The 67,447-nt window shown below is 49.5% G+C and overlaps 7 protein-coding genes and 1 pseudogene across 10 annotated transcripts; 4 read left to right on the top strand and 4 right to left on the bottom strand.

The window, feature by feature from the left end:
- The first annotated feature begins 14,466 nt into the window (after positions 1–14,466).
- RIPK3 (receptor interacting serine/threonine kinase 3) lies at positions 14,467–19,230 on the top strand. Of its 2 annotated transcripts, none has more exons than XM_080651200.1 (10): positions 14,467–14,652; positions 14,877–15,017; positions 15,158–15,467; positions 15,947–16,092; positions 16,219–16,265; positions 16,477–16,644; positions 16,755–16,834; positions 17,061–17,408; positions 17,536–17,596; positions 18,639–19,230. In XM_080651200.1, the coding sequence occupies exons 1-10, from the start codon at positions 14,633–14,635 to the stop codon at positions 18,824–18,826; spliced, it is 1,509 nt and encodes a 502-aa protein (XP_080507326.1). In that variant the 5' UTR covers positions 14,467–14,632; the 3' UTR covers positions 18,827–19,230. The 2 variants fall into 2 exon arrangements, with proteins under 2 accessions (XP_080507326.1, XP_080507325.1); XM_080651199.1 differs by having other exon boundaries at positions 14,467–14,713.
- A 1,776-nt stretch (positions 19,231–21,006) lies between these two features.
- On the top strand, positions 21,007–38,285 carry ADCY4 (adenylate cyclase 4). The gene is made up of 26 exons (XM_080678098.1): positions 21,007–21,125; positions 21,419–21,623; positions 22,838–23,035; positions 23,155–23,316; positions 23,964–24,121; positions 24,542–24,703; positions 24,782–24,893; positions 25,565–25,692; positions 25,846–26,004; positions 26,261–26,393; positions 26,605–26,778; positions 29,892–29,935; positions 30,292–30,378; positions 30,573–30,642; positions 30,967–31,064; positions 31,741–31,825; positions 31,919–32,056; positions 32,682–32,792; positions 33,046–33,230; positions 33,436–33,520; positions 34,202–34,360; positions 36,079–36,225; positions 36,517–36,624; positions 36,741–36,855; positions 37,160–37,284; positions 37,368–38,285. Exons 2-26 carry the CDS (start codon positions 21,465–21,467, stop codon positions 37,518–37,520), a joined length of 3,255 nt encoding a protein of 1,084 aa, XP_080534224.1. The 5' UTR covers positions 21,007–21,125; positions 21,419–21,464; the 3' UTR covers positions 37,521–38,285.
- A 658-nt stretch (positions 38,286–38,943) lies between these two features.
- Positions 38,944–42,224, bottom strand: LTB4R (leukotriene B4 receptor). 2 transcript variants are annotated; one of them, XM_080674063.1, is made up of 2 exons: positions 40,814–41,077; positions 38,944–40,196 (listed from the first exon to the last, which is right to left on the bottom strand). In XM_080674063.1, exon 2 carries the CDS (start codon positions 40,185–40,187, stop codon positions 39,147–39,149), a length of 1,041 nt encoding a protein of 346 aa, XP_080530189.1. In that variant the 5' UTR covers positions 40,188–40,196; positions 40,814–41,077; the 3' UTR covers positions 38,944–39,146. The 2 variants fall into 2 exon arrangements, with proteins under 2 accessions (XP_080530189.1, XP_080530188.1); XM_080674062.1 differs by lacking the exon at positions 40,814–41,077 and adding an exon at positions 42,207–42,224 and having other exon boundaries at positions 38,950–40,196.
- Positions 42,225–43,356: 1,132 nt separating this feature from the next.
- On the bottom strand, positions 43,357–45,364 carry LTB4R2 (leukotriene B4 receptor 2). Its single transcript, XM_080646098.1, has 2 exons — positions 45,237–45,364; positions 43,357–44,899 (listed from the first exon to the last, which is right to left on the bottom strand). Exon 2 carries the CDS (start codon positions 44,877–44,879, stop codon positions 43,803–43,805), a length of 1,077 nt encoding a protein of 358 aa, XP_080502224.1. The 5' UTR covers positions 44,880–44,899; positions 45,237–45,364; the 3' UTR covers positions 43,357–43,802.
- A 1,699-nt stretch (positions 45,365–47,063) lies between these two features.
- CIDEB (cell death inducing DFFA like effector b) lies at positions 47,064–50,496 on the top strand. Its single transcript, XM_080646088.1, has 5 exons — positions 47,064–47,218; positions 47,516–47,660; positions 49,203–49,352; positions 49,585–49,775; positions 49,948–50,496. The coding sequence occupies exons 1-5, from the start codon at positions 47,178–47,180 to the stop codon at positions 50,078–50,080; spliced, it is 660 nt and encodes a 219-aa protein (XP_080502214.1). The 5' UTR covers positions 47,064–47,177; the 3' UTR covers positions 50,081–50,496.
- Positions 50,465–56,839, bottom strand: NOP9 (NOP9 nucleolar protein). Its single transcript, XM_080646077.1, has 10 exons — positions 56,448–56,839; positions 55,806–56,258; positions 54,750–54,860; positions 53,386–53,527; positions 53,085–53,277; positions 52,306–52,446; positions 51,781–51,906; positions 51,381–51,617; positions 51,090–51,195; positions 50,465–50,756 (listed from the first exon to the last, which is right to left on the bottom strand). Exons 1-10 carry the CDS (start codon positions 56,689–56,691, stop codon positions 50,599–50,601), a joined length of 1,911 nt encoding a protein of 636 aa, XP_080502203.1. The 5' UTR covers positions 56,692–56,839; the 3' UTR covers positions 50,465–50,598.
- A 64-nt stretch (positions 56,840–56,903) lies between these two features.
- DHRS1 (dehydrogenase/reductase 1) lies at positions 56,904–66,153 on the top strand. Its single transcript, XM_080642411.1, has 9 exons — positions 56,904–57,036; positions 57,428–57,605; positions 59,151–59,294; positions 59,448–59,527; positions 63,981–64,113; positions 64,423–64,569; positions 65,116–65,185; positions 65,531–65,611; positions 65,781–66,153. The coding sequence occupies exons 2-9, from the start codon at positions 57,456–57,458 to the stop codon at positions 65,915–65,917; spliced, it is 942 nt and encodes a 313-aa protein (XP_080498537.1). The 5' UTR covers positions 56,904–57,036; positions 57,428–57,455; the 3' UTR covers positions 65,918–66,153.
- On the bottom strand, positions 62,306–63,079 carry LOC308234526 (DNA damage-regulated autophagy modulator protein 2-like; annotated as a pseudogene). Its single transcript has one exon. The product of its transcript is annotated as a DNA damage-regulated autophagy modulator protein 2-like (transcript).
- Positions 66,154–67,447: the final 1,294 nt, after the last annotated feature.

Here is a 67,447-nt window from a genome sequence, read left to right as displayed (position 1 = left end):
GACAACACAATGAAGGAGAATTACAGGCCAATATCCCTCATGAAGATAGATGCCAAAATTCTCAACAAAATTCTAGCAAATTGGATCCAGCAGTACATCAGAAAGATCATACACCATGACCTAGTAGGGTTTATCCCAGGAATGCAAGGATGGTACAATATCCGCAAATCAATAAATGTGATACATCACATAAACAAATTGAGAGATAAAAATCACATAGTCATATCAATGGATGCAGAAAAAGCATTTGACAAAATCCAACACCCTTTCTTGATAAAAACTCTCAACAAGGTGGGAATAGAAGGATCATACCTCAACATAATAAAAGCTATATATGATAAATCCACAGCTAACATCATACTCAATGGGCAAAAACTAAAACCATTTCCCCTAAGAACAGGAACAAGACAGGTATGCCCACTCTCACCACTCCTGTTTGACCTAGTACTGGAAGTATTAGCCATTGTAATTAGACAAGAAGAAGAAATAAAAGGTATCCAAATTGGAAAAGAAGAAGTAAAGCTGTCCTTATTTGCAGATGACATGATATTGTACATAAAAAACCCGAAAGACTCCATCAAAAAACTAACAGACTTAATAAATGAATTCGGCAATGTAGCAGGATACAAAATTAACACCAAGAAATCTATGGCATTTCTATACACCAATAGTGAACTTACAGAAAGACAGACTAAAAAAGCAATCCCATTTACCATCGCACCAAAAAAATTAAGGTACTTAGGAATAAACCTAACCAAGGAGGTAAAAGACCTATATGTGGAAAACTACAGGACACTGAAAAAAGAGATAGAGGAAGATGTAAACAGATGGAAGAACATACCATGTTCATGGATTGGTAGAATCAACATCATTAAAATGTCCATACTACCCAAAGCAATCTATAGATTCAATGCACTCCCCATTAAAATACCAACGGCATATTTCACAGACCTAGAAAGAACTCTCCAAAAATTCATCTGGAATAAAAAAAGACCCCGAATAGCCACAGTAATCCTGAGAAAGAAGAATAAAGTAGGAGGGATCTCAATACCAGATTTCAAGCTGTATTACAAAGCCACTGTCCTCAAAACAGCCTGGTACTGGCACAAGAACAGACATATAGACCAATGGAATAGAATAGAGAATCCAGATACAGACCTAAACCACTATGCACAATTAATATTTGACAAAGGAGGCATGAACATACAATGGAGTCAAGACAGTCTCTTCAATAAATGGTGTTGGGAAAATTGGACAGATACATGCAAAAAAATGAAACCAGATCACCAACTTATACCATACACAAAAATAAACTCAAAATGGATACAGGACTTAAATATAAGACGGGAAACCATAAAAACACTAGAGGAATCCACAGGCAGCAAAATCTCAGACATATGCCAAAAGAATTTCTTCACTGATACTGCCCCTAGGGCAACGGAAGCCAAAGAGAAAATAAACAAATGGGACTACATCAAAATAAAAAGCTTTTTCACAGCAAAAGAAACCATCAACAAAACAACAAGAAACCACACTGTATGGGAGAACATATTTGCAAATGTTATCACTGATAAAGGTTTAATCTCCAACATCTACAGGCAGCTTATACAACTTAATAAAAGGAAGATAAATGATCCAATAAAAAAATGGGCAACGGACCTAAATAGAATCTTTTCGAAAGAAGACAGAAGGAAGGCCAAGAGACACATGAAAACATGCTCAAAGTCACTAATTATCCGAGAGATGCAAATCAAAACGACAATGTGATACCATCTCACACCTGTCAGAATGGCTATCATCAACAAATCAACAAACAACAAGTGTTGGCGAGGATGTGGAGAAAAAGGAACCCTCGTGCACTGCTGGTGGGAATGCAGACTGGTGCAGCCACTGTGGAGAACAGTATGGAGTTTCCTCAAAAAACTGAAAATGGAACTCCCATTTGACCCAGTAATCCCACTCCTAGGAATATATCCTAAGAAACTAGAAACACCAATCAGAAAGGATATATGCACCCCTATGTTCATAGCAGCACAATTTGCAATAGCTAAGATTTGGAAACAGCCTAGGTGCCCGTCAGCAGATGACTGGATCAGAAAACTATGGTACATCTACACAATGGAATACTATGCTGCCATAAAAAAGAAGGAATTATTACCATTTGTAGGCACCTGGATGGAATTAGAGAACATTATGCTAAGTGAAATAAGCCAGTCAATGAAAGAAAAATACCACATGATCTCACTCATTTGGGGATAATGAAAAACATTATAAACTGATTAACAAAAAGATAGATACAGAGGCAATAAAGCATCAAACAGACTGTCAAATTACAGCGGTAAGGTTAGGGAGAGGTGGGGGAAATAAGAGATCAACCGAAGGACTTATATCCGTGCATATAAGAATAACCAAGGGATGCAAAACATTGGGGGGTGAGGGCATGTATGGGAGTGCGGTGGGGGGGGGGGGCCAATGGTAAGATATGTACACATATAATACCTTAATAAAAAATTTTAAAAAAAATAAAAATCAAGTGAATAAAAAATCTGAGGAACAGAATAAACTGGTGAATATAATAGAATCAGGGGCATAGAAAGGGAGTGGACTGACAACTCTTGGGGGGAAAGGGGTGTGGGGGGTGCGGGAAGAGACTGGACAAAAATCATACACCTATGGATGAGGACAGTGAGGGGCGGGGTAAGGGCAGAGGGTGGGGTGGGAACCGGGTGGAGGGGAGCTATGGGGCGAAAAAAGAGGAACAATTGTAATAATCTGAACAATAAAGATTTATTTTAAAAATAATAATAATAAAATAGTCCAACTCAAAAAAATAAAACTTTCAGAAGAAAAAAAAATTGTGACCTTAGATTTGCAAAGATCTCTTATAGATGACACCAAAAGCACAGTCCACCAAAGAAAAAAACAGATATATAAGAAATTTTAAAACTCAATAATAAGAAAACAAACGACTCAATAAAATATGGACAAATTTTGAACAGACACTTATCTAAGAAGATATGTGGATGGCAAGTAAGCACATGAAAAGAGGCTCAATATCGTTAGTCATCATGGAAATGGAAATTAAAACCACAGTGTAATGCTTGTCAGAACAGCTAGTATTGGACATACCAGGCACTGGAAAGGATACGGAAGAGCTGGAACTCTCACATTGCTGGTGGGAATATAAGATGGTGCAATCACTCTGGAAAATCATTTTAACAGTTTCTTCAAAAGTTAGATTTACACTGACTGGCCAGATTATTATGATCTCTGAACGCATCTCTGTGTGTGTGTGTGTGTGTGTGTGTGTGTGTGTGTGTGTGTGTGTGTGTGTGTATTAGAGGCCCGGTGCATGATTTCGTGCATGGGTGGGGTCCAGCCAGCATGGCCAGGGGGAGGGAACATGGGCGGTTGGCCGGCCTGCCTGCTGGTCAAACTCCTGGTCGAGGGGACAATTTGCATATTAGCCTTTTTTTTTAATTTTATTACGTTTTTTACAGAGTGGAAGAGAGGGATAGAGAGTTAGAAACATCAATGAGAGAGAAACATTGATCAGCTGCCTCCTGCACACCTCCTACTGGGGATGTGCCCGCAACCAAGGTACATGCCCTTGACCGAAATCGAACCTGGGACCCTTCAGTCCACAGGCCGATGCTCTATCCACTAAGCCAAACCAATTAGGGCGCATATTAGCCTTTTATTATATAGGATATACACTGAGTGGCCAGATTATTATGTGTTCAGAGAACATAATAATCTGGCCACTCAGTGTATATCTACCATATGATTGAGCCATTCTACTCTTAGATATTTTTCCAAGAGAATTGAAAGCATATGCTCATACAAAGACTTGTACATTAATATTCATCGGGGCTTTATTTGTAATGGCCAAAAATTATTGTCCATGAACAGGTGAATGGATGAAGAAATACTACCCCACAATCCCACAATAAAAAGGAATGAACTATTGATACACACAACAATGCAAGTGAACCTCAAAAAAATTACATTGAGTGAAAGAGATCAGACAATAAAAATACATACTATGTGATTTCATTTATATAAAATAGAAAAGACAACCAATCTAAAGTGATACTAAGCAAATTAGTAGTTGCCAAAACAGGGGGGGGAGGGGGATGGCATAGAAAGGCAGAAGGGATGAATTGGAAAGGGGCCCAAGGAAACTTTTGGGTGTAATAAATATGTTCACTATCTTAATTGTGGTGATGGTTTCATGGGCATATACATATGTCAAAACTCATCACATTGTTCACCTTAAATATGTGCAGTTTATTGAAAATAAACTTCAGTTATTTTTTTAGAGAGAGCGAAAGGGAGGGGGAGAAAGAAACACTGATGTGAGAGAGACACATCAATTGGATGGCTCCTGCACGTGCTCCAACCTGGGCCAGAGATCATATTTGCAACCAAGATACCTGCCTTTGACTGGAATCGAACCTGTGACCCTTCAGTTCATGGGCTGACGCTGTAACCAATGAGTAAAACCAGCTAGATCTCAACTCTACTTCAATAACGTTATTAAAACATCTAATTAAAAATACTAATAATCTTACATGATTCAAAATCCTGCTTCCTGGGTCACCACTGAGCTGACTTTGATGCATCCTCATGATTAGGTCCAACATCATGGTGGCTATTGACAACAAGCTGGACTCAGCTACATCCCATACTCCCAGATCTGTGCAAAAGCAGTGAAAGACGCACGGAAAACAGAATTCAAAGCAAATGCCAAGAAGACTTCTGGCAGCAGCATAAAAGTTGTGAAAGTGAAAAAGGAATACTCTACCCTGACCAAAGTTTGAAATGCTACATTTTCAAGGTTAAGATGTGTGAACACATATTACGGCAGATTGAAAACGACCCAAGTGTCCATCAGTGGGTGAATGGATAAAAAAGCTGTGGTACATTTACATAATGAAATACTACTCGGCTGTGAAAAAGAAGGAAATCTTACCCTTTGTGACAGCATGGATGGACCTGGAGAGCATTATGCTAAGTGAAATAAGCCAGTCAAAGCAAGACAAGTACTATATGATTTCATTCATATGTGGGATCTAATGAGCAAAATGAACTACCAAGAAAATAGCAAAATAGTGACAGACTCAGAGAGGAGGCTGATAGCTGGGTGGAGGTGGGGAGTGGGCTGAATGGGGGTGGTAGAGAGGTTGAGCAAAAAGAAGAGAAAAAAAAACTCAAGGAAATGGACAACAGCATGGTGATTGTGGGGGTGGGGATGTAGAGGGAGGTGGAGGAGGATTTAGGGGGCATAAATGGTGATGGATGGAGACTTGACTTGAGACTTGAGGTGGTGAATACACAATACAGTGTACAGATGAAGTGTTGTGGAATTGTGCACCTGTAACCTATACTATTTTGTTAACCAGTGTCACCCCAATACATTCAAAAAAGGGGAGAAAATTGCAAACTCTCCAAAAGCCCCAACAGAGTTCTGCTTATTTAAAAAGAAAGGAAGGAGGGAAGGAAGGAAGGAAGGAAGGAAGGAAGGAAGGAAGGAAGGAAGGAAGGAAGGGAGGGTGGGAGGGATAATGATCTCACTTCATGAGGGGGAAACATACCTGTCCTGTTCATAGATTGACAATGCCAATAAACTGAAGTATGGTTAAAAAAAAAAAGTCTTGCTTTCAGATTCTTTTAAAGAACCCCACCCATAAAGGGAAGTGGCTGAAAGAGCATAAATCTGGGTTTAAAACCCTGTTCTGCCACAAAGTTGTTTATGAGCTTGGCCAGGGCTGGTTACTTAACCTCTCACAGCCTCTTCAGTTCCTTCAGCCCTAAAATGGGGCTAATAATAACCTGCTTCATCGGTTTGTGTTAAAATTTGAGTGAGATACCAGATGAGAGAGTGCCTGCCCATCCTAGATGGCAGAAGACCTTATGCCCCATCTCTGAGGTAGTCAGATTCCTTTCTATTCCCTTCCTTTCCCCTCCTTTCCTCTTTCCATCCAGACAGGGAGGGTCCTAGTCACAAAGATATTCAGAAGAGAAACAATGAGGAGGAAACGGGGCAGAGGGCTTGGATTGTGTTCCCCTGAACACAGTGCCTGAGACCAGAACTTGAGACTTCCTGGAAGGTGGCCCCAGGGATCGGGAGGGAGGGGACAGAAAATGTAACTCAGGGGCCCAGCTAGTGTGGCTCAGGGATTGAGCTTCCATCCATGAACCAAGAGGTTACCGGTTCAATTCCAGTTAGCGTTTCTATCTCTTTGTTCCTCTCCCTTCCTCTCTCTCTAAAATCAATTAAAAAATATATTTTTAAAAAAGAAAAGAAACTGTAAATCAGGGAAGGAGAAAATGCCTATAAAAAGGTACCAGAGCTAGCCACTGATGTGGAGCTCAGCCCAGCCAGAGCCTCTCTGAAGATCTGTAGACCCCACCTTAGAATTGACCCTCTGAAGATCTGGAGGCTGGGGCACTGACCTGTGTCCGTGTCCAACCTGGTGAGGATTACACTCAGAGCATTAACTCTCCTCTCTTTTTGCCACACCCCTGTCAACTGAGGGAGAAAAACAGAGACAAGGCCTCCGCCTGGGGCACAGGCAGGGTTGTGGGGACCATCCACCACACCTGCAGTTCAAGTCAAAGGTGGCCTGAGGACATGTGGCATGGGGCACCAAAGCAGCTGCCTCAGGCCCAAAACCCATGCTTGGGTTAACAATGTAATCTTCTCAATCCTGGTGAGCAACTCAGTGCCAAACAGACAACCTGGAGTGCCTTTCAGTGGGAGAAGCTGGAGACCCAGGATTAAAGCCCTCTCTCCTCAAGACTACAGCAGGGACGTGATTGACTTCCTCAACTGTTCCCTCACGCGTCTGGGAGAGAGTAGAGAGAATACCTGAGGGGGTTAGTCATTAAAGGGGAGGAAGGGTGGGGCTGGGAATTTGCCTGCAGAAGGAAATGCTAGCTATTTCACTGAGCAGCAGCTAAATCATTTGTCTCTGCTCTACAAATAGGGAGTTAGAAATGTTCCTCAGATTGGAAACACCATTATGGTTATTGTATTAATGCCTATCGCTTATCAAGCACGTAATATGTGCCTGGAAATGTGCTATTTTCTTTCATGCCTTATTTCATTTCATCCTCACAGCAACCCAATCCAGTAGGTATTATAATAAACTGAAGCTCAGAGAGATTGAGTAAATCGCTGAATGTCAAAGAGCTAGTAACTTGTAGAGCCAGAATTCAACCCCAGGTAGCCTGACCTAAAAGCATGTTTTTTGACCATTAGGCCTGTGTTTTGACCATTAGGCTGTCCAGCTAGGGAAGCAATCTGAAGCAGTGGCCTGGAGGACAGGGGCTGGGAGAGCACATTAACAACTCCGGAGCAGCCAGGTGGAGAGATGCATAGGGCAAGGTATGCAGGAGAGGGCGGGGAGCTCCCATGCTCTCTTCAGGCACCAGCCTCCCAGGACCTCCACTTGTTCATCAACCTGGAAGCTCTCCGAGTCCGTCCTTCTGGGGTTTAATTGAGGCTTCATACAGGGGCGTGACTGAATCAGTGGCCATTGGCAATTGATTCAAACTGCTGCTTCTCTGCCCTCCTTGGAACAGGTGAGACTGAAAGTTCCAACTTTCCAAACACCTGGTTGTTTCCCTTGGCAACCAGCCCTGTTCTTAGTTTACCTAAGGGTTTTTCAAAAGTCACTTCATTGACTTAAAAAAGGCACCTTTTCCCACTTTCTTCAGAGGAAATTCCAAGGGTTTTAGGAGGTCTGTTGCCAGGAACAGGGTCAAAGAACAAATATATATTTTTATTATAAATCAAAATATCACAGACCCCTTTCAAAGTGGAACAGTCTCTTCATAACTCCTCTGCTCAAACCCTGGGGTTTATTTTTTGACGTTTCCAAGTTCAGTGCAGCCCAGTCTCAGTTCATTTGCTCATCGTTGCACTGGTCCTTCTCTGGTCAAGGTTTGTTTTTCTGCAGCTGGGAGCAGAGATAAGGGTTTCCCTGATGAGTAGAACAGACTTGTGCCGGGGAAGTGTTCTGCACGGTCACAGTAAAAAAAGGTCTAATCACTTTAAGTTTGTCTTTCACATCCAGACAAAAAGTGAGGTATTTTTATTTCTTCATCTGCAAAACTTGACAATTGGTCCCACCTCACAGGCTTGTGATGACATACTGTGAAAGTGCTTTGTGGACTATGAACTGTAAACAGACTAGCTTTTATCATTGTTGATGATATGATGGTAAGAATGACCCATGCAAGTGGGGGGCGGGGAAAAAGCCCATTCATCCAGTCCCAAAGTTCACACTGTGAACTTGGCACCTTTTCTCTCTTCAGTTGTATCTTCTGTTTAATCAAGGATTGCGATTTTAATTTCAATGGTTACATACATTTTTTATTTTTTGATATTCTATTTTTTCCTAAATCTGTCTGGGCATTTTTTATAATCTCGTATTCCTTATTCAGTTTTTCTGCTCTATCTTTTATTCTTTAAACATTTCAGAATAACTTCTTTAGATTATCTGATTATTCCAAATGCTGAAGTCCTTAAAAATCTAGACCTGTTCATTATTGTTCCTGCTGATTCTCCCTCATGATGATTTGAATCCTTATGTATTTAGTAATATTTTCTAAATTTAAATTTGGCTGAATTTAAACCAGAAGCCTTTTTGAGGATGCTTTCCTCTAAGGAAAATTCAGTTTGCACCTGCTGGACTCTCGGGGGCATTAATAATCTGGGCCACTTAAATTTTTCAGTGTATGGTTTATTTAATCGAAGGGAAGAGAGCAGGTCTCACATGGAAACTAACATCTTTATTAACTTTAACATCTAGTGCTGCAGCCTAGACAGTTTTCCTTATAGGGTCCCTCTGTAAGCAGGTGGACTTTATTCTTTCCACTAACAATCTAACCCTTTTAAAGGTCCCAGCTTTGGGCAGAAGACGGTGTCTCACATTTAGCTCTTCCATCCTCCTCAACCCTATGGCTTAGTGTCTGGTTCTCCCCAACCTTCCATACTTCTACCCAGTCCCTAAAGCTCTAGGTTTCTAGTTAGTTGACCTCTCTGTTTATTTACTACTTACCTTTTGTTTTGTATTGTTCATTTCAGGGGGATGCCCTTGCTAGATTACCTTTATTTGGGGGAGCTCACTAAGGAATTTAAAAAATATGTATTTGTTGTGTTTTATATAGCATTTAAGTTTTCTGCTATGGGAAGCTTTTGAGAACTCATAGTAATGGAAGAGCATTTTCTTAAGTGATTATATAATACATGTTGTGTTCTAACCTGCTTTTTTCCCACTTGAAATATGAAAAATACTTACAATATAAATAAATATAGGTCTAGAGCATCATCTTAATGGTTACATAGTCTTCTCTATTACATTTTTATATTGATTGATTTTAGAGAGAGACACAGGGAGAGAGAGAAAAAAACATCCATTTGTTGTTCCACTTATTTATGGATTCATTGGTTGATTCTTGATATATGTCCTGTCCCAGGATTGAACCCGCAACCTTGGTGTATGAGAACTAAGCTCTAACCAATTGAGCTACCCAGCCAGGGTCTACATAGTATTCTATTGCATAATTTATTTAATCTTTTTCTTATTATTGGATATTTAGGGTTCTGGGGGTGTTTTTTTTTCACTATTTTATTTATTTATTTTTTCAAATTTTTATTAAGGTATTATATGTGTACATATCTTACCATTGCCCCCCCCACCCCACTCCCATACCTGCCCTCACCCCCCAATGTTTTGCATCCGTTGGTTACTCTTATATGCATGCATACAAGTCCTTCAGTTGATCTCTTATTTCCCCCACCTCTCCCTAACCTTACCGCTGTAATTAGACACTCTGTTTGATGCTTTACTGCCTCTGTAACTATCTTTTGGTTCATCAGTTTATAATGTTTTTCATTATCCCTAAATGAGTGAGATCATGTGATATTTTTCCTTCATTGACTGGCTTATTTCACTTAGCATAATGTTCTCCAATTCCATCCAGGTGTCTACAAATGGTAGTAATTCCTTCTTTTTTATGGCAGCATAGTATTCCATTGTGAAGATGTACCATAGTTTTCTGATCCAGTCATCTGCTGACGGGCACTTAGGCTGTTTCCAAATCTTAGCTATTGTAAATTGTGCTGCTATGAACATAGGGGTGCATATATCCTTTCTGATTGGTGTTTCTGGTTTCTTAGGATATATTCCTAGGAGTGGGATTACTGGGTCAAATGGGAGTTCCATTTTCAGTTTTTTGAGGAAACTCCATACTGTTCTCCACAGTGGCTGCACCAGTCTGCATTCCCACCAGCAGTGCACGAGGGTTCCTTTTTCTCCGCATCCTCGCCAACACTTGTCGTTTGTTGATTTGTTGATGATAGCCATTCTGACAGGTGTGAGATGGTATCGCATTGTCGTTTTGATTTGCATCTCTCGGATAATTAGTGACTTTGAGCATGTTTTCATGTGTCTCTTGGCCTTCCTTCTGTCTTCTTTCGAAAAGATTCTATTTAGGTCCGTTGCCCATTTTTTTATTGGATCATTTATCTTCCTTTTATTAAGTTGTATAAGCTGCCTGTAGATGTTGGAAATTAAACCTTTATCAGTGATACCATTTGCAAATATGTTCTCCCATACAGTGGGGTTTCTTATTGTTTTGTTGATGGTTTCTTTTGCTGTGCAAAAGCTTTTTATTTTGATGTAGTCCCATTTGTTTATTTTCTCTTTGGCTTCCATTGCCCTAGGGGCAGTATCACTGAAAAAGTTCTTTTGGCATATGTCTGAGATTTTGCTGCCTGTGGATTCCTCTAGTATTTTTATGGTTTTCCGTCTTATATTTAAGTCCTGTATCCATTTTGAGTTTATTTTTGTGTATGGTATAAGTTGGTGATCTAGTTTCATTTTTTTGCATGTATCTGTCCAATTTTCCCAACACCATTTATTGAAGAGACTGTCTTGACTCCATTGTATGTTCATGCCTCCTTTGTCAAATATTAATTGTGCATATTGGTTTGGGTCGATATCTGAATTCTCTATTCTATTCCATTGATCTATATGTCTGTTCTTGTGCCAGTACCAGGCTGTTTTGAGGACAGTGGCTTTGTAATACAGCTTGAAATCTGGTATTGAGATCCCTCCTACTTTATTCTTCTTTCTCAGGATTGCTGTGGCTATTCGGGGTCTTTTTTTATTCCAGATGAATTTTTGGAGAGTTCTTTCTAGGTCTGTGAAATATGCTGTTGGTATTTTAATGGGGAGTGCATTGAATCTATAGATTGCTTTGGGTAGTATGGACATTTTGATGATGTTGATTCTACCAATCCATGAACATGGTATGTTCTTCCATCTGTTTACATCTTCCTCTATCTCTTTTTTCAGTGTCCTGTAGTTTTCCGCATATAGGTCTTTTACCTCCTTGGTTAGGTTTATTCCTAAGTATCTTAATTTTTTTGGTGCGATGAAAAATGGGATTGCTTTTTTAGTCTCTCTTTCTGTAAGTTCACTGTTGGTGTATAGAAATGCCATAGATTTCTTGGCGTTAATTTTGTATCCTGCTACCTTGCCGAATTCATTTATTAAGTCTGTTAGTTTTTTGATAGAGTCTTTCGGGTTTTTTATGTACAATATCATGTCATCTGCAAATAAGGACAGCTTTACTTCTTCTTTTCCAATTTGGATGCCTTTTATTTCTTCTTCTTGTCTAATTGCAATGGCTAATACTTCCAGTACTATGTCAAACAGGAGTGGTGAGAGTGGGCATCCTTGTCTTGTTCCTGTTCTTAGGGGAAATGGTTTTAGTTTTTGCCCATTGAGTATGATGTTAGCTGTGGGTTTATCATATATAGCTTTTATTATGTTGAGGTATGATCCTTCTATTCCCACCTTGTTGAGAGTTTTTATCAAGAAAGGGTGTTGGATTTTGTCAAATGCTTTTTCTGCATCAATTGATATGTTTTTTCACTATTTTAAACAACACTTCAGTAAATATCCTTATAGCTAAATCACGATCTTCTTCCTTCTTTAAGTGTTTATAAAAATAATATATGCAAACACTAAGGAAAATAAAAATTATCCACAATCTTTTTTGCTGTCACCTTATTAATTAATACCATTTGTTCTATAATTGGAATCTCTTAATCAAACAACAGATGAGAAGTAGTTAGGACTAGAATATGAAGAGAGACCACACCCTCTGCTCTCCGCCCCTCACCCAAACAACTAGGGATAGGGAGCCAGAGCAGGTACTAGGGCTGGACTGAAAGTAACCAAGGACTATCAGGAGCAGAGAGCTGAAGGGATGGCAGACACCAAGTGGAATCCAAAAGCCTGGGACAACTGTGGTCAGAGGCACCAGGCCTCAGGAAAGGCTGAAGCTTCAAAATCTCGCCTCACCTGTTCCCTTCTGCCTGAAGCAAAGGGTCTTCTCGGACACTCCTCCAGGCTCCCATCCCTGCCTTCCTTCTTTTAAAGGGGTTTGGTTTATTTTGAGTCAAAAAGCAGTACAGCCCTAACCGGTTTGGCTCAGTGGATAGAGCGTCAGCCTGCTGACTCAAGGGTCTCAGGTTCGATTCCAGTCAAAGGCATGTACCTTGGTTGTGGGCACATACCCAGTGGGGAGTGTGCAGGAGGCAGCTGATCGATGTTTCTCTCTCATCAATGTTTCTAACTCTCTATCCCTCTCCCATCCTCTCTGTAAAAAATCAATAAAATATATATTTTTTAGAAAAGCTGTACAGGGCCTAGCCCGTTTGACTTAGTAGATTGAGCATCAGCCTGTGGACTGAAGGGTCCCTGGTTCGATTCTGGTCAAGGACACATGCCCTGGTTGCGAGTTCCATCCCTGGTAGGGGGCGTGCATGAGGCAGCCGATCAATTATTCTCTCTCATCATTGATTGCTTCTGTTTCTATCTCTCTCTCCCTCTTCCTTCCTCTCTGAAATCAATAAAAAATATATATTATTTTAAAAAGCTATACAGGCTCTGAAACTATCCCCAGCCCTATACTTTATAGTGGCTTACCCATGATTCTCAGGGTCTTGTCCCAATCTAAGAAATTCTACCATAGAAAGGCCTTTTTGGGGGAGGCGGGGGAGGATTTTAAACACCCCTCTACCTCCTTTCTGCCTGCTCCTCTTGAGTGGAGCCCAGATGTTGAGCCCAGTGTTAAGAGAATCATGAGGGGAATGGCTGCCCTCTCTGACAGCTCTTTGCTCTTGACTACACTTTTTTGAGGACCTGATGCACTTGCCTTTACAGTCTGTGAGACACCGTCATATCTCTATAATAAAGTCTATTTCAGATTGATTCTGTCGGCTGTGCAGGTGACAGCCCCTAAACCATAAAGAAGCCCCACCTCCTCTTTTCTCCCAGTGAGTATGGAGCCCCAGCTGGGGTGATGGGTTTCTTAAGAAAGCCCTAGAAGTTACGGTCTCCCTGTGAAGGACTGGGTGCCCAGAGCTGGCTGTATTTCGTTCCCACAAGCTCCAGCCCTGGTCAGGCATTGCATGGGTAAAATAACTTTTTGTCAATCCTAAATCCTTAAGGCTCCCCAAGCTCCTGAGTTCTGAAAAGCCCTTGTCCAGAGCATATGCTTGTGGGGAAGGTGTGTAAACCAGGTAATAAGCATGAAGGAGTTGGCATGAGGGGGAGAGGGTAGGGACACTCTGAGGTGTTTCCACTGCAGTGTACACCTCCATGTCAACAAGCTGCTGGCTGGGCCATTCATCTAGCCTACCATAAGGCCCTGGGAATGGGTCTTGATCTTGACAGCAGACAAGTCACTGCCAATGCCAGAGGCTTGCCTCAGTGAGAGCCGCTGTCAGGACTGGGCAGGAATACACACGGTTGGATGCTTCACACCTTCCTCAGCCACCTTCACCACCACCTGAGTGTACAGCCCTGAAGCCTATGTGAAAATAGGAAAGCTTGATGGTTGGGAGCCAGGCTCTGAAGTTCCACACTGGCTTGGGCGAGGTAAACTATCAGTGCCTGTGTTTTCTTATCCATAAAGAAGTAATGAAAGTGGTACCTATGCCCTTAGGGTTGATGTGAGAATAAATAAGCTCATCTTTGTACCTGGCACGTGGTGAGCATTACAGAAGTGTTAGCTATGATCTTAGGGTAGCTGTGCGAGAGATGAGCCCTAGGACCACGAAACCCTCCTCAGCTCCATCCCATCCCCATCCCAGGCCTGGCAGGTGGTGGAGCTGGGAGGCCTGTGGGAGAAGGGAGAGACACTGACTGTAGGAATGGGTTGATTGTGGGTTCCTGGAATGTGAGAACTCCTTCGTGGTACCCTAAATGCAAGTGACACCTAACCAGGCTGTGGCATGTACCAGGCTGCTCAAGGAAATACCAGTTAGAAAAGACAAGCACTAAGCTTCCGTTTTCTGCCCAGCCCCTTTGGGGCGGGACTGCAGAGGCTGGAGGAAACTTAGAGGCTGTCAGCTGCTCTTGTAACAGGAAGTTCTTCAGTCACTCTGGGTAGGGAAGTGGAATTAGTGCAGTGGCTTAGGTGGCCTGGAGATTGACCCTTCTCCCCACCCCCAGACCCCTCTCTACCACAAACCCTATTCCCAGAAGTCACTCCATCCGTGTGAACTCGAAACTTCCAGAAACCCCTGGCAACTTCCAGTTTGATGTCTTGCAGCAAGTTATGGTGAGTGGAGAATGGGACACAGGATGCCCCTTGGACTCACTCTGGGACTGCTGTTGTGCCGGTACCAAGGCCAGGGGACAGTGGGGCTCACGGGGGAGGCTGTGGATTATACTGATCCTACTGAGTCATGGGGGGCGGGGGGCGGGAGCATAGGGCAGAGGGGTTGTGGGAAGCAGCAGGGACTTCGGACCAATACCAGCTGGTGAAGAGGCCCCTTCTCCCAGGCACAAAGGTGCCCCAGCCCCCATGGTGTCCATCGAGGACTTGAAGAACCCAAAGTTCATCGGCCAAGGCGGGTTCGGCACAGTGTTCCAGGTGCAACATCAGACATGGGGTTACGATGTGGCAGTCAAGATTGTTGACTCGTGAGTGTCCCAGCTGCTGGTTGACTAGCCAGGGTCTTGCTGAGGAGGCAGGCTGCTGTCCTGGGGGGTTGGGGGGCCTGAGTGGGGCAGGGAGGGATCTGCCCAGCAGAGCAAGACTCCAACTCTCTCCTGGAGCATAGGAAGATGATATCCAGGGAAGTGAAGGCCATGGCAAGTCTGCGTCACCCCAACGTGCTGCCCCTGCTGGGGATCACCGAGAAGCTGGAGTGGGACCACGTGTCGAGGCCGGCTCTGGTGACTCAATTCATGGAGAATGGTTCCCTGGCAGGGTTGCTGCAACCCCAATGCCCTCGGCCCTGGCCACTTATCTGCCGCCTGCTGCAGGAGTTGGTGCTCGGGATGTGTTACCTGCACAGTCAGAACCCCGTGCTTCTGCACCGGGACCTGAAGCCCTCCAACGTCCTGCTGGACCCAGACCTGCATGCCAAGGTCAGCCTGTCCACATCCCAGCCCAGCCTCTAGATAGATCGTGCCCCAGAGCTGCTCCAGCCCCACCAACTGAAAAAGCATCTGCTGCAGCTCTGTCTACTGAATACCCTCAGCATCTCCCTCTGGACACAGGGCTGCCCAAGTGTCAAGGCCTATCCAGAAGCTTTAGCCCCTGCCACACCAAGTGATAGAGGCCCTGACCAACACAGCCACTTCCACATGCCCACCCCACTAGGCTCTCCAAAGACCCATGGCTGACAGCCCAGGAGACTCAGATCTTGACCCACCCTCAGAGAGAATGCAGACCTTCAAACCAAGGCCCAATTGATCCTACTGTTTCCCTAACCCTCCTCACCTCCTTTACAAGGCTGGACCTGTATCTTCTGGGTTGGGGTCGGGGTGGGGGGGGGAGAAGAAGATTCTGGAAGCTGCCTGGCATTGTCCATCCCCTACTTCCTCTTCCTTTCCTTCCTTTGCAGTTGGCAGATTTTGGCCTGTCTACATTTCTGGGAGGCTCACAGTCAGGGGCAGGGTCTGGGGAGTCAGGGGGCACCCCAGCCTACTTGGCCCCAGAACTATTGGTTGATGTAAACCAGAGAGCCTCTATGGCCAGTGATGTCTACAGGTAAGACACCCATGCCAAACATACATCCTCAATTTTTACGCCTCTCTGGGCCCTCCTAGGGGAAGGTGTATGGAAGAGAAGTTTTGCCAGAGGTTGGGAGAGGCCTCAGCTTTTTGTCTCTTGCAGCTTCGGGATCCTAATGTGGGCAGTGCTTGCAGGAAGAGAAGCTGAGAGTAAGACTTTAAGCAGACTATTGGGTCCTTAATGCCAGGCGCCCTCCTCCTGAAAGCCCCCAAGCCCTCCAACTTCCTGCTTCCCTGCTCAGACTGTCCTACCCCCTACTCTCTTCCCCTTGGACTACACTCCCTGCCCTGTTCTATGATGGAGCAGGTCGCCCCTCCTACCCTGAATGCTTTCTCTTCATGTCCCCCACCCCCACCTCAGTAGTGAACCAGACATCACTGGTGCAGCAAGCTGTGTATGAGAGGCAGGTCCGGCCCCCACTGACAGAGCTACCCCAGCCCGGCCCTGAGACTCCTGGCCTGGAGGAACTGTTGGAATTAATGCAGCTCTGCTGGAGGCATGAGCCCAAGGACAGGCTTTCCTTCCAAGGTGAGCTGGCCACTTAACTGGCAGCTGGGTTGGGCCTTGATCTGTCAGCAGAGGGCTTTCCCAGAGAAAGAAGTTTTGCTCACCTGCCACCCACTCTGCCTTCTCTCCAGAATGCCGACCATACACTGAGAAAGCCCTCCACCTGGTACGAGATGAAGCTGGTACAAAAATGGATGCTGCAGTCTCCACAGTGAGTACCCAACACCAGCCCCAATCTGAGAGCTGGGAAGGAATGCACCACATGGCTCCCTTGGCCACCCAGTGACTCCCCACTGACCACTGCTATGCCTTAACCCGCATCCCACTCTCCCACCCCACTCCCGATTCCCTGACAGCAGTTTATGGACCAAGAGACGTCTTCCTAGGGTTTACACTGGCTCTTGCACCTCCACAACCATCAAGTTCTTTTCTTGCAGGTGAAGAAGTTCCTGTCGGAGCACAGGAACAGCAACAGGTTGTCTGCCCTGGAGCCAGGCTCAAGGGGGACAGAAATGGATGGCCGTGAGGCACACCCAGGAAGCCCTGATCCCGTGATCTCTGACATGCTGAGAAACCTGAATCTGAAAGGGCCCCCCAGCTCTGTTTCTGAAAAATGTACAAACCTTCCTGAGAAGACTGAGGCACAGAAAAAGCATGTTCCGCATGCCTGGACAGCAGGGACGCCTTCTGATTCAACTGCCCAACTTCCCCCAACTTCAGAGACCTCACCATTCAGAAACCCCACCTCAGCTTGGACCCCAGGTCCTGGACCCCAAGGAAATCAGGTGAGACTTTGGCAGGATTAGGGGATGCAAATCTTGTCCCCTTTTCAGGAAAAACTTGGGAGTAAGGAAGTATGCTCTGGGAACAGGCCTCGAGACAGGGGGCCTGAGAGCTCTGTGTTTTTCACAGGGGGCTGAGAGATGTGGCACAAACTGGCCTCCCAAGGAGCCAGGACCAAGTCCAATACCAGGTAACCATAGCCACTCCTTCTCCCCCACCCCCACCCGCCCTGCCCTGCTCAATTCCTCCACCAGCTTCATCCTCTAGAGCAGGGGTCCTCAAACTTTTTAAACAGGGGGCCAGTTCACTGTCCCTCAGACCGTTGGAGGGCCGGACTATAGTTTTAAAAAAACAAACTATGAACAAATTCCTATGCGCACTGCGGGCCCGGGACGAGTCGGCTGCTAACCAGGACAGGCAGCGGCACCCGGCGGGCCGGATAAATGTCCTCGGCGGGCCGCATGTGGCCCACGGGCCGTAGTTTGGGGACCCCTGCTCTAGAGTCTAGACCAGGGGTGGGCAAACTTTTTGACCCGAGGGCCACAATGGGTTCTTAAACTGGACTGGAGGGCCGGAACAAAAGCATGGATGGAGTGTTTGTGTGAACTAATATAAATTCAAAGTAAAGAAGCGGAGGGGAGAGCAAGAGAACCGGATAGAACAGCCGGATCTGGCCCGTGGGCCGTAGTTTGCCCAAGGCTGGCTAGACCATATATAGATGCCCTCTTTTGAAGCTCCTTGTGTGTGGGGGGGTGCTGCCAGCTCCTACCCAAGGCGGGGTAGAAAAGGGGAAAGAAAGGGCTAGAGGCCACTTACTCTAATCTTCTCATTTCATAAATGAAGAAACTGATACCCTTTGGGATTGGATCCTGCTGAGATTGTAGCAAAGCCTGGATTTGTCCTAGGCCTTCTAGCTCCCCAGCACCAACTCTGTGAACCCCCAAATTCCATTGTGGCTATGTCAGTACCAAGGGCTTCCAAGCAGAAAAGATCCAAATACCCAGGTCAGAAACGTCAGCTGCCACCACTCTTGAGCTTCTGCACACCCAGTCTGAAGGAGCAGCCTGCAGGGGAAAGGCAAAGGCATCCCTGACACCTTCCCAGGGAGGCCCTGAGACCCGTCTCTACATTTCCCCAGGGTGAGCACAAGGTGCTGCTGCCCCTCCACTCTCTGCTCCTCCTAAGTTGCTGAAGACTTAACCCTCACACTAACACCTCTGTTTCTTTTAAAGGGCCATGGTACCCTTCCATCCATAACAGCCAAGCAGTGCAGATCGGAAACAACAACCACATGGTGATACCTATGTCTTGGATGGATCTGGCAGCACGCCCCCACACACAAGTAGCTTCAAAAGAAGTGCCACAAGAACCTGATGCCTGGACTGGACCACAGGGCCAGTATAATAATGACAGATATTGAGGAAGCATCTAAACTGCCTCCTGGATTTGAGGCAACTAGCTGAGATTTCCTTTGAAGGCCACCAGGCCTGCACCCAAACTGACTTTGTGCCCCCAGGAATCAATAAAGTGGTGGTATTTTTTAAATTCTTTGTTGTTTAAAGTATTACATATAGTATTACATATGTCTCCTTTTTCTCCCATTGACCTCTCCCCGCCACCCTCCTCCCTCCCCCCAGCATAAGCCCTCAACCCCCTAGTGTCTATGTCCATTGGTTATGTTTTTATGCATGCATACAAGTCCTTTGGTTGGTCTCTTACTGCCCCCAACCTGCCTTCCCTCTAAAGTTTGATGGTCTGTTCGATGCTTCTATGTCTCTGGATCTATTTTTGTTCATTATATTCCAAAAACGAGTGAAAGCATGTGATATTTATCTTTCTCTGACTGGCTTATTTTGCTTAGCATAATGCTCTCCATGTCCATCCATGCTGTTGCGAATGATAAGAATTCTTTCTTTTTTTTTTTTACCACAGCGTAGTATTCCATTGTGTAGATGTACCACAGTTTTATAATCCAGTCATCTGCTTATGGGCACTTAGGCTGTTTCCAAATCTTAGCTATTGTAAATTGTGCTGCTATAAACATAGGGGTGCATATGTCCTTTCTGATTGGTGTTTCTGATTTCTTCGGATATATTCCTAAGAGTGGGATGGCTGGGTCAAATGGGAGTTCCATTTTTAACTTTTTGAGGAAATGCCATACTGTTCTCCACAGTGGCTGCACCAGTCTGCATTCCCACCAGCAGTGCACAAGGGTTCCTTTTTTTTCCACATCCTCGCCACTTGTCTGTTTGTTGATTTGTTCTGACAGGTGTGAGGTGGTATCTCATTGCTGTTTTGATTTGCATCTCTGGGATGGTTAGTGACTTTGAGCATGTTTTCATATGTCTCTTGGCCTTCTGTATGTCCACTTTCGAAAAGTGTCTATTTAAGTCCTTTGCCCATTTTTTTATTGGGTTGTTTATCTTCCTTTTGTTAAGTTGTATGAGTTCCCTGTAAATTTTGGAGATTAAGCCCTTACCTGAAATAGCATTGGCAAATATGTTCTCCCATGCAGTGGGCTTTCTTGTTGTTTTGTTGATGGTTTCTTTTGCTGTGCAGAAGCTTTTTATTTTGATGTAGTCCCATTTATTTATTTTCTCCTTAGTTTCCATTGCCCTAGGAGCTATAGCGGTAAAGATATTGCCACGACATGTGTCTGCTATTTTGCTGCCTATGAAAGTGGTGGTTTTAACCAAAGTATCACACAAGAAGCTAAGGTGTCAGCCATAGGAGGGAAGGGACATGGATGGGAAGTTGGGGAGCTGGCATTGAGGGTGGGGGAGGCAATGCAGTCTCCCTGAGACGGAAGCGGAATGCTGAGAGCTGGGGGTGGGCAATGTCATGGCACACAAGGTCAGGGCCCAGCCGTGGCAGGAAGGAATCCTAGAGGCCTGGCTCCTGGGGCCCACTCTAATCTCAGGGCAGGGCACTTCCTCTAGAGCAGGCAAGACCTGACCCTAAACCAAACTCTGGGATTAGATGCTGTCCCTCCTTTTCTGCTATGCTACAAAGACTGGGCTGTGGGGTCCTGGGGAGGGGCTCTCCATGGGAATTTGCAGACCTTGTGCCCAGCAGGAGAGACCCCTCCAGTTTCTCCGAGGTCAGCCCCCACACTACCACCTTCCTCCACCACACACACTCACATGCTGGTTGCTTCTGAGGTGGGAGCCTTTTGGGTCTCCGCTTGTGTCTGGGAGTGGAAAGCTATGGCTTCTCAAAGCTATGCACAGACCTGCCCCCTACCACGGAGCTGGCGATGGCGGAAGAATAGACAATTATTTAGCCAGGGCCACAGCGGTGGCTGTCCAGGCCCCAGAGTTTAAGGGGGAAATGAGCCCCCATCTTCGTCTCTCCGGCCCTCTCTCAGCCTCCCCACATCCAAGCATTCCACCTCTGTTTTAACACTTCCACTCCGCGGGCCCACCCCACCCCCTCGAATTTCCCGTATAGTCACCTTCTCTCCTGATGGGGGAGGAGGGAAGGCAGTGCTGTTAGGAGAGACGATCGGAGTGGGGGAGGAGGCCTGGGGAGTCCCGCTCCGGCACGGGAAGGGCCGGGCTGTTTCATCGGGGAAGTGGGAGGGGGCCCCGGCGCCGGGAGGGAAGCGCCTGTCGCCCGGGGCTCAGAGCCACTAATTTAGCGGCGAGGAGTGACTCCGCAGCTAGCTCCCGGAGCTCCCTCCCCGGGCCTGGCACACTGCTGCAGCAGCCTCGCAGGCGGTGAGTTGGGGAAGAGAGGGAACCCGTTGCTTCAACCCCAAATCCTGTCCCCCTGGACGTGAGGTTTTGCTCGGGCACCTCCGGAGTCCGGGTTCGAGGGAGCAGGAGAGAAGGATTGGGCAGTGTCCTTGCCTCCAACTGGGAGAACCCTGGGAGCCACAGGGCATGCCTGGAAGGAGATGGGATTGCCTGAGGCTGGGGGTGGGGGTGGCAGCAGCTTGTACCAGGTGAGAGGGACGCAGTTGGGGCTGGCTGGAGCCGGGGGCGGTAACCCGGACAACGACCCTCCCCAGCCCTGTGCCTGCGTCCAGGCGGTGCAGCGCGGGACAAGGGGAGACCATGGCCCGACTCTTCAGTCCCCGGCCGCCACCCAGCGAAGACCTCTTCTATGAGACCTACTACAGCCTGAGCCAACAGTACCCGCTCCTGCTCCTGCTGCTGGTGATCGTGCTCTGCGCGCTCCTGGCGCTGCTGACTGTCGCCTGGGCCAGCGGCAGGGTGAGCAGGGCCTCTGGTGCCCAAGCCTCGCGGGCGCGGGAGGGTCACTGCCCAGGGGGCATTTTCGGTGGTGAGACTTGTGGGGTCTTCTTTACCTGTGATTTCTTTGCTGGGACCCAGGAAAGAAGCGCTGAACCTTACTAGGAACTATAGTGACCCTGGTCAAGTCACTTCACCTCTCTGAGTCTACACGGGGAGGTAACTGAGCCCAGGAGGCTTCCAACTTCCCTCAGGGTACTGACAGACCTTTCCAGCTTCTGTGCTCTAGTAGTTCTAGAATAAATCCAACACCAGATTTTGATATTTTCTGGGGCGGGGGGGGGGGGGGAAGAGGCTGAGGGAGGGGGGAAGGATGGAGAATTACACTGGGCCCTGTGGTAATCTGTTTCCTGGTTTTCTTTCCCATTTAGGGGCTGTGGGGCAGTTGTACCCACAGACTCCCAGAAGGCACCTCCATCCCACTCTCGTTTAGTCCCAAAATAAGCCCATCTCCAGTTTCTTTTGGGGGGAGAAAAGGGGTTTTTCATTCCATTTCTGGAAACATCCCGCTCCAAGTTTTCTTCTCACTCTTGGGAGGCAAGGTGTGGAGACCACCTCACAGTCTAGGGGAGAGAGGGGACAAAGGGTGAAGACACTAGCGGGACTTCTACGCCCTGAGGGGGGTGGCGAGACACAGCCACTGGAAGCGAGGGAGATTCTTGGCGCCCCCTGCTGCCAAAGCACTGCTTGCAGGGCCGGAAACCCTGAGGTTTGTTGGGGGCGGGGACTCTCCCGAGCAAATTGGTCAAACTTGGATGCATTCATTTCTAAGTGCCTTCTGTGCGCTAGGGTTTTTTTTTACTTGCTTCCCGATCCCATGCTGGTGCCATGATTCCTATTTGACAGATGAGAAAACTGAGGCTCGGAATGATCAGGGATACACAAATGGCCCACATGGGACAGAAGCCAGAATTTCTGGGTAGATGGCCTGTGACTGAGCGGCCTCTGCAGCCTGCAAGTGATATGTTAGGTTGAACCATATAAAATTGCTGGCTGTGTAGATTACAGATTATCGGCAATCCATAAGGTTCGACCTAATATAAATGGCAAGCGGAGGTGCCCTGCCTTATTTTGTACTTGGGTTTGAGACACTTTTCAGAACTGGCCTGGGGGGCTGTCCATTCTTTCTCTTCCTGGACCAGCTCCCCAAACCCCACACGCGCCCCTCCCCACAGGAGCTGGCCTCAGACCCGGGCTTCCTGACCACAGTGCTGTGCGCGCTGGGCGGCTTCTCGCTGCTGCTGGGCCTGGCTTCCTGCGAGCAGCGACTGCAGCGCTGGACGCGTCCGCTGTCGGGCCTCGTGTGGGCAGCGCTGCTTGCGTTAGGCCATGGCTTCCTGTTCACTGGGGGCGTGGTGAGCGCCTGGGACCAGGTGAGAGGGGCGGCAGGTGGAGCAGTGGGGAGAGGGACGCTGGGCCTCGAACTTGCACCCAGGACACCTGTAGAGCAGAGCAGCAGTGTCAGCCTGCAGCTCCCACCTCCCTCCCCCAGGTGTCCTTTTTCCTCTTTGTCATCTTCACTGCGTATGCCATGTTGCCCTTGGGCATGCGGGACGCCACAGCTGCGGGCCTCACCTCCTCCCTCTCACACCTGCTGGTCCTCGGGCTGTATCTTGGGCCTCAACTTGACTCAAGACCTGCGCTGCTGCCGCAGGTGAGCATGCATGTAGAACAGGCTGCGCCCAGGGCCGGCTCCGCTGGGCACTGCTGGGTTCATCAGGGCATTTACCAACCCTACGACGAGCTGTGACTCCATGGCAGCATGCAATGCTGGGCACAGGACACAAACTCAGATAGGTCCCCACTGTGCCCTGGTGGAGCTGGTACCCAGTGCAGTGCCATGCCTGCAGACACCAGAAGAGGGTTCTGCACCCCCGGGGAAGGGAGTTGGACAGGCGACCAGGGTGCTGGGGACAGATGTAGATGATAGAACCCTCACAGAGAATGCAAAAATTGGAGCTTGAGTAGTTTTGTGCTATGGTGTGTGTGGGATGGGGGGTGGGCAGAGGGTGATGGAGGGTATTTCAGGCAGAGGAGAAGTATGTGCAAAGGTTTCTAGATCTAAGAAGCCATGTTGGTACAGCAGCCAAGAGTCTGGAGCAGAGGGAACGGGGAGCCGGGACGGGGGTGGGGGGGAGCGCCACCTGTGGATCCCACTGTGTGGCACGCATTGCCTAGAAATACTTGGGTCTCTAATGGTAGTGTCCTCCCCAGCCCCTTTGGAGATCAACTCCAGCTACACACATAGGCACCCCCACCCTTACCTGGTCTAGCGCCCTCTGAGGTGACCCTCACCCACAGTTGGCAGCAAACGCGGTGTTGTTCCTGTGCGGGAATGTGGCGGGAGCGTACCACAAGGCGCTCATGGAGCGCGCACTGCGCGCCACCTTCCGAGAGGCGCTCAGTTCCTTGCACTCGCGCCGGCGGCTGGACACAGAGAAGAAGCACCAGGTCCGCTGGTAATGGGGGCCGGGTGGGGCCTGGGCTCTGAGAGAGAGGTTACTTATATCACACAACTGGGCTCCTTCACAAGCTGAGTGACTTTGGGCGGGGCACCTGACCTATTTCTTCCTTTGTCAAAAGTGGCTGTTGCCTGCTTGGAAGGTTGCTGGGAGGCTCAAACAAACTGAAGTTGGTTAAAACCCTTTAGAACCCTATGGCACTAAACGAATTCCAATTCCGACATTGGTGATGGGAGTTCAGTCCCTAAAGTCATCAGTGCAGGATGGGGTACTGGAGCACAGCTAGTGTATGTGGTGGGGAGGACCTGGGACAGTGCCCTGGGGAACCCCCAGTGGGGCTGGGAAAGGGTGTGGGCTCCTAAGGCTTTGGGAAGCCCGGCTCCTGGTTCTAGGGTGCAAGAGCGTTGGTTCTCATAGTGATGTCTCCCAGGAACACCTTCTCTTGTCCATCCTTCCTGCCTACTTGGCCCGAGAGATGAAGGCAGAGATCATGGCACGGCTGCAGACTGGACAGGGGTCAAGGCCAGAGAGCACCAACAACTTCCACAGCCTCTATGTCAAGAGGCACCAGGGAGTCAGGTATGGGCAAGGATGGCTGGAGAGGAGGGGGCATGGGCTGAGACCATGACCCCACTAACTGTAGTCTGCTCTGCCCAGCGTGCTGTATGCTGACATAGTGGGCTTCACACGGCTGGCCAGTGAGTGCTCCCCAAAGGAGTTGGTGCTCATGCTCAATGAGCTCTTTGGCAAGTTTGACCAGATCGCCAAGGTAAAAGGGAGCCTGCCTCCCCAGCTTCAAACACCCCACTCTGGAGAATCCGTTCCAAGGGAATTCCTAACTTACAAAATCCCAGTCCCACATCAGAACCCATGTGGGCTCCCAGATACACCACTGGAAGTAGAAAACCCTTGCAAGCATCCCATCTACCACATACCTCAAATCTGGAAAGGTTTCTCAATAGCTCCACAGATGCCCCAACCACAGCACCCCAAATATGCTCAGAATCCCAACACAGTGGTCTCTGGATACTATAACCAAATCTAGGCATTCAGATGCTCTAACCTTTGGAGGCCCTTCCCAGCCGCCTGCTTGGACCTTAGGGCTGCGCCCAAGCAACTTAATCTTGGATCTCCCACCCAAAAAATCTCAATGCTGAGGCTACATTTATGGGCTCAAATCTGAATGCCCCCACACATGCCAAAGGTGGAGAGCCACAGACATCCCAACCCTTGAAAAAGCTTTCTGAGAAAGACACCTGCATGGGAGACCTCAGGCAGCCCCATATCAAGTTAAGGGAGTCCCTAGATCTTATCTAGACACTTCCAAAATCAGAAGTTCTTCAGGAACACCATATTTACTCTAACTTTTTCCAACTTCCTCTTGCCTCCTCTGGCTTCTAACCGGGTGCCCCTCTCCCCCCTGCACACACACACTCCCAGGAGCATGAATGCATGCGGATCAAGATCCTGGGAGACTGTTACTACTGTGTCTCCGGGCTGCCCCTCTCCCTACCAGACCACGCCATCAACTGTGTGCGCATGGGGCTGGACATGTGCCGGGCCATCAGGTCAGCTCAGGTGGGCGGGCAGGAGGAGTCCTGAGGGATGGATGTGGGATAGGAGCAGGCAGGGCAATGGAAGTCTTCCTGGAGAAAAGGAGGGGTGGGGCATGGGTTGGGCTGAAGACAGCACTCAGATTGTCCCTCACACACCCTGCTCAGGAAACTACGAGCAGCCACCGGTGTGGACATCAACATGCGCGTGGGTGTGCACTCGGGCAGCGTGCTCTGTGGAGTCATCGGGCTGCAGAAGTGGCAGTATGATGTCTGGTCCCATGACGTCACACTGGCCAACCACATGGAGGCAGGTGGCGTGCCAGGGTGAGACCTGGGGCTCCAGGAGGCTACAGCAGGAGGCCAACCAGGTCTCCCCTTTGCTGCCTCCCTTTTCATAGTTCCTTAAAATGAGTACAGTCCCATGTGGGGCTCAGGGAGATCCTGGGGTGCAGGAAGGGGAGCTGGAAGATACCTCCTGTAGCACAGGGCCTTCTTGAAGTTAGAATCTCAGGAATGATCCTGGAAAGAAATGAGAGGTTGGAGGTGCTCCCTCCTAACTTCCATTGTCCCCTCCTTCCAGACGAGTACATATCACAGGGGCTACCCTGGCCCTGCTGGCAGGAGCTTACGCTGTGGAGGACGCACCCATAGAACACCGGGACCCATACCTTCGGGAGCTAGGGGAGCCTACGTACCTGGTCATCGATCCCCGGGTAAAAGCCTAACCCGGAACCCAGGGGCTGGCCCACCCTAACCACCCATAGCCATAGGCTTGGTCTCTTCTTTGCCAGACCTGAGTTCCTGGGTCTTAGTGTGTATATGTCTCAGGGGAAGGGACACAAGCCTCTAAGGGGTATGGGGAGAACAGGGTGGGGGGTGGTGGAGGGAGTTGTAATCTTGACTGTCAGCGCTCATATACCCCAGGCTGAGGAAGAGGATGAGACGGGCACTGCAGGAGAGTTGCTGTCCTCTCTTGAGGGCCCCAAGATGCGTCCATCACTGCTGATGACCCGCTACCTGGAATCCTGGGGTGCAGCCAAGCCTTTTGCCCACCTGAGCCACGTAGAGAGCCCTGTGTCCACCTCCACTCCTCTCCCGGTATGTTCACCTCCACATGAGCCCCAGCACTTACATAAACCCACCCCCACTGCCCATTCCTAGCCTCCTGCCCCCACCACCAGTCACCTGATGATATCTCAAGGTCCTGAACTCTCTGGTCACCCTAGTCGCTGACTCTGGACCTTCCTTGCCAGTCTTTCCAGAGAAAGGGCAAAGAAGACTGCCCTCTGAGTTCACCACAGAGAAGATGTGAGATTCCCATAGACACCATGTCCATTGCTCTCCAACCCCCACTCAGCAAACCCTTTCCCCTGGTACCCCACATCCTCCTGACTCTGAAGCTACTGGTCATACCCATTCCCACCAGGATATGTCTCTTTTTAACTCAATTCCTGCAACTACTTGCTTTTTTTTTTCAATCCCCACTAGGACTGGGAAAGTGGGGCAATTGGTTGTTACCCCCACTCTTTAGCACTTGTACACAGATAAAATGAGGTGACAGTGAAAATCTCACATGGCTTTGAAGAAGGAAGTCACCATGAGCAGGCAGGAGTGATGGAGGGAGAGCAGGGAGCAGACCTGCGCCTTGTCTAGGGGAAGCTAGGGCAGGGCCAATTACTGGCTGATCCTATGCATAGCACCTTCAGGTAATCACTGATTCCCAGCTAGTGGAGGAGCCTGGATCTTCCTTACCTCTAGCTTTGAGGATGGTGCTTGATGATGAGTGACCAGAACCCTCATTCATGGAGTCAGGCTATGTTCCTCAAGGCTTACCCCAGGATTAGGTTCCTCTGCCGGCTCTCTTCCACCTTCCCTGATCTTCCCCAAACCTGATATGCATTTTCAGCCACCTTTCTGCAGATCTTCCCAGAATCTTGTCTGCTAGTACAGCTGGTTGGATTTATGGGATGACTCCAGAGTGCCCTTTCCATGTTTCCTTCCCCTCCTTTCCCATTCATCAGGAAAGCAGGCAAGAGCTCAGCAACCACTGGGGAGTGAGGGGACATTGGCAGCTGAGTACTTAATTTCAAGCCTCAACTTAGGATAGGGGAGGGGTCAGAAGGGCTAAGCTGGCAGGAGGGAGAGGAAGGAAGAATCCAAGACCCAGTTGATTGAGCTGATTGTTGCAGGATGAGGCCTCCAGGGTGGGGATGGAGTAACAGGGGTGGGATGTTGCTGGGAGCCCAGGGAAGTGAGACAACATTGGGTGCAATCCCCATTGTGGGGATGCCCCCCAGGACCCATGTCAGACCTTCACAACCCCAACTAAGGTGCAGGCTAAGAAATACCATGGTGGAGGAGTAGGAGTCCCTTGATTTATAGGCAGGACCTCACTAGCCCAGAAATTCACTTCTCAGCCACAAAAGTTCCAGGATCCCAGTCACATGTTAGAAATCCTGAGAATCACAACCGGCTTACTCTTAAACAATGTGGAACTTTGGGGTGGTGGGGCTATGTTTGTGCTGGTAGATCCCATTTATCCAGTCACTCCTTCCACAATTTTGAGCACCTACTATGTGGCAGGCTCTAGGCTAGTTCTTGAGAAGACAGGCGTGAATAAGATGTTTTCCCTGCCTTCAAATAATTTACAGGCATTGCGGGGGAGGGGGAATGGGCAGGTAGGAAGTTTGGAAAAAACTTAGGCCCATGCTTAGATGCATAGATGGGCTCATACCTAAAACATGCCTCTCAATCTTTCTGTCTTGGTCTCAGTCTCTCCCTCGCCTCTCACACACTTAAGCATTTGATTGAGGGGGATGATGTGGCCCTTGTGACCCTCTTCCTTTACATGAGGCAAGGGAACAGGGAAGAAGATTACCACATTTCTTACCCTGGGCCATGGCTGCAGCATTTTACCCTCTTCCTTGGTGCTTGTCCTCACCTTTTCATTTGCTGTTCATTTTCTTATCTCTGCACACACTACACAATCCATAGGGTACAGAAGGAAATGACTGTAACCTTGTGTTTTTTTTCTCTTTCTCTTTCCTTCTCCATTTTTTTTGTTTTCCACCCCCACTACCTTCCAGCACATCCTGACCGTCACAAAAGGTCAGAGGGGAGTCAGAATGTTCTGCATTGTCACTTCAATTAGCACCAGTAAGGATTTTTTGGCATCCCAAGGTGATAGAAAAGTCCCTGACTTTGACATTGTGTAGTCCTTAGGGGAAATGCAGCACAAGGGAACCAACACTCAAGCCTGTAGAAGATACAGGGTTGCCTTGTAAGTGATAGAAATTAACTATGAGGAAATCAGAGTATAAAGACCCTGGGAGTCAAAAGGCTCAGGAGGGGGATTGAAAACTGCGGCAAAAAAAATTTTTTTAAATATATTTTATTGATTTTTTACAGAGAGGAAGGGAGAGGGATAGAAAGTCAGAAACATCGATGAAAGAGAAACATCGATCAGCTGCCTCCTGCACACTCCCTACTGGGGATGTGTCTGCAACCAAGGTACATGCCCTTGACTGGAATCGAACCTGGGACCCTTCAGTCTGCAGGCCGACGCTCTATCCACTGAGCCAAACCGGTTAGGGCTGCGGCAAATTTTAACATTGCCCCAAATAAGCACTTTTCTGGAGCTGATGTACCTGAAAAAAGGCAAAGCAGGGTCATTATGGTGAAGAGTTGACCCTAGAGAAAGCAGCTGCCACCCAAATTACAAAGGCTGAAAGAGGGAAACTGAGGCCTTTGGCTCAAATAAACTCTTTTTTTTTTTTAATATATTTTATTGATATTTCACAGAGAGGAAGGGAGAGGGACAGAGAGCCAGAAACATCGATGAGAGAGAAACATCGATCAGCTGCCTCCTGCACACCTCCCACTGAGGATGTGCCCGCAACCAAGGCACATGCCCCTGACCGGAATCGAACCCGGGACCCCTCAGTCCGCAGGCCGACGCTCTATCCACTGAGCCAAACCGGTTTCGGCTCAAATAAACTCTTATAAAAAAGTTTTAAAATAATAATAAAATAAAGAGTCAGGAAGAATCATTGAGTAAATGTGGTTTGAACTTCTAATGACTATTAGAAGCAGGGGAAACAGCCAGATCAAATGCTCAAAAATATGTGTAGATATGAATGCCTCGCTCCAGAGAGCTTCCAAGGATGCTCACCATCTTCCCATCTTCTCCCCTCCCTGTCTTCTCTCAACAGGAGAAGGCCCTGGCTTCCTTCAGCCCCCAGTGGAGCCTGGACCGGTAAGGAGGCCTGAGCAATTTTTTTAAAAATTATTTTTTATTGATTTCAGATTGGGAGAGGAAGAGAGAGATAGAAACATCAATGATGAGAGAGAATTATCCACTGGCTGCCTCCTACCAGGGTTCGAGCCCGAAACCCGGGCATGTGCCCTGACTGGGCATCGAACTGTGACCTCCTGATTCATAGGTCAATGTTCAACCACTGAGTCACACCGGCTGGACATGCCCAAGCAGTTTTGACAGTGGGACTGTCTGGGTGATCTACCTCCATCCTCGGGTGGAGTGGGGGTGGCTCCTGCTTTGCCCAGATGCTTTTGAAGGTTTCCATGGTGACAAGCCAGGCTTTCACTGTACAGGAGCCGTACACCCCGGGGACTAGATGATGAAATGGACACTGGGGATGCCAAGTTCTTCCAGGTCATCGAACAGCTCAACTCTCAGAAGTATGGAAAAGAAAAGAGGGCTGGGAGTGCTGCAGGTCTTGGGCTCCTGTGGTAGGGTAGGGATGGTGTTCCCCTGATGACCTGGAGGGAAGGGAGCATCTATCCTGCTCCAGCCTTAGGAAAAACCCGCCTGACCATTCCCTCCTGCCCTACTCTTTTCTCTCTGGGTCTTACTGCCCCCCACCTCCCACCAGACAGTGGAAGCAGTCAAAGGACTTCAACCCACTGACACTTTACTTCCGAGAGAAGGAAATGGAGAAAGAGGTGGGCTACGCAGGTTGGGGGAGGGCGTTAGAGAATGGCCTGTGGTCCCATCTCCCCTCCCCAGGTCTGCTCAGTTTGTGCTTCTGGGGGTGATGGAGGGCATGTGCCTCTCTCTGAAAGGAAAGTCACCCTGTAGATTGAATTATTGAGTGGTGATGGGAGAGGGGAGGGCAACTCCTTGGAGAACACATAGCAAATACCTGGGGCTGAACTGAAAGGTGGGGCCATGAGGCTGGGGGACCCACTCCTTGCCTGGGATTGACACCTTCAAGGTCATGAGCAGCACTGGTGACCCTGTCTCCACCCTGACCCCCTCTCTTGCAGTATCGACTCTCTGCACTCCCTGCCTTTAAATACTATGCAGCCTGCACATTCCTGGTTTTTCTCTCCAACTTCATCATCCAGATGCTGGTGACAAACAGGTAAAAGAGCCCAGGAAAGGAAGCCCTAATTCTCAAAAAATGGACCCTCTTGGTCTTTCTGATCCCCGACACCCACTTTCTTCTTTTGCCTACTTCCCGTTGGCACTAACCCACAGAGGAAATGGAAATATGTGTTCTGGGAACCATGATAATCACAGCCCAACTTACTACCATACATCCTGTGGATTTTCTATATCCTGTGGACCCAAGCATTTTCACATGCCTGTCTCTTGCTTCTAACAACGTTCCCAGGAAGGAGGTTTTCTTCCCATTACGAAGCCCAAATCTCACAGTGAACAAACATAGAAAGTAGGTCTTCACTCCCAGTCCACAGCTAGGAGGAGCTAGGACTTGTTCAAAACTCAGCCAGGTGAAAGAGCTTTGGCCTGAAGGCCGGAGACCAGTCTGATGCAGCCTTAGCCACTTTTGTGAGCACCCTGCCCCCTTCCAATATTGTTCCTATCTTATTAGTTCCTGTCCCACCCAAACACTGCCCTAGACCCCTCAACTTTCTCATATCATCATGCAATGCCTGTTATCAGCCCAGACCCCCTTGGCAGCCAGTTCAGATCCCCAGAACCACCTCTCCCCACTTCCAACCAGATGATACAGTGACCTTTCCACACACAAGGAACTTATTGTGGTTCTTCAAGGCCTCACTCTTGTCTTCCTTTAGGCCCCCAGCTCTGGCCATCACCTATAGCATCACCTTCCTCCTCTTCTTCCTCCTCCTCTTCGTCTGCTTCTCAGAGCACCTGACGGTGAGGTGGGCTGTGGGGTGGAAGTGGAGAACTGGGGCTCTGACCACAGCCTGCTCCCAACCCACGGCTAAGATCCCCATGCTCCTTCCACAGAGGTGCGTCTTGAAAGGCCCCAAGATACTACACTGGCTGCCTGCATTGTCTGGCCTGGTGGCCACACGGCCTGGACTACGAGTCGTCCTGGGCACTGCCACCATCCTCCTCATCTTTACCATGGCCATTACCAGCCTGGTGAGGGCAGAGGGGGCCTTACGCACCCCCCATCAGGGCATGTTGGGCATGCCAAATCTGAAAGGGAACCCCTGAATTTGGGAGGACAGCTAGACTAAGGCCAGGGGATATTGAAAGTGTTGGACAAGTAATGAAAAAAAATGACAATCACTCATGGTTTACTATCTGGGCATAATCATTATTAACTCTTAGATGGACATCCTTCATATATATTACTTAGTTCACCCACTATGATTTTGTAGTGGAGTTTGGCTGATTTTTCAGAACTTAGAATCATTCCTAGAATTCTATCCCTGAAAGGCACCTTAAGAATCATCCCCCGCCCCCCCCCCCCCAAAAAAAAAAAGAATCATCCCCCAGTCGAGAAGAGGAAGCTTATGCCCAGAGAGGTTGAATGGCTGGCAAGAGATCACACAGTGGATCCCTAGAAGTCTAGTGCTCATGACACCCACTCCCCTAAACCCTGCTCCCCGCACCAGTGAGGGCCCTCACCAACCAGAAATAGTGGAATCTGCTCCTTTGGAGTCTGTCCCTGACTTATCCCTGGACCAGCTGAAACCCAGCACAAGCACCATTGTGCCCAAGGAGCTGCCTGATCACCTCAGCTCCTCATCTCTTTCTGCAGTTCTTCTTACCGGCAGCATCAAACTGCCCTTTTTGGGCTCCCAATGTGTCCTCCATGGCTTTCAACCTCTCCTGGGAGCTCCCTGGGTCCCTGCCTCTCATCAGTATTCCAGTGAGTGTCCTGAACAGCCCTGAATCTCCTTCCCCCAGAACTTTCCTTGGCTCCTCACCTGCCTCCTTAATTGAAAAACACTCCATCCTATTATTGGGACAGACATAAGTCACACATGGTATGTGTTTGTATGTTTGAAACCCCCTGCCTCCAGATAGGACCTGGGAGGGGCGGGACAGAAGTTCTAAGGTGTCCCCCTACCCCTGCCTGTGGAACATGTCCCACCTCCTGACCAGCCTGCCTGGCCCCACAGTACTCCATGCACTGCTGCGTGCTGGGTTTCCTCTCCTGCTCCCTCTTTCTGCACATGAGCTTCGAACTGAAGCTGCTGCTGCTCCTGCTATGGCTGGTGGCCTCCTGCTGTCTCTTCCTGCACTCCCACGCCTGGCTGTCCGACTGCCTCATCGCCCGCCTCTATCTGGGCTCCTTGGACTCCAGGTGAGTGTGGCATCTGGAGAGAGGTGCCCAGGAGCTCTGGGACTAGGTGAGATTTAATAGGGCAGAACTGTCCTTACTTCATTGACCTGAACCACCCACCGGGCAAAGCAGGAGGGAGGCTGGGGACTCCTTGGGCACTAGGGGCAGGGGGAAGCTATTGTGAAGGGGCAGGACAAGAGACAACCCTGATTCATGGCCTCCTCAGGCCAGGGGTACTGAAGGAGCCCAAACTGATGGGAGCTATCTCCTTCTTCATCTTCTTCTTCACACTCCTTGTCTTGGCTCGGCAGGTAAGTTACCCAGTTCTTCCCTATGAAGGGTGTGGTGTGGGTCCCCATATTTATGACTTGGTCTCTCCTACCCTTTTCTTAATCTGGTGTCTTCAGGGTTGAGTCCCAGAGGTGTACCCATTGAAAGCTTCTAAGTAAAATTTCTTGTTCCCTTTTTCAACTTCTTCACTACCCAAGGAGAGTGCCCTCAAATTCTCTTCTCCCTGTTCCCTTCTCCCTTCCACCACCAATCTAGGAATGTCCATGCTTAAGAAAAAATTTGCTGTCAATTCTCCACACCATAGTTTGAATCTAGTTTCAAGGCAGTCTCCCCAGGGCTAATTTCACATTAAGCCTTATCTCTAAACTGTGGGGTGGGCCTGGCTGGTGTGGTTCAGTGGTTGAGCATTGACCTATGAACCCGGAGACCATGGTTGGATTCCAGTCAGGACACACGCTCAAGGTTGCAGGCTCAGTCCCCAGCAGGGGGGTGTGCAGGAGGCAGCCAGTCAATGGGATTCTCATCATTGATGTTTCTGTCTCTCTCTCCCTCTTCCCTTCCCCTCTGAAATCAATAAAAATATATTTAAACTGTGGGTGGGGTGGTTTTAGGCATCATGGAGTCAGGGGTGTGGTGAACACTCAGAATCTGGAGTTTTTCCTGTGCTGTCTCTCCCCATGGCCCCCGGTGACCCTCCCCAGAATGAATATTATTGCCGCCTGGATTTCCTGTGGAAGAAGAAGCTGAGGCAGGAGCGGGAGGAAACAGAGATGATGGAGAATTTGACTCGGCTGCTCTTGGAGAATGTGCTGCCTGCACACGTGGCCCCCCAGTTTATTGGCCAGAACCGGCGCAATGAGGTGACTCCCTACCCCTGACTCCTGAGCCTTAGACACCATAGGGACTAATTTCGGATGAAAGTCTTGGCCCTTAGTCCAGCCTCTCTGGACTCCCCCAGAGTGGGTCAGGTAGCCGCCCAAGCCCCTCCATATCCCTGTCAGATACCTCCCATTTTCACAAAATCTTGGGCTCTGTTCTTGGTGAGCAAAGAGTCTCTGCATTCCAAGTTCTTAGAAGGACTGTCTTCTCCAACTCATGACCACACCATACCTTCAGAAGCTTTGTCAAGTGTTGATGAGAGTTGTGTGGAGGACACAGTCCACCCATCTCTCTACACCTGCACTATCCAGTATGGTAGCCATTAGCCATGTGTGATCATTTAAATTTAAATTAATTAAATGGAAAATTAATGTGACAACATCAGATGGACCTAGAGGATATTATGCTAAGTGAAATAAGTTAGACAGAGAAAGACAAATACCATATGATTTCACTTATATGTAGAATCTAAAGAACAAAATAAATGGCAAAACAGAAGCAGACTCATAGATATAGAGAACAAACTGATGTTTGGCAGTTGGGAGGTATCGAATCCATGCACCGGGCCTCTAGTATGAAATAATATTGAATGTCAACTGTAATTGACAAATTTTTTAAAAAGTGGGCCTGAGAAACCCCAGGCTCTCACTCTTAACCCCAATGAAAGCAGAATCCCAGGCCCAGGTCCATGGGCACTGTCTCTCTCTCTCTCTCTCTCTCTCTACCCTTGACCTCACTGTGGCCTCAGGCGTGCTATATAATTTTCAGGTCTTGTAAGTAAACCTGTATCTTAAAAGAGAGAGAAAGAGAAAGAGAGGGAGAAAATTCAGTTCCTCAGTCACACTGGCCTCATTTCATGTGCTCAACAGCTGCATGTGGCTAGTGGCCACCATATTGGACAACACATACACAGAACATTTCCATCACCACAGAAATTTCTATTGGATGACGCTGCTCTAGAATATCTTTCTACAGTCAGACCATCAGAAGGTCACCCACATATTTGTACCACCTTCTTTGTAGCACCACCACCCCAACCTCTGCTATGGAAATGCTCTTGGCCTATATCGAGGGGTGTTGGAAAAAACAGTTCAGGGACTATTTCACAGCCTTATATCCCCACCACCTGCTCTCTACTCTCAAGGTCAGAAGTACCTCTACTTCTGGTTTCTGCTGTTATAGACTCTGGGTATCTTGTAACTGATCCTGTTTCTGAGTTCATATTGGCTCTAGAAAGCTCAAAGCCAAAATCTAGGACTAAGATGGCACCCATATAGTGAACCAACCTCAGATCTGATTCCATCTTTACAATCTTACCCTTATTTTCTCTTGGCCTTATTTTCCCTATTATTTATTTATTTGATCTTGCAAATTGTAGGTCTTATAAGCTGATTTAACTCACTTAATAACTTTCAGCAATAGAAAGGATATAAAGATAATTCCCATTGGCATGATCCAAGTTCTAGAAGTGACTCCCTTCATATTGCTGTGAGGTGATCTTGACCCCAAATCTCTGTCTCTCCTGGAATCAAAATGAGACCCAATCTTTGACTCCTGAGTCACATCCTTAGGGTAACCTGGCTTTCCTCCTTCCCCTCCTCCCCAATCCTTCTTACACAGAGGGAAAGGCATGGGGACACCAGGACAGGAAGGGAAAGAACATGTCCTACAGTCTCACCCCAGCCTCTCACCCTCCCAGGACCTCTACCACCAGTCCTATGAGTGTGTCTGTGTCCTCTTCGCCTCAGTCCCAGACTTCAAGGAGTTTTACTCTGAATCCAACATCAACCACGAGGGGCTAGAGTGTCTGCGGCTGCTCAATGAGATCATTGCTGATTTTGATGAGGTGACAACTCTGAGGGTTCCCCAGATCCTATGTCCAGAGTTCTAGAATTTCCTACCAGTCCATCCTTCTACTTTGCTCTTCTGGCCATAAGCCCCTTTTGCCCTCTCTAGCCTTTCCACTGCTCCTCTGATGCCTCAGCTCCACCTTCTCCAGCAACTGTGTTCACTACCAACTCTCCCTCCTGCCACCATTCCTAATCCCATAACGGGTCCTTTAGCCTGGGGCTGGGCTTTGGGGAGAGAGGAGTGGGAAAGCAAGAGAGAATGGGGACACAGCCTCCTCTCTATACAGCTGCTCTCTAAGCCCAAGTTCAGTGGGGTGGAGAAGATCAAAACCATCGGCAGCACCTACATGGCAGCTACAGGCTTAAATGCCACCTCTGGACAGGACGCACAGCAGGTACAGCATTCCTTCCTTACCTACCATCCCTCACCTGTGCTCTTATTGGTGGGTTCGTGAATGGGCCTTAATCCTGGGCCCTCATTGGCCCATTCTGGTGGCCATCCCATTGCCAGGATGCTGAGCGAAGCTGCAGCCACCTAGGCACTATGGTGGAATTTGCAGTGGCCCTTGGGTCTAAGCTGGACGTTATCAACAAGCACTCATTCAACAACTTCCGATTGCGTGTGGGTAAGGGCCTTCCCTTGCTGGGTCAGTCTGAGACCTCCTCCACATCTTCCTGAGCTCTCCCTCCCCCAAGTCCTTGGTAAGCTGCTTTCCAGGTCAGCCCTGGACCTCTCTCCAGACTCACCTTTTGAGATGGAGCATGAAGCTGCTGGGCCAGGAGCTATGAGGCACACCCATTCCCTTCCCTAAGCACTCCTCCAGCCCCACACTCCTTTCTTCCAAGGCCCCAAGGCCCTTCTCCCTAGTTCCTTAAGCTCTTTCTTCCCCTATCCCTCCTCATATCTCACCCATTTTTATCTCTTGTCAGGGCTAAACCATGGACCGGTAGTAGCCGGAGTGATAGGAGCCCAGAAACCACAATATGACATTTGGGGCAACACGGTGAATGTGGCCAGTCGCATGGAGAGTACAGGAGTCCTGGGCAAGATCCAAGTGAGGGAGCCACATTGGAGTCATGGGGGCAGTGGTTAAGGTTGGGGCCATCCCCATACTCCCTCACCTTCCTCCAATTGCAGGTGACTGAGGAGACAGCCCGGGCCCTGCAGTCCTTAGGCTACACCTGCTACAGCAGGGGTGTTATCAAAGTCAAAGGCAAAGGGCAGCTGTGTACCTACTTCCTCAACACAGATTTGACACGAGCTGGACCTCCCTCAGCCACCCTAGGCTGAGACCCCACTCCCTACTCTTCACCTCAAAAATCCTCGATAAAGAGACTGGTATGTCTGGAGCCAATTTATGCCAGAAGCTGTTGATATGGCTTCTGGGATCACCTCCTTGCTTCTCAGCAGGACTGCTTTTCCCAGGTCGATATGAGTGTTTGTGTGTGTGTGTGCAAGCATGAGCATGAATGTACGGAGGGCGTGTTTCTTTTCACAAGTTCAGGAAGAGAACTGCCTCGGTCTCCCTGCCTGCCTGCCAACCTGATTCCAGTATTTTGTAAACCTTGGAAGTATGAAGAATTTTAGCCACATAACTCAACACAAGGATTTGTCCTTTCCTGCTCTCCACTCACAAATATTGGAAGGAATCTCCAGGGAAAATGTCATTTGACCTTTATTCATTCAACACTAAACAGACACTTTTTATTCTGTGCTTACTATGCAACATGGGTAAGAGGACTTGGAAGTAATCTATTAGGTCTCTCCCAATTTCAGCTGGTGTTCTAAAATTGACCCACGATGCTTTCCAGTGAGGATTTGTAGGCAGTTTGGGGTTCTCCTGTTCTCAGGCCCCTTAGATGCCCCCTTGCTCCCTTCTGCTGATATTATGTGGGTCTTGAAACATCTATGGTTCATTCCCAACTGCTCATATTTTGGGGTCCATGAGGCTTTGTTGCAGATGTTGCACACAGATTTTTTTTTTCCTAGTTGCTCTTTCTTTTGTTTTGTTTTTTGTTTTTTTATGGGAAAGATTAAAAAAGTACACCACTACCACTGCTGCTACCATCTTCCTAAAATGCTGTCAGAATAGGGGCTCTAAGACAACAGTCATCCCTAGAAAAGAATGACTCATCCCTTTCACTTTGGGGCATCTTCATTTCCTAAAAGTGACCAGAGTACCCTCAGCCCCACCCTGTGCCAGAGTGTGTTTTGGGGACCAGTGAAATGCTGATGTGAATTCTAGGGGATAAGATCTGCTGACTTGGTTCTCAAGTGAGGCCTTCTTGGGAGATGGAGGGAAGGAAGGCAATCCCCCTTGAATACCTACCACTGAGAGGATGAAGGTTAGTAGCAGGAAGTTGGAGTCATGCTAACAAAGATAACTATCACTAGCGTCAGGGTACAGGCAGTGCTAACTTTTCTCAGAAAGTAGGCTGAATGGGAGTCTGGAGTGATGAGTCCACATGAGTGGTCTTCCCTAGTCAGCTCTTTCAGGAGTCTGCAAACCTGTGTTGTTCTAAGTGTGATCTGCAAGCCACCTGCGTCCGAATGGGGCAAGTGGTGGTGGAGGGGGGTAATTTCTATATGTGTCTTCGTGTTCCTTTCAAAATTGAAAATCATAGGAAACTAAAGGATGTGCCTCTCCACTATCGAGGTCGACCCCCATAAAGACACCTATCCCCCATAATACACATGTCCCACACACAGGGTTAACCCAATTTCAGACTTCGGTTTTAATTGCAAAGCTGCCCAGGAGCTGACTCTGCCCTTACTTGCCCCTCCCCTTCCTCTTCTTCCGCTCCACACCCACAGGCCTTCTCCTTCAGGTGCAGAATTGGGTCAGGCCAGCGTGGGGGCGTTCCGCCAGGAGGAAAGCAAGTGTCCTTCCACCACCACCACTCCCCCGGACCTGCATCACTCGAGAGGGTTGGTGGAGACAGTGAGGCTTTCGGCTGGGCCAGGCTCATTGGGGGCGGGGGCGCCCCTCACGGTCTGGCCCAGGGTGCCCCCACGTCGGGTACTGGACACCTCGGAGCCGGTGCCTTCCAACAGCTTGGCAACGAAGCCCACGCCGGCCAAGCGCAGCAGGCTGCCTCCGGCGCACGCGTACAGCACGGGGTTCACGCTGCTGCTCAGGAAGGCCAGCGCGATCAGCACGTTGCGGGCCAGGCGCAGCCGCTGCCCCACGGGCCCCTTCCCCGCGGCCTTGCCCGCCAGCGCGCGGCCGGCCTCGGCCAGGTTCACCATGTGGTAGGGCAGCCAGAAAGCCGCGAAGGTCAGGATGATGAGCACCACCAGGCGGCCCGTGCGGCGGCTGCGGCGGAAGCGCCGGGCCCTCAGCCTGCGCCCGATGTCGGAGTAGCTGGCCACAACGGCCAGGAAAGGCAGCAGGAAGCCGGTGAGGGCCTCGAAGAGCAGGTGGAAGGCCCTGTGTCTTTCCGTGTCGTATTTCGGGAAGCAGACCAGGCTCCTGTTGTTCGGTACCGGTACCACGGTGCGGTATACGATAACGGGCGTGGCCAGCAGGACTGACACCGCCCAGATGACTGCCAGCAACCATCTGGCAACCGCCTTGGTGCGCAGCTTCTGGGACACAAAGGGGCGGGCCACCGCCAGCGAGCGGTCCAGACTCATGGCCGTGATCAGCAGGACGCTGGCATACATGCTGACTCCGCAGATATAGTGGAACAAGCGGCAGCCAGCCACTCCAAAAATCCAGGTGCCTCGGGCCACAGAGTGGAGGAAAAAGGGGGCAGTGAGCAAGACGGCCAGGTCAGCCAGGGCTAAGTTCAGCACCAGCAGGGCAGTGACAGAGCGCTTTCGCATCTTGACCAGGATGCTCCACACCACAAAACTGTTGCCAGGGAGCCCCACAGCCAGAGCCACTGACAGTAGGGTGATAGCCATGACACCTAGGGAGGAGGGTGCTGCAGGAGATGTAGTGTTCGTGGCCATTGCAAGGATCTGGAGGGTGAGGTGGACATGTGCATGAGGGAGGGATCCAAGGGTTTTCTGACACCCTGGACACACCTAGCCTGAGTATTCAAGTCTTTCTCTAAATCAGCAGCATCAGTGCACCTTCACAATATACTGTCCTCATCACTACCAACTAACCTGTCTTAAGGGATCTGGCTGAGTAGAAAGACGAATTGCCTAACTGAGCCACAGGGCTCCTTCCTGCCCACAGACCCAATTGCAAAATACCAAGCAACAGCAGCAGTAGCATGTCTGGACCCTTTCTGCCTCTTTCCCTTAGGAGACCCTCGGATTCAGAGCCAAACTTGGGAGATTTCCTTCTCAGCGCTGCACCCCTTAAAAGGCTAACTCCTCTGTCCCTTGCCAAGTCCTTAGTCCCCTCAGTCCCATTGATGTCCTTCAATCCCCTACCCACTCTCCCAGAGATGCCCAGGGCCCACCAGGAATAACAGGGATAGGAAAGAGTTCAAGGAGGGGAGAGAAGAACAAATCCTCCCAAGTCCTTTTACCACCGATCAGGCTCTTTTGGAAATTCCTTTGTACCTTCTCTCATGGCTGCACCCCACCCCTCCACCAAATCCCCTACTCCCAGGATCCTTACTTACTGGCTTTGCTGGGTACTAGTTGGAAGCTGGCGCCAATCCTAGGGTCAGGGCAGAGTGGTGTAGCCTATCTCCAGATCTGTCTCAGTGGCAGGGGTCTGGACCTAGGTCTGGATGCTGTCAGCTAAGTCAGCCAGAGAGGAAGTACCACACAGCAGGGGGAAGACACATCTTCCTGAGGGTGGGGCTGAAACTCCTGTCCCCTCCCTTCACTAGGAGGGAGGATAGTCTTTGTGTTCCAGAAGAGACCAGCAGAAAAGGAGGACCCTCAGGGGTGGGACCAGATGAGAAGCGCCCAAAAAGGGGGAGAGAGGAAAGAGGGGTGCAGGAGTGAGTAGGCTGGGGTGTGGCCTCATATGCAGGTCTAGACTGGATCATTGAACAGAATAATAAAGTGTGTCATATAGGAGGAGAAGGAGGGAGGGAAGCCAGAGAGGGGAAGTGGGCTCGGATTGGGAGGGCAGAATGTTGAATATATTTGTCATTTGTATGAACAAGTAGATTTTTAGAGTAATAGGAAATGTAGGGTACAGCTGTGGTTGGGTTCCAGGTTTGGGTTGTAACATCCTGACTTAAAGAGGTCAGCACCTTGTTCTTGGCTTGTGTTCAAGCCATGAGTGGAGTTGGAGGGAGAAGTCTCTCTTCCAGCACCCCCGTCGCTCCCTTCACTTGCAGGCGTCCTCAAACTACGGCCCGCGGGCCACATGCGGCCCACCGAGGACATTTATCCAGCCCGCCGGGTGCCGCTGCCTATCTTGCTTAGCAGCCGACTCGTCCCGGGCCCGCAGTGCGCATAGGAATTTGTTCATAGTTTTTCTTTAAAACTATAGTCCGGCCCTCCAACGGTCTGAGGGACAGTGAACTGGCCCCCTGTTTAAAAAGTTTGAGGACCCCTGAAAGGGACTGGGTCCATCCCAGGGTAATCAAATTTCCCTTCTCTTGGTAGAAGCCAAAGTCCAAAGGGTCTTCTTAGCATCACACAGAATGCCAATTTCTTCCCCTTCCCCAACCATTTGCCATGTGCTTGCCCATGTGGCTACCCAGACACATGAATTTGGATTTAAAATCTGGGCACTGGGCAAGGTCAGTACTGCCTTTTTCCTTACCTCCCCACAGCCAACTGTCCAGTCTCACCATATAGTAGTAGAGGCTGAGCATAGCGAACAGGCATGAGGGAGTGAGGGAGATGGTGCTTCATGGCTGCCCTGCCAAGAGGGGAAACCAGGGCCATGAAAGGGCCACTCTTCCCTTTTCTTCTCTTTTTGAACTCTCCTGCAGAAGCTAAGAACTGAAAAGTCTTTCCTTCGATCTGACCATGAGCCTTCCTGCTTCCCTTCCAACCCGGTCACCCTCAGGAAATGTGCAGAGTGTAATAGTGGTCATGGAAGTTCCTTACCTTTGCGGTGCCCCCACTTTGTCTGCTTTGAGAAAAGCCAGAGCAGAGTTCACCCAGTAGCTGTCAGGCGGAGGATATGATGAAAAGAAATGGACTGAAACCACAGCAAGCAGGTTCCTCCACAGAGTTGAGGAAGGGCTTTCCAACCACAGAGGATGTGTTAGTCGGGAAATATGTAACAGAGGAAGTTAGGGACCCTCTTCCCCAGTGTGTGAGGACAGAGGAAGCCTCTGCAGAAGCTCTGGGGTCAATCAGAGGTCCCTTCTGACACAAACTGGACTGTCTTTGCCTCCTCTCCCAAGCTGCTCCCCATTTCCATTTCTGTCAGTGACCTTTCTTCTTCCACCCTAGACTAGACACTCTAAGCATACCTGTCCCCCAAGTCCAGAGCTCCAACCCGTTTTGGTGGCCCTGGCGTGACCCTGAGGACTGGGTTTCCTTTGCTATCTCTGCATCTACCTGAGTGGTGTGAACAGTCACTAAGGCAGAACATGGGATAACAGTCAGGTTGACCAGAACTTAACAACCATCTTGGTTGGCCAGGGACTTAGGGGACTGGGATAAAAGGCTTCCACTGCTAAAACTGCGAGTTGGTCACCCTAGTAACCACATGTGTGTGCATCCCATCCTGCACCCCAAACTCAAAAGTATCAGGATCCAGAACAGTTTTGAGGCCTGGAGGTAAAGAAATTCCAAAAGATGGGGTCTGAGAAATATTGGGGAGAATGGATGAGGAACAGCTAGCAGTCGGGAGGAGTCAAGATTTGGCAGAGAGAAAAAGGAGAAAGGAGAGATGGTACTTCCCTGAAAAATTCTTCCTGTCTTCCAGATATCCACACTCTTCCTCATACTCCCTCATCTCCAACCCCAAATGTCCTCTGGATAACTGAGTGCCTGCTCCTGGGCTCTTTTTGAGTCAGGTGACCTTTGCAGGGAGAGTTAGATGCAAAGAGGAGGCTAAGTCTCAGGCTCCCAGGGCCCCTCCCCCACTGCACCAACCACAAGGCAGACAGGAAAACTCTCCTTTCAAACCCCACAGATTGACTTTCACCTTCCAGGGCCAGTCCCCCCCACCCCCTTCTTGGCTCTTATAGACCCCAGAGAATGGATCCTATCCCCACCCCACACCCAAGCACCCATACCTTTATTTCCTCTTTCTCCCTTTATTTACAGAATGGTTGTATGGCCTGAGGGAAGTGGGCCACCTGAGCTAGGGAGGATGTGTCAAGAAGGCTGCCACTGGAGGCTGCCACTGCCCAGCCTTGGCCTGACCCCACAGGGAAACCAGGTGGCTTCAGTGCAACTCAGGCATGCTGAATCTCGGGAAAGCACACTTAAGCCATGGTGTAATGGCTGCACGGGGTCTTTCACAATAACTATTGGCAACAAATTAGCAGCTCTGGCACATGGGCACATGCCAACCTGCAAGTGCACAATATTCATTAGCATGAACCATCAGCCCTGGCAATCCCTCAGTTTGGAGGAACCTGGGCCTGCCCCGACAGATCCAAACTGGTCAGTCTTCCCAAACGCTCTCTAGTGGTCTCTGAATTCTGAGGGGTGATGGAAGTGGACAGGGAAGAGCAGGATTTGGTGTCAAGGGTCCCATTCCTGACTGTCCTTTGCCGCCCCGCCCCCCGGGTCTCCGTTGCCCAGGCCCCGCCCCACCACTTTGAGCCGAGGCGTAGCTCTGAGTTCCATGGTCCCCTCCCTGGAGCGGCCGCACCCTCGGGCCTCTCCAGAGCCCTCAAACAGCCGCGTGAGAAAGCGGGGACCTGCGCGGGGCAGCAGATCCCCGGCTGTGAAAAGGTAGAGCACTGGGTTGATGCTGGAGCTGAAGAAGGCCAGAGCCGTGGTTCCGGCTCTCGCTGCCTGGCTCGCACCGCCCAGCTTCGCCAAGGCCCCTTCGGGTGGCGCCAGCGCAGCCACCGCCTGCACAATGTTGACCATGTGGTAGGGAGCCCAGAGCAAGCCGAAGGCCAGCACGATGGCGCTCACCAGCCGGCCCACCCGTGTGCCGTGCCGTCCGGAGCCCCAGCGGGCGCCCCGCAGCCGCGCCAGCGTCACGCTGTAGCAGCCGAGCACCAGCCCGAAGGGCAGCACGAAAGCGGTCAGAGTCTCCAGGCTCAGGTGGACGGCGGCGTGGGTCCGCGACGGGTGGCACAGCTGGCACAGGCTGTTCCCCCAGAGGTGGCGGTAGACGGCAGCCGGGACGGCGAGCAACAGAGCCGCCAGCCAGACGGCAAGCAGCAGGCGGCGGGCCAGGACCGGGCTGCGCAGCCGGGGCGCCAGGAAAGGGCGGGTGACGGCGAGGCAGCGCTGCAGGCTGAGCAGGCTGGTGAACAGGACGCTGGCGTACATGCTGAGAGCGCACACGTAGTACACGACCTTGCAGCCCACCTGGCCCAGCGGCCACGCCTGCCTCACCAGGAAGGCCACAAAGAGTGGCGTGAGCAGCAGCACGGCGCCGTCAGCCAGCGCCAGGTGCAGCACGAGAGTGGCCGCCAGCGGCCGCCCCCGCGCAGGCCGCCAGCCCGCCAAGCTCCAAACCACGAAACCATTGCCGGGCAGCCCCAGCAGCGCCGCCAGCAGCAAGAAGGCCGTGCCTGTGGCCCGTGAGGCAGGAGAGCTCAGCAGCGTCTCGTTCCCTGGGGGACGGTAGCAGTCTGTCATCCTTCTGTACCTACAGGGGGCTGGAAAGGGCCATGGAGCGCATTCAGGGGCTGGGACAAAAGCCAACGTTACCCCTGATCCCAGGTGAAAGGAACTGTGCCTCCCCTCGATTCCCTGTCGCCTGCCTCTCTTCGGTCTGGGAGCCTTGGCTTCCTCTGGGACCCCAGGCACAACTCAAACACTACTTCTTGGAACCCAAATCCCCTGCTCTCCGTCAGCTGAGCTCCCTAGTCCTGACTCCCAGGCTGTCACCACCTCCACCTCCACTCCTCTACCCTTCTTTGTCCAGCCCCTTCCCTATACCTCAGGGCAAAAGTGAGAGGTGGTGAGTAAGGGCACTTGGGCAGATCTACTTACCCAGCTTCAAGCTAGCAGGGTGGGGGTCGGAGGGGGGTGCCACAAGAGTCCTGGCGAGGCTGAAAGGCAAAGCAGCAATGGGCTTGGTGCCTACTCCTGTCCGGTGCCTGTCAGATTTGCAGAGTGAGGTGAGAATGGGGAGGGATAAGGTGGGGCCTTTCCTGGGGCCCCTCCCTCACCATATTCCTTCCCATCACTAACTTGTCCAGGCATGTGAGGTCCTGCCTCCCAGGAAACAGGATAAGTGAAGGGGTGCAGATAAGGTTCCCTGGTTGTGTAGGTGGGTAAGTAGGGACACTGCTGAATCCTGACCCTGGGTCCTGTTTCTGTGCGGATCCTTCCCCCAGCTCTGGTCCCAACCCTCCTAACCCTGCAGCCCTATGCTTTCTGGCCTCCTTGGTCTGCACTCAGCAGAAAAGGTGACCCAAACTACTCACTTTCCCTGCTGCTCTTTCTTTGCCTGTTTCTAGACTCCTGACCCTGCTGAGCCTCCTTTTTCCTCAGCTTCCTACCTACCCCTCTTGCCTCTTGCCTTGGGCCCTGCTCCAGTCATTCCACCCTCAGGGCTCTCACTGGGCTGTCAATGACAGCTTTCAGTGTAAAGCATGGTGCTAAGTCCTGTGGGGTCTGGGGGAATGCACGGAGGTGTAAGGGGCATATAACCTGGCTGAGGAGTTACAGCACACAACCATGAAGAGACCACATTACTAGGCTGCACCAGGATACAAGAAAAAGGGAAAGGTCGCAGTGGTAGAGACATGCTGAAAAGAAGCCTTCTCTGGGTGGAGAAGTTAGGCAAAACTTGGAAATTAAGAAATTTGAGGGGACCTGGTTCATTGATAACGTTAAGGAAAGGGGAAAGGCCGGTGCCAGTCAACAGACAGAACTGGGGTTCCTTGGGAGCCAGAACACCAGTACTATCTCCATTTGGGTTCCCTCCAAAGCAGAGTCTGAGTTAAGGGTATGAGTACAGGTAATCCTGTACTCATTAAATATAACTGAACAGAACTTCAGAGACCTGTGGGATAATATTAGAGATCAAACAGAAGTGTAACTAAAGTTCCAGAAGAAGAGTAGAAGAAAGTCAGATGGAAAAGGACACGAACCATATGATTTCACTCATATGTCGGATATAAAACAGGAAGCAACAAACAAACGCATAGACACAGCAACACAGCTTGGGAAGCAAGAGTGAGAAGAGAGGAAAGAGGAAAGCCAATAAGAGTGTTATTGAGCTCCTTCAGTAGGCATCAAGAATGTCTAAGAAGTGCACAGAATGAGAAAGAGGAGGCATTGACGCTCCTATACACACTTGTAGCCTGCACTTGTCAGGGGGCAGATTAGACTGCCAAAGCTTCAAACGAGACTTCTAGGCAGGAAAGCAGAGACTTGCACTCAAGTGAGGAATTCATTGTCAGTGAGAGTGACATTGCCCCACCCAGACACACTGCCTCACCTCCCATTTCTCTAAGCCCTACCCATGATCTCACCCTCAGCCCCGCCTCCCTTTTCCTAATGCAGCAGTTTATGGATTTTTCAGTAGGTGGCAGTATGTACAGCACAAATCACATAATGTAGCTTCTATACCTAGAAATTCCCTCCATACAAAGAAAATTGCCATCCTCTTACACAGTTACCATTAACCCTCACATCACAAGCTGCCACCAGAGACAACATCCACACAAAGCTTCCTTGGCTTCTGCCTGGCAACTCGGTCTTAATCCTTTTTCTAGGACCCCATCTAGGCCCCTCCTCTTCTCCCTCCCCTGGGACTTTGCCCTTCTTGCAGGCCCTGGGGTGGTGGGGGGGCAGAGTCCACTTGACTCATCCTCCACCTCACTGGGGCTGAGGTCCCAGCTCTGTAACAGAAAACATCACCACTTCAGCCCAACACAGCCGAGAACAACCCAGCCCAGAATTCTTCTACTCTTTCCCTACACCATGGAGTACCTCTCTGCCCTGAACCCCAGCAGCCTGCTCAGGTGATTACTGATCTTCCTCTCCACTCTCTAACTGGGGATAGGGGCAGGGCAACAAATATCCACTCAGCCCCTTGGAAACTCGTGAATCTGTACCCCCTCCCCTCCCTAATCCATTTTCCACAGTGGGCTTGTCCAGCTTCTATCACCCACCTCCATTCCATGGTCCCTCCCTCTCTCCCTAGGCTACTCTAATCCAAAAACCTAAATCCCCCCTTCTCTAACCAGCTACCTTACTTACAACATCCCCATTACACCCAGCAAACCCCTCACTCCTTGACCTTTTTTCCTATCTACCAGGTCAGTATCCAATATGAGCTCTGAGTTTGGCCGTATGGTCTGGACCTCAGCTCCACCACCCCAGCGACCTTTCCGTGTCTGTGATCACAAACGGACCACACGGAAAGGTCTGACAGCTGCCACCCGCCAGGAACTGCTAGACAAGGTGAGTGAGCCAAGTCCCTGGGTTCCTATCCAAGGGCTCAATAAGAGTGAGAACTTGGAATGACCAGCAGAAAGGGCTGAGGTTAATGCAGCTACCCCTCCCTCTAAAGATTAAAGCACGGGGGTGAGCCCAATTATCTCTGCTGCATTTGGGTCAATCTATTTTTCCCCCAAGGAGCTGGCTTTTCTTTGGGGATAGGGGAAGGAGTAGGGAGGGTTGGAGGGATAGGATTTAGAAGATAGTGTGGACTGGCAATTTGTGTGACAAATCAAGTTCAAATCCTGATTGTCACCTCCTTCTGTCAAACCTTAGGAAGTTATTAACCTATAAACATGTCAAAAATTCTCTCTTTTCTGAATTTTAGAGGACATTTATTAAAGCTAGGACGTGAAACAAGAAAGGCCTGGAAAAATGAGCCTAGGCTGGTCTGCTTTGGCTCACTAAGAAGTCAGAGAAAAGGGGGCCTTGGGGACAGGTTCAGGTTGTTTGTCTGGGATAAGCTGCCGCTGCCCATTGCTGCCCTGGTTGCAAGCCTGGTGGGGTCCCTAAGAGTTTAGGAGATGCATGAGTGTTGGGGAAGTGGGGGTGGGGGGGAGGCACCCAAGTACTCCTGGGAGAGCACCCACTGGCGCCTTCATTTTTGAGGGGTTTTAAAAGGCTGGGTGTTCAAGAGAAAAGGTATTTCTGATGTGCTAAACAAACCTGTGGAGGTAAATTAGCAGCATGGCTTGCCTTAGCCATTGCTGTCAGTCACCTTCAGACAAGTATAAAAGAAAAAAAAAAAAAAGGCTGGGTGTTTAGGGGATATCTTAGGGGCAGATCTCAATAGAATATTCATCAGCTTTATGTACCAAAAATGAGATTTATTCTCTTAACTTCATCTGTCTTTGGGTGTGGTTGGCAAATGGCACTAATTAAATTTCTGTCTCCTTAAGTAGGGTGATTTAAGTTATTTACCCTCTGGTTGGGGAGAAGTCAAAATGTCAATTTCTTCATCTATAAAAAGGGAATAATAATACACCTCCTTGGATTGTTGAAGAAAATAAAAGAGGATAATGTATGTAAAGTGCTACATAGATATCTGGCACTAGTAAAGACAAAAAAGATTGTCATTATTACTGAAAACGGTTCTGGAGAACTCTATGTAGGGAGTAGGGGAGCGAGGTGGGAGATAAGATTCCATTGCATCAGGCCCCATTAGCATAATGCCTTATGCCCACTCCCAAAGGATGGATGGACTTCAAGAGAGCCTGGCTAGCTTTCCAATTCCTAATCAGGAGTGACTTGAAGGGAAGCAGGGGTAAATAACAACATGGTAGGAGCAAAGCAGGAGCAAATAGGAAAAGAGGTCAGCTCCTAGTGAGGGTTCCCCAATGAAAAAACACTGAGAGCTGGAGCTGTTTGAAGGGATTGTAAAGCACCAGGAAGTAGAGTTGGGATATCAACCAGTGTCTTGGGCCAGCCAGTATATGCTGGGCAGCTGGAGAGGGAAGGCATGAGACAAGCTCTGCCATTTCCCTCCTGCTTCTTGCCACTGGGCAGGCACTGGAGACCCTGCTGCTGAGCGGAGTGCTAACCCTGGTGCTAGAGGAGGATGGGACTGCCGTGGAGAGCGAAGACTTCTTCCAGCTGTTGGAGGATGACACAAGCCTGATGGTGCTGGAGTTTGGGCAGAGCTGGAGTCCCAGCAGGGTGAGGCCTGTACTGGGTGGGCTGCTTTAGGCCACCAATCCTTTATATCTCTCCCAAGCCTTTTCTCCTGCCTACCCCTCATCTTGAGGGCAGAAGTGATGAGAGAGGTAAGGAGTTTTTAAGGACACCTTATGGTGGACTAACAGTCCAGGCAAGGGTGGGTCTGTCCCACTACTGATGGGGATTGATGGTGGATGTGAGGGACCACTGCACTCATGGGGGTGTTCTACAGAGTGGGATGCTGTCATATGGCCTGGGCCGGGAGAAGCCCAAGCACAGCAAGGATATCGCCCGCATCACCTTTGACGTGTACAAGCAAAACCCTCGAGACCTCTTTGGGAGCCTGAACATCAAAGCCACATTCTATGGGCTCTACTCCATGAGTTGTGACATTCAAGGACTCGGCCCAAAGAAAGTACTCAGGTCAGAGACCAAAATGTTTTACTTCCCCATCCCCATAGTTTCAGTTCCATAATCCCTTCTCCTGCACTCACCTAACCCATTAGCTCTCAATTATGGAGAGCCCCCAGCCCGCACCCCCCAGCTCTATGGCTTCCTCCTGGCCATCTGACTGCCTCTTGTCTCTGTCCTTCAGGGAGTTCCTCCGATGGACCTCCACACTGCTGCAAGGCCTGGGCCATATGCTGCTGGGAATTTCCTCTACCCTTCGCCATGTAGTGGAAGGGGCTACACAGTGGCAGCAGCAGGGTCACCTTCATCCCCACTGAGAAGGGGCTGAGCTTCTGCCCTAGAGATGGCTGTAGGGACTGTGACGACATCCGGTTTAGGGACCTGCAGATAGTGCAGACTAGATAACTCACCTGGTTTTCCCACTGCCCTCTGACCCCATCAGCATAGCGCCTTACACCCCTAGCCTATACCCATTCCTGAAGAATGCTGTCCCTTCTTAGCCATCCTCTCGGCCTCCCACCTACCCTGAAAGGCCACAACCTTGCCCCAGGCATCTTGATAGCACTGGTTGCTGCTGCCTCTAGAGTTCCTACAACTCCTCTCCCTGAGCTCCCCAGCACGCTGAAGACAGCCCTCTTTGGACTTTACCTTGAGATCTCTATTTCTTCATACCCTTCACCCCAAGAATAACAAAGACATTTCCAATACAAATATAAAAATGTTTACCAATAACACTTTTTTGACTTCAATGACTTTGATTTAAATTAGTAAGGGAACAGGATAGATACTCCCTTTCCTCCTCCCCCATCAACACCCAGTCCCAGATCTCAAGGCCTCAGTCCTCAAGAATTGAGTTCAAAACCCGCCTCCGCTTGGCCACTGCCCCCTGTTGCTGTTCCCAAGCTTCTCGACGCTTCAGGAAGGTAGTCAGGGCCACATTTCGAGCCACATGGTGGCCAAAAGGGTCTTTTATCAGCTCTTGGTTCCGCTCTCCTGCAAAGGGAACCATCATGTTCAGTATCAGCATGCAGTCACCACCTATGGTTGAAGAGACTCTACTTGGGGTGAAGGTCTCTCCATTCTACCTGGTCCCTGGGTCTGCCTTGGGATAGAGTTAACCCCTCACTCTCCAAAGAACAAACTGGGAGGAGGATAAGAACATAGGACTGCACAATCAACAGAGGGAAGGGGAGAGCACACTGCTAAGCACCATGGCCAAATCACCCTTTAGAACTGAAGTCTCTGCTGAATTTAAATCCATCCCCCAGCCACCCAGCTATTTGGAATAAGGAGAGGGAAGTTTGGAAAGGTCCAAGAAGTACTCACCCAGCTCAGCAGCAATTTCCTTCCGGGCCCCCAAGGCTGCTCCATTCCAGATGGCGTCTAACACACGGCTGCCATGGCGACTGCAAGCCAGAGCCACATACTGTCCCTGCATTGACAGACAAGGTAGGTCCCTCTAGGGCAGTTCTTGAAAATGTTCTGGGGAGGGCAGGAGGGAGTGGAGTTTCCATTTAAAGACTGAGTCAAAAGAGCCTAGGAATGACAGTCCGGGGGAAGCTCATGTTCTCTAAATGGGTAATGGCAGAGGAATCAAAGCAGAAGCCAGAGTCTAACCTTTAGGGTCTTGAGCACACGGCGGCGCTGCTTTCGCGTCACAGAAGGGCTGGTCAGGACGGCATCAAGCACATGGGAACCAGCAGGACTTTGGGCCAGAGTCAGAAGTTGTGGTCCCGTCAAGGCACCCAGACTTCGAAGGATAAGGCCAGGGGTGGAGAAGTGCAGCAGATGCTGGAGCAGTAGAGATCCGAGGACTGTCACTTCCCCCACGGCCCTGGCTGTGCCCATTTCAACCTGAGAACAGGGATAGGAAATCAGGAGGCAGCTACCAAAACGCCACCTCCACTTGGATGAAGCCAGAGATCTCACCACCTTCACCTCCATGGTGAGAGGCTCCCTAAGCCCAGGGAGACCTGGTCCCCAATCAGTCACTCGCTTGGCCTTTCCCCTACCTCACCTGGTGGTCCGCGGGCACTGCCCCCTCCTCCTCCACCAGTCCATAGTACACCTCATAAGCCATCAAAGTGGCAAAGAGAGGCACACAGGCCACTTGCCGGGAAGAGGGCTCTGCACAGTGGAATGCCTACATGAGAAGACAAAACATAATGAATCTGAGAACTGATTTTAACCCTGAGTTTCTAGACAAGGGAAAGCATTCAGGAGTGGTGAGAATGCCTAACTTCACAAGAATATAAGCTGCATGATGACAGGATCTGGTCTGCCCTGCTGTATCTCCAGCCTCTATACATGTAACAGGCGTCAATAAATATTTATTCCTTAAATAAACTTCTCTCTTTGTTCTGGGAGACAATTTTCATTCTAGGACTATGAAATGGATTTGGCCTCATCTCCCCTTGTTATCTATGAACTCCCTGAGCATTGAATATCTTGGGGCCAGAGATATAATGACTATAGATTCGATAAATCAAGAGATAGAATTTGAACCAAGGGCATAAATGGGTTGCAAGTAACACCCACTCACCTCTAACAACAGCTGAAGAACCTGGGCTTGGTGGCTCCCAACTCTTCGGCAGGCTCCCACCAGGGCAATGACTACCCCTGGGTGGCCCTGTGCCAGCACAGCTTCCAGGGCAGGACTCAGCTCCTCAAATATGGGGGACAGCTGAGGGCAGACATGGGTAAAGAATTTTTGGCATTCTGGTAACTGTGGGCTAAGTTATTCAGAGAAATCTTTCTGCCAAAAACAACTAAAAATGCCAGATAAGACAAAAAAAGCATTGCCAATGTCAGGACTTTGGTTGGGCTGGATAAGAAAGGTCCAGAACAAAGGTGTAGTCTTAAAGGAGCTGCCTCACATGGAGAGGAGACTTTAAATTACCATACTATCAGGGTAAAGGAGAATTAAAATCAAACCTTCCACTCTAACTCCCAACCCATGAGTTCCCAAGGAAACATGCCCTGGCACTAAGCAGCAAAGGAAAAGAGAAGCTATGGCAGCTCCAGTGCTCATTTGGATTTGTAGCCAAGTACTCAGTCTGGGTAGGCCATGGAACCTCAAGCTGCTAACTTGGATTAAGCCAGTCTCCTATTGGTATTGGCTTTTGAGAAAAGCCGAAGCAAATCCTTTCTGGGAAGAAGACACCTTCATCCTATGCTCTGGGAAACCTCCAGAAATAACTTTTTAAGGGGAATAGCCAGCATACAGTCAGAGATAGGCACACCATAAAATAAGGCCCAATGAACAAGAACTAGTAGAAGCAACAGCGTACAGAAACAGACCCAGCCACGTTCCCGACTCACGAGCTCATGGGTAGTGACAGCATCTAGTAAACGCTGCAAAGGGAAGTTGGCAATGGGATGCGCAGCCATGGTCTGCAGCTGCCCTTGGAAATGATCCTCAAAAAGGCTCTGGAGCCGCGGGGGCTCCAACACCAGCAGCACCTGCTCCAGAAGTCTGGAGCTCGTCTGATCCCGCAGAAATAGCAGTAGGGGGCTGGAGACAAGGAGAAGGTAGTTTAACTCCACTCCATCCAAAATACCTACACACCTCACTTATTATACACACCCCATCAATCCTGATCAATCCTGAGGCCTGACCTACCTGCCATCTGCTGAGGAATTGCGATTACTCAGATAGTCAATCACAGCATTACAGAGGTGGGCACACAACTGGGGCAGTTTGCGGTGTAAGATCTGTAAGGCCACTTGAAAGCAGAAGCTGGAGATCTTGTCAGTGATAAACACTGTTGTGAGAGAGCAGAAATAATAATTTCCCAAAATCCAGACGACCTGTACGACTTCAAACAACAGGGTACAAGGAACCATGGACAACGGGTCTATAGAGTCTTTGCAACACAAACCAGATCAGATTTGAAAAGAAGACTATCTAAATAAGGGCCTTATCCTATCTAATAAAGAGGGAATATGCAAATTGACCATCACTCCATCACAAAGATGGCTGCACCCACAGCTGAGGCCAAGTTCCCATAAGGAGCCTTAATGAGCAATCAGCAGGGACCTGAGGCTACGCCCTACCCCGCCCCCATGGGGCTTGACAGGAGACCTCAGGCCATGTCCCCCACCCAGTGGGGCTTGATGGGGGACCTCAAGGTGCACTTCCCCCTCCTGGTGCTGGGCTAGGGGACCTCAGGCTGTTCCCCCTGCCCCAGCGCCAGGCCGGGGACCTCAGGCCACGCCCCCCACCCAGTGGGGCTTGACAGGGGATCTCAGGCCGAGTCCCCCACCTGGTGGGGCTTGACAGAGGACCTCAAGGCATGCACCCCGCCCTGGTCTGGGCTGGGGGACCTCAGGCCACACCCCCCATCCTAGCGCTGGGCCAGGGGACCTGAAGCTATCCCTGCTGCCCGGCAGGGCTTGACAAGGATGGGACTGGCTGGGTCTGGATCTAGCCCAATGGGGGGGGGGGGGGGGCGGGCGGCCAGGTTGGGTCTCATGTGATTTTGAGGTGCATGTGGGTAAGCAGGGACTTGACTCTGGGTCCTGTGGTGAGCCCCAGACTCTGACAGGAGGAAGGTTTTCATATACATTTTACTAATTTTCTTTCATCTCTGACACTTCTATTATAGAGAAAGGGCAAATAGCAATATTAAATTATTTCCTCTAATTAATCCCCTTTTAATGTGCATGAATTTCGTGCACTGGGTCACTAGTTTGAAGATAATCACCTCCAGAAAAGTAGATCCTAGCCCAGGGGTGTGCAAACTTTTTGACTCGAGGGCCACAATGGGTTCTTAAACTGGACCGGAGGGCCAGAACAAAAGCATGGATGGAGTGTTTGTGTGAACTAATATAAATTCAAAATAAAGGAGCGGAGGGGAGAGCAAGGGAACCCTCCGCTCTTTCGGCTCCGGGGGCCGGATAGAACAGCTGAAAGGGCCGGATCCGGCCCGCGGGCCGTAGTTTGCCCACGGCTGTCCTAGCCCCTCCTCCTATTTCCCTCCTTACCAGCAATGTCCTTCAGAAAGCAGGAGCTCAGGTCCTGAAGACAATTCAAGAAGGATTCAGGAACCTCAAAATCAGCTGGTTTACATTCCCGAGTTGGAGTCCTTTGTGCTTCTGAAGGAAGATCAAGTGGCAAGATCACAAACCACCATGCCAGAGGGAGAAGAATTCCAAGGTCAGGAATTTTCAACCTTTTCCATCTCATGGCACACATAAACGAATTACTAAAATTCTGCACCACACCAAAAAATATATTTTTGCCAACCTGACAAAAATATTAGTTTGATTCATTCACACTGGACAGCTACTGTTGTGTTAGGTGTTGCCTTTTTTTTTATTTGACAATCTAAGGGGAAAGAGGTCAATACCCCTGACTAAATAAGAGGTATCACATGTTTTAAATATTCTTGCAGTGTGTCACAGCACACCAGTTGAAAATCACTGACACAGACGAACAAGGATTTAGCTTAAAAATGCAGAACACAATTGAATTTCTCTTCTCATCTAGATGACTGGATTGAGACCACATTTCTGTTTCAATTTGTCTGAGAAACTTCAACCAGCTTTCGCATGGACCATGGGAGATAGTCGAAACTCCTCAGCCAGAAATTCCAAGATGTTCCAAAATCAGGCCTTATCTAAATTCTCTAACTTTATTTCCCAGTTTTTAAAAATGTAGGTCACTGCCTATGAATAAATCACGAAATCAATTTCGTGGGTCTCAACCAGCACCTTTTTAATGGAATAGAACAGAATAAAAAGGGAAATAAAATATTAGAGTGGGTTGCATGTAGTGAGGGTATTATTTCCTGATCTTTTGCTTACATCCAGTATGTGCCTAAATACAAATGTACATTCAGTCATGTTTAGCTTTCCCTAAACGCACCCTACCTCTGGGCCTCTGTAGCACACTAATCTTTGGCCTGCTAAGCCCTGTCCTAATTTCTCTGTTAGTTCTTCAAGGTCGTGAAGAATTAATTACTCTTCTGCCACTATCTCCTCTGAACTTCCTGAACTCTCCTTTCCTCTCGGCCCACTTCCCTGTCTTGTAATACTTACCAGGTGACCGGGAGCCTCGGTGTCTGGCTCTCTCGGACTCCAGAAGAGTTCCTCCTAACACCTGCAGCAGAGTTCTGACCACGAAGCTGCCATGTGTGTCTCCACAGTAGAAAAGAAAATCATCACACACCTCAGAGGCTAGTCCCAGCACCAGCTCCTCCAGGGTGTCCAAGGGAGGCTCCTTCTCCTCCTCCTCAGCCTCCTCCTCCTCCTCCTCCTCACAGCTCCCCAACAATCGAGGCAGCTGCAGCAAAGCACTTTGCAATACATGGACCCCACAGCGATGACAGGCCACACAGCGCAAGTTGGAGCGCAGAGCAGCCAATACTCGACACAGAGGTTTCAGGGGGCTGAACCCCAACAGTTCCTGCAGCATCTCACTGCCAGTCCTGTTTGTGGCCAAGGCGAGGGCCTGAGCCTCCACTTCCTTCAAAACATTGTGCACCATCAGCTCTGGAAAAACAAAGAAAGAAATATTTTAAAGAGACTGAGAGGAGGAGAAGGTTATGTTCCATCAATTAACCAAGGGGCTGGGAGTGAGACAGTCCCCACGCCCTGGGAATCCACCACAATGTCCTTGCCTGCACTGAATTTTATGCCCAGCAAACCCCTCTCTCGGTCCCACCGGAAGAGCCTCCCCACCTCGTTCTTCTCCGGCCTCCGGGGCCTCTTTCAGCGCCGACAGCGCCCGGCGGAAGTACCCCAGCGCTTCGGGGCTCAGGTGAGAGTGCGCGTCGAGAGCCGGCGGCGAGCCCCCGTCCGGGGGCGGGCAGGGCTGTCGCTGGCGGCCTGAGGGGCGCCCCGACCCCTTGGCCCCGCGCCCCCGTTTGCCACCAGCTGGGAACCGGTGCCCGGCCTTGTGGGGGGAGCGCGGCCCCAGCCCCATGGGTGCTCCGGTCCCGGTCAGCCAGCGAAAGCTGCCTCGGCGGCGGCGTGAGCGTGCTCGGCCAGGTGGGCCGGCTCCCGGCGAGTGTGGGAACGCGGCGCTCGGGGCGCCGCAACGTCACAGGCCCGCGACGGCCCGGCCCAACCCCGCCCGGCCCCGGCCCCGCCCCCGCCGCTGCCGCGGGGCGGGTGTACACCAGGTCGCCCCGCCTCCCGCGCCGAGCCGGCCAGTGCTCGGACTCCGCCGCAGTCAGCTGGTCTCGCCCCGCGGCCGCAGTCACTGCTCGCCTTTGGAGAACCTTGGGAGCCAGGTGGGGCAGGTCTCCGGAAGCGGCGCGGGTGGCAGGTAAGAGACGCGAGCTCCTCCCAGTTAGGGCTCAGGGTCCCCGTCCTTGGCTCACGCCCCATCCTAGAAGCCGCGCCACCCGGCTTGGGGCTTGGCCTGACTGGGCCAGGCCGGGGCCAGAACTCCAGATGGCCCAGGGCTCGGCGTGGACGCTCCGCGAGGGACTTGAGGGCCCAGCCAGCCTCACTCAGAGTCCCAGTAGGTGCCCTGCCCTGAACAGCCCCTTTCTCCACTCTTGGCGTCCCGAAACGGACAGCCTGCCTGGCCCTCGGCCTGCACCCAGGTGTCTCCCTCTGAAGCATCCCCACCATGGCTCCTCCTCCTAGCACTATCCGGGGTCCCCCTTCAACAATCTGCAGGCTTCCCTCAGAGCAAATCATTACTTCCACAGATTTGACTCCTTTGCTGGTGAGTCATGCATGGCAGCTCCCATGAAGGGCCAAGTGTGCGTGGTGACTGGTGCTTCCAGGGGTATTGGTCGCGGCATCGCCTTGCAGCTCTGCCAAGCAGGTGCCACCGTCTACATCACTGGCCGGCATCTGGACACACTGCGGGCTACTGCTGAGGAGGTGAGTGCGTCCTCTGGACCACGCGGGCAGAAGCCACTGCGGGATCCCTTCCTCTTAACCACACCTCCCAATCCCTTACCAGAACCCATAATATTCCTCAATAAAACGTGAATATTTTCTCCAAATGGGATAAATAAACCCCACAAATAACTCCAGATCCGGTCACAGTTATCACCAAGTGAGTTTTATGAAAAAAAAAAAAAGTTCTGTTTTGAAAGCTTTAGGGACTTTGGAATTGCAACTAAAGATTTGTGGGCCTGTGCTTTCCTTTTTTTTTTTTTTTTTTAAGGCAAGCCTTTATTGAACTGTACATTTTTACTTGACTTTTCTACTGGTTTTCAGTTAAATACTTGGGTACACTTGATTTGCTAGGCACAGGGTGAAGCAGTGGGGTTACCAAGATTAATAAGATATAACTTCTGCTCTTAAAAGCTATATCTAGCCAGAGGTAGAAACAGTTCTTGTCAATGTAATGTGGATATGGTAAGTGATAAGAGGTGAATGTGTGTGCACAGAATGTTCTGGGATTGAGGGGTGGGTTTGAGATGACATGAGAGTAGTTAGGGAAAGCATTCTGGAGGAAGTGGTTCTTGAACTGAGTCTTCAAAGGTAAGAGTTAGGTCAAAGAAGCTAAGACATACTGGCAAAGGGAACTTTACAAGCAATGGTGAAAGAGTGTAGATCCTGTGAGAAAGAATTCCAGAACATACAGTTGCAAAGCAGGAGCCGAGGTGAGAGGCTGGAAAGGAAACAGAATGGGCCTTGGAAGACCCTGTTAGATAACTTTGGCTTTATTCTCTAGAGATGGTGATCCCATTGGAGGATTTAAAACAGATTTGTGTTTTAAATAGTTCATACTATCTGGCTGGGGTATGGAAAATTAATTTAAGGCAGAAAGACTGGAAGCCAAGTGAGCACTTAGGAGGCAAGGAGGTAAGAGGGTTGGACTTGGAGAATAGGAGGCCTGTTCCTCAATAAGTTACTCTTCCTCTCAAGTTAGAGGATGGGGCACATTGGTAGAAGCTGAGATGGAACAGGAAGTAGAAATAGGCCATGCATGAGAACTTTTATTTCCTTGTTACTAGGAAGGAGCACAGGTGGAGTGAGAGTAAGAGGACTGGGATTGAGTAGGGGTTCCACATGAGTGGTGAAGGGTGGGAGCTAAGGGCATGTGAGATGGAAGTAGCCAACAGCAAGGAAAAGGATGGATACTCATTTGTTAAGAGCAGCCTCCGTGTCTTATTTGTCCCATACCCTCCACATGCAGAGTACAATGCCTTGCACATGGTAGGCCTCAGTAAATGTTTGTTTAGTAGTATTTTTAAAGCTGAGGTTCCAATCCACCTTGCTCTGAAAAAGGACCTAGCACTCCTGAAATTCTTCACACAGACATCAGAGGGCGATATTGCCAACCATGTTCCCTCAGCTGCTGGCTTTGATTCCTATGATGGCCTTCTAGCTCCCAAGCTTGGGAGTGGAGGGAAGCTGCATTATGTCTACCCTCCTGTGCGACTGTGAGCTCCTATCCTCTCTGTCTCTCTCCAGGCGCAATCCCGAGGGGGCCAGTGTGTGCCTGTGGTGTGTGATTCAAGCCAGGAGGCTGAAGTGCGAAACCTATTTGAGCAGGTTGATCGAGAACAGAACGGACGTTTGGATGTGCTGGTCAACAATGCCTATGCTGGGGTTCAGGTACTCTTTAAACTTTGATCCCAACTCCACACTCCTGACCTCCTACTGTGACCCCTGAGTTTTTATCCCCACTAATTGTCCTTCCATGATCCAGCCCCTCAGACCTTCCTGCCTTCGGGCCATCCAATTCATCACTCTCCCTGTGCTTTCTAGCCAATCCTAGACAACCGTAAGAAGGCATTCTGGGAAAGCCCTGCCTCCATTTGGGATGATATCAACAATGTTGGACTCAGGTAGGTGTTTCCCTTATCCCACTGCAAGGACCTGGGCTCCCCTCACCCACTTAGCCAGGCTGACGGCCCAGATCTCTCTCCATATGCCCTTTCCTTTTCCCTCTGACCTCCCATCTCTTTCTTCTCCCTTTTGTCCCATTTATCCCACTCACCTCTGGAGAAGTTCCATCCGAGTGAATCTGTACCTGGAATGTCAACTTTTGTCTTGTTTTTGTCAGTAATTTTCATCTGACCGTGCCCTTTGCTTCTCTCCTGCCTCACTCTCTGCCCATCCAAATGCATGACCCAGAAGGGAACTTGCTTCCCTCAATAATGTACACCACCCATAGTCAATATTTCCAAAAAAATTAGAGGAAGAAATTGTTTTGTTTTATCAATCCTCACCTGAGGATTTTTTTTTTCATTGATTTTTAGAAAGAGTGGAAGGGAGGAGGAGACAGAGAGAAATATCGATGTGAGAGAGACACTTCAATTGGTTGCCTCCCGTACACGCCCCGCCTGGGGCAGGGGATCAAGCCTGCAACCAAAGCACATGCCCTTGACCAGAATCGAACCTGAGACACTTCAGTCATCAGGCTGATGCTGTAACCATGAGCCATATCAGCTAGGGCAGAAATTGTTTTGTTTTAGATAAAAAGAAAGTCAATAAGAAAGAGTGTCAGTCATCGTAGCCTCCAGATCCTCACTCCAGACCCATAGGCAAGGGTACTCCCAAGTCAGAGTTGGGAAGGCAGGGGTGTCACGGGTTACATGTACATGTGGTACAGGAGTGAGATGAAACACAGCATTTAGTTTGCTTGACATGATATACACCAGTCATGTCTGTGTTTATTATTTTTGGAACTATGGTATTCTCATAAACTACACTCCCTGAATACGACCTGTGGGAATAACTTAAGATATTACCTGAAAATCTGAGACTAAAGTGTTTAAGAACATCCATGGTTTCTAGTGGAAATCCCAAGGAAGCAGAATGAGAATCCAATCATGATTTCCAAAGTAGAAGAAAGATTATGAGGACAGAGAGGGATGGTTAGCCAAGAGGCAAGAAAAGAAAATCCAGACAGCTGGTAAAAGGCAACGCCCACATCCTTAGTCCTCCAAACAGGCCTTTCACATTCATCTCTTGCTGATCAGGGTTTTCAGCCTACAAGGCAAAGGCCAGCCCTGATGAATTCTCCAAGATAAAGATCACTTTGTGAGCCTCTGGAAAGCCCACCACCATCTCCTCCCTCCTCCCCAACACACATTTAAATACATATTTACTGTGCCTTTCCTCTGCATTACCTTAGACTGGGCTTCCTTTCGAAACCATAGGTCTCTCTACTTGTTTTCATTTGGAAGTTCAAGTTTCCTGTGCAAAAGAGTTTTTTTGTTTTTTGGGGGTTTTTTGTTACCAAGTTTGTGTATATATTTTTTTTAAATTTTGAAAAAATGTGAAAATAAGTATTATTTACTCTGTCATCACCACCTTCCTCCCTTGACTGAGTTATAGCTACTGTTGATAATCTAGTATTCTACCATACTTCTAAATATTTGACTCGGAGTAGGTATCATAATTTATTTACCTAACCCTTTATCTATTGCAGTAGTGGAATTCCTGGAAAAAAATATGTACTTCTTAAAGGTTTAATAAACATCAAACTGTCCTCAAAAAAAAAAAAAAAACAACTCACCAATTTATAAAATCAGGACAATGAGGGAGGGTATCTTTTTTATGCCCTCAACCATGCTAAACAATCAGGTCACTCAGTCATGCAAGCTTTGCCACTCTGATAGGCCAAAGATATCATAAGGTGGGATTTTTTGTTGTCGTTGTCGTTTTATTGATATCAGAGAGGAAGAGAGAGGGCGAGAGAGATAGAAACATCGAAGATGAGAGAGAATCATTAATTGGCTGCCTCCTGCATGCCCCACACTAGGAATGAGCCTGCAACCTGGGCATGTGCCCTAACTAGGAATCGAACCCTGACCTCCTGGTTCGTAGGTCAATGCTCAACCACTGAGCCACACCAGCAGGGCTAAGGTGATTTTAATTCTTTTTTTTTTTTTTTTTGAAGTTGAGCTTTTTAAAAAAACTTTAATATTTTTATTTTTTATTGATTTCAGAGTGGAATGGAAAGAGTGAGAGAGAGAGAGATAGAAACATCAATGATGAGAGAGAATCAGCTGTCTCCTGTATGCCCCCTACTGGGCATCGAGCCCGAAATTAGGCATGTGCCCTTGACCGGAATCAAACCCAGGACCCTTCAGTCCACAAGCTGACGCTCTATCCACTGAGCCAAACTGGCTAGAGCAAGTTGAGCTTTTTATTCATTTATTTATTGGCTCTTTATTCTTTTTTTATAGTCCTTTGGTTTATTTTCTGGGATTAAAAAAAGTATAGGCATAAATGTTTTTACACGATCCTCTTGAAGATAGCCTCTATTTAGTTTTTATTATTTTATTTTATTTTATTTTGTAAGAGAACATTTATTGGGTAAATTGCAGAGGTAGAAAAAGTAGTTCCTAGAAGAAATGGGCTTAGGAAACAAGTTATGGAGGTAAAGTGAAGGGCCCTTCACTTCTCTGCTCCTGTGTTTCAGCTCAACATGTTACATGTCTGGGGAGGAGTGCGGGGGGAGAAGGAGAAAGGAAAAGGCACAGGCTCGGGCGTGCTCCTGGGAGGGAGAGCCTTGAAGACATCCTTTAAAATAATTTATAAAATGGCTTAATTCGTGTCTCTTGGTTATCAGGACCCTTCAATGTCACTGTCAGCCTTGATTAATTAGTGGAAAATTTCAGAGCAGAAGTAACTTATGAATGTTTTCCCAATCATAATCATCACAGGAATATTTTATCCTTCATCATAAATCTCTGAAAAGTAGACATGTTTGTTCATTGTTAATGGGACAAGGAGCAATGTCACAGAGTGTTAATCTATGTAAATTAGCTTCTACCCCTAAAGAAATTTTCTGAAAATCATGTATATAAGTCAGGAAAAAAAACAAAGAAGGAACATGACATAGACCATTCTGCTGCAGGAGTGATTATATGAAGCACATAACCTTTGTCCTCGGGGCTCCAGTGGAGTTTTTGTACCACATCTGTGCCAAAACTACCACTACAAAGTGAAGAACAAATCAGCATGCACTTACTCCACACGAGACAACCAACTAGACTGATCCAGAAGATTTGTTTGGCATGAATTTTGGGCTGCATTTGGTAGGAAAGGATGGTCTGAACAAACATACACAATGAGCCCATACAAAAGGTGAGCACAGCTCTACATTCATGTACAATAAAAACGGTGGTTTTCTGGAAGCTTGCCACAACAGAAAGTGCTAAACAACTCAGCAATCCAAATACAAAGCCAGCCTCGTTTAATCTGGTGATACATTTCCCTTCAGGATTCAGAGCATGAACTTGCTTAACGAACATATATGGTAGCAATGCATAAAACTGCGGCAAAATTTAACATTTCCCCAAACAAGCGCTTTTCTGGAGCTGATGTACCTGATATAAGGCAAAGCAGGGTCAACATGGCGGAGAGTTGACCCTGGAGAAAGCAGCTGCCACCCAAATTACCAGGGCTGAAAGAGGGAAACTGAGGCCTTGCTGAAACCACCATATTTCAAATAGGTCTTTGTTACTTGCTTGCTTGGTTTTATCTTCCTCATTAAACTTTAAGTTCTGTGAGAGCAGGAACCAACTGTTTTGTCCACCATTTAGATTGGCTGGCCGGGGGAAGGGACCAAGGGAGGTTGGCCAGCTGGTCCAGGGAGGGACAGCGGGAGGTTGGCCAGCTAGCGGCGGGGAGGTACCATGGGAGGTTGGCCAGTTGGCCCAGGGAGGGACCACAGGAGGTTGGCTGGCTGAGGGGAGGGATAGTGGGAGGTTGGCCAGGAGGGGCCACGGGAGGTTGGCTGTGGGAGTGCACTGACCACAGGGGACAGTTCCTGTGTTAAGTGTCTGCCCCCTAGTGGTCAGTGCACATCATAGCAACCTGTCATTTGGTCGTAAGGGTCACTTAGGCTTTTATATAAATAGATAACTCAAATTGACTGAATCTATGGATTAAATTAAGTAGAACTGGTGTTTTACATGTTGATTCTTCCAAATAAATTATGCCTGTACCTGTTCTTTTACATTAGACAGCACTTTATAGTTTTTCCATATAGATCTTACGTATAGCTATGTTCCCCCCGAGCTACTTTAGGTTTGTAATTGCTATTATGACAGAGCTCTCCCGTTACATCTCCTAGAGAGTGCCATTTCCCTCCTTCAGTGGTCAATTTTACCAGTATTCCTCTCAGAAGGTGGCCTCAAGCCCTTGGTTCTCCAGGTCTGTGGCCACCCCCGTGCTGCCTTCTCTTGGCTGACCACAGCCACTAGAGGGCAGAGGGAGCTGCCAAGGTTACAGCGCCCTGGCCAGCACTGAACACAGTCCATTCCTTTCCTGTCACACCTCTAGAGGCCACTACTTGTGCTCGGTGTATGGGGCTCGGCTGATGGTACCAGCTGGCCGGGGGCTCATCGTGGTCATCTCCTCCATTGGGGGGCTGCAGTATATCTTCAATGTTCCTTATGGCGTGGGCAAAGCTGCGGTAAGAACCCAGTTGCACGGGTTGGGACTGTATAGGACAGTGACGGTACCCAGTTAGTTCGGGAGGTAAATCCCCAGTGATCAGAGTGGAAGGCCAACTTCACCTTTCCTCCTGGCCCTCCATGGACAGTTCCTTCACTTGGGCTCCTCTGCTGGCCAGAGTAAGTAGTGCACTGGGAGAGGTGGCCAGCTGAGACAGAGTGCCTAGGAAGGGCATGAAACAGGACATCCTCAGCTGAAGCAGGGAGGACAGGGGAGGAAGGTGACATGGCCCGTGCCCTGGTTCTCACCCTGTCTTCTGTCTCTACAGTGTGACAGGATGGCTGCAGACTGTGCCCAGGAGCTGCGGCGCCACGGGGTCAGCTACGTGTCTCTCTGGCCAGGGTTGGTGCAGACAGAACTGCTTAGGGATCATTTGGAGAAGAGTGACATTGCCGAGGACCCCCTGTTTAAGCAGGTTGGCAAGGGGAGGCCGAGGGTGGCAGAGAATGCAGAGGCATCAGCTCTCCATCCTTAATGTCAAGACAGTAGCAACAGCAAGGAGCAAATACCCGGGTGTTTACCATGGCGATAAATTATGGGGCTGAGCACTGTACACACGTTATGTCCTCTAATCCTGTAAGGGAGATAGTATCTCCTTTTTATTGATGGTGAAACTGAAACCCAGAGAGGTAAGAAACTTGCTTAAGGCCACGGATGGCTTAAGTGGAAAGACTGCCCACCTCCATAGCCCATGGTCTTGACCCCCACACTGTACTAACCTAGAAGGTCAACATAGTTGGCTTCCCCAGATCCTTCCACTTAGGAAAGACAGTGGGTCCTGGTGCGGGGGTACAAGGCTCACAGGGATGTGTGGAGGAATGGCTCCAGCACCTTCCAAGATGCTGAGTCCTACAGGTGCGTGATGAGGGCCTCTGTTCTGGAACAGAAGCTGAAAGCAGAGAAGAGACTTGGGCAGTGCTCTGGGAAGTTAACCCTTCACTTCTCTGCTCCTATGTTTCAGCTCAAAATTAATTTCTCATCTGGGGAGACCACGGAAATGAGTGGCAAATGCGTGGTGGCTTTGGCAACAGGTGAAGAGGTTGGGGGCAGCTGGTAATAAGGGCCTAGAGGATCTGCAGGGTGGTGGCAGCCAGTTCTGGGGCCTGGCTCAGGAGGTGGTTGGGGAATAAGCCATTCTTTTCTCTGGCTTCTGGAGGCCCAGAGGGTCAGGATTTCCATTTTTTGAGGATTGGGTGTTCCAAGAACTAGCTCCTAGGAGGTATGGCCAGAAGCCAGAGGCTTGGGAACCTTCCTAGGAACAGAGAGAAACAGTTCTGGTCTCCTAAGCCTGTCTCAGTGGTGCCCTGTCCCATTGGGCCCAAACCTTGTCGCCCTGCACCACTGCCATGCCATATCAGCTGTATGTGTGCCCACAGACCCCAATATCCTGAGCCTGAGCGGGAAGGTGCTGCCATCTTGTGACCTTGCTCGACGCTACGGCCTTCGGGATGTAGATGGTAAAAGCTCTAGCCCAGCATCTAGCCTGGACCTCTCTTCCTTCTGTTTCCTGCTCACTTCTCCCTCACTCTCTCCCTGTTCCTTCCTCCCTCACATACCATTCAGTCAGTCTCTTCAGCCAAGGAGTGGGAAATGAGGGTCTAATCCTCCTCTTCCTGTTGTCCTCAGGCCGCCCCATCCAGGACTATTTGTCTTTGAGTTCGGTTCTCTCCCATGCCTCCAGCCTGGGCTGGCTGGCCTCCTACTTGCCTGGCTTCCTCCGTATGCCCAAGTGGATTATGACCCTCTACACAAGCAAGTTCTAATCCTCCTGGCCTGAGGTCACCACTCTGCTTGTCTTTTCACTTGGACTGGGCAGCTGAGCCCATCTCAGTGGAACAAGGCAGCCTTTCCCACCCACCACATGCGCCTAATACAAAGAGAAGGCTGGGGCCCCATAAGTCCTTCTTTGTGCCTTGGTTTTCCTTGTCCCTACGTTTTGCTTTTTGCTTAAGTCTTGAAAAATGTTCTTGGTACTAATAAAGTTCTCATTTCTCCAACACATTTGTGTGCTGATTCTGTACTGGGCCAGTTGTTAACTACTTGAGAGGAAGACTCAAAGGTACCCAAAATGGAGTCCGGTCCCTGGGACAAGGCCCCTTCCTCCAAGCAGTTCTTGCTCTCCCCTAGAGACCTGTCCATCTTGGGGGCACTTGCCCTTGGCCAGAAGGTCTGCTTCTCCTGCCCCAGCTAGGGAGCGGGGCCCCTCTACAACCAGAAGCAGGCTTTCTCAGTCTCCCACTGCTTCCCCGCCCCTTCATTCCACCCTCTTCAGAGATGCCTGCTGCTTCCAACTGGGCCTGATCCGGTGAGCGCACTTTCCTCGGTGTTGAGGATTTTCTGGAATTTGGGAGAAAGTACTGCCTGAATTCAAGTGGGGGGCAGAGGGATAGCTGATGGAACTAGCACACCCCCATCCTTCCTCTCAGAATGACACCTCCTGAATTACTTAGTGAAGAACTAATTGCAAGGACCCTTTAGGGCAAGGCAACAGAGGGTATATTCCAAAGAGGAGCCAAGGGCCACTAGGGGGAGCCCTGCAGCCAGCAGCTGAGATGGCCATTGAGGTAAAAGGATAGCGGCTGTACTAGTAAATCAGAGGGGCAGAGACCAACGCTGGTCTTCAAAAAAGGCAGGGTAAGAGCTGAGGCTTCCCTTGGAATCTGCAGCAGCTGCAATCTTCTTGTTTACTGTTCATTTGGTGTGCCACGGCAGCTCACTGCTTGTGAGAGCTGACTGCACAGTTCTGCAAGTCTGCAGTCAGTGACTGCCTGGTGGTTGCTTGAAGTCAGCCATATTGGGAATATATACCACAGAAATCAACGAAAGCTATTAATCAGCACCTTTTTTTTAGAGAGAGAGAGCTGGCTTATCAGCACATGGCTAGAACTGTGTACCTAAACCCCACCACTTGCCCAGGCACCCCATTTAGATGACAGTGATCAGATTTCCTCACCGCACTCTCACCCCCTCCACTGACCACTTTACATTCCTGTTATCCCCCAAGGTTGGTGAGGGAAGAGGCAGTTGCCTATCTATATAATAGAGGAATATGCAAATTAGCCAGGACACTGTAATGTCATGACCGAACAGCAGGGACCTGAGGCTGCGTGGCACCAGGCCTAGGCGAGGGACCTCAGGCCGTGCCCCTTGCCCCAGTGGGGCTTGTCGTGGGACCTCATGCTGCGCCCCCCACCCAAGTGCCGGGCTGGGGGACCTCAGGCCGCGCCCCTCACCTGGCAGGGCTTGACAGGGGACCTCAGTCTGTGCCCCCTGCCCGGTGGGGCTTGACGGGA

The sequence above is a fragment of the Plecotus auritus genome (assembly GCF_963455305.1).
Source record: "Plecotus auritus genome assembly, chromosome: 1".
Taxonomy (NCBI): domain Eukaryota; kingdom Metazoa; phylum Chordata; class Mammalia; order Chiroptera; family Vespertilionidae; genus Plecotus; species Plecotus auritus.
Note: the sequence above shows the minus strand (reverse complement) of the source record. Positions and strands in the feature narration are given on the sequence as shown.

Bases quoted from the DNA above. Each gene is read 5' to 3' on its own strand.
- LTB4R (XM_080674062.1), bottom strand. From the start codon at position 40,187: ATGGCCACGAACACTACATCTCCTGCAGCACCCTCCTCCCTAGGTGTC.
- CIDEB (XM_080646088.1), top strand. From the start codon at position 47,178: ATGGAGTACCTCTCTGCCCTGAACCCCAGCAGCCTGCTCAG. The intron at 47,661-49,202 runs GTGAGTGAGCCA...GCCACTGGGCAG, and splicing joins GCCAGGAACTGCTAGACAAG to GCACTGGAGACCCTGCTGCT. The intron at 49,353-49,584 runs GTGAGGCCTGTA...GGTGTTCTACAG, and splicing joins AGAGCTGGAGTCCCAGCAGG to AGTGGGATGCTGTCATATGG.
- ADCY4 (XM_080678098.1), top strand. From the start codon at position 21,465: ATGGCCCGACTCTTCAGTCCCCGGCCGCCACCCAGCGAAGACCTCTTC. The intron at 26,394-26,604 runs GTAAAAGCCTAA...CATATACCCCAG, and splicing joins ACCTGGTCATCGATCCCCGG to GCTGAGGAAGAGGATGAGAC. The intron at 30,643-30,966 runs GTGGGCTACGCA...CCTCTCTTGCAG, and splicing joins AGAAGGAAATGGAGAAAGAG to TATCGACTCTCTGCACTCCC.
- RIPK3 (XM_080651199.1), top strand. From the start codon at position 14,664: ATGGGACACAGGATGCCCCTTGGACTCACTCTGGGACTGCTGTTGTGC. The intron at 15,018-15,157 runs GTGAGTGTCCCA...CCTGGAGCATAG, and splicing joins GCAGTCAAGATTGTTGACTC to GAAGATGATATCCAGGGAAG. The intron at 17,597-18,638 runs GTAACCATAGCC...TTTCTTTTAAAG, and splicing joins AGGACCAAGTCCAATACCAG to GGCCATGGTACCCTTCCATC.
- DHRS1 (XM_080642411.1), top strand. From the start codon at position 57,456: ATGGCAGCTCCCATGAAGGGCCAAGTGTGCGTGGTGACTGGTGCTTCC. The intron at 57,606-59,150 runs GTGAGTGCGTCC...GTCTCTCTCCAG, and splicing joins TGCGGGCTACTGCTGAGGAG to GCGCAATCCCGAGGGGGCCA. The intron at 64,114-64,422 runs GTAAGAACCCAG...CTGTCTCTACAG, and splicing joins ATGGCGTGGGCAAAGCTGCG to TGTGACAGGATGGCTGCAGA.
- LTB4R2 (XM_080646098.1), bottom strand. From the start codon at position 44,879: ATGACAGACTGCTACCGTCCCCCAGGGAACGAGACGCTGCTGAGCTCT.
- NOP9 (XM_080646077.1), bottom strand. From the start codon at position 56,691: ATGGGGCTGGGGCCGCGCTCCCCCCACAAGGCCGGGCACCGGTTCCCA. The intron at 53,278-53,385 runs GTAGGTCAGGCC...CCTTGTCTCCAG, and splicing joins AATTCCTCAGCAGATGGCAG to CCCCCTACTGCTATTTCTGC. The intron at 50,757-51,089 runs GTGAGTACTTCT...TTCCCTTTGCAG, and splicing joins GGAAATTGCTGCTGAGCTGG to GAGAGCGGAACCAAGAGCTG.